Below are 72089 nucleotides of genomic sequence, written 5' to 3' on the forward strand. Positions count from 1 at the left end.
TTCACCCAGAGTTCCTTCAGTACTTTTGTCATTCTCAAGAACAAAAAGTTTGGGGAGTGGCAGTATTTATGAGCTACCTGAATTATAGAGAGAGGCTGATCCAGTTCTAGGAGACCCAAGTGTTCGGTGAAACCAGCACGCTGCCAAGGTTCATTTATGAATGGCCATTTGTCATGGATGAAAGAAAAACATTTGAAGGCTGTCAATATTGTGTTCACATGGCCACAAAGGCAGAGGGATGTATGGAGCTCAGGCCTCACCTCAAATGTAGGAACTTTTAAATAACACTGACTCTTATAGATTTTTGGTTTTTATTGGCACAGTATTTCATACCATTGAATTCAGAAAATGCTTTTGTTATTGTTTGATCAACCAAGTCTCATTCTCTGCTTAGGTGCAGATATTTTGCTGATGTGTTTGGCTAGTTTCTATCAGATGGTCATAAAACTGACTTGAGAAAGCTGCTGAGTTTTAGAAGCAACTGAGTGAAATCTCAAACCTTGCCTTCTTTGCTTAAAAAAGATGGGATTATTACCTGTAGCCAGGTAATACATTTTGATTAGGGTTAAAATAGGCTGAATAGAAGACATATTAGGTTTACTGTGAGGTAATCTGTGTAAAATCAAGACATGATCAACAATCTTATGCATTTTCCTTGAGAGTAAAAGGACACTGTCTTCTGTTTGGTGCAGCACTTCTTGGCAATACAACTCAGGCCTCAGAGGAAAAAAACCAAACAAATCAGACCCCAAAAATGCTCTACCTAGACTATTTTTAAATTCATTAGAATATTAAGTAATGATGGAATTTAGCAACAAAATGACGAATTCCCCAGGACTCCCACCCCCAGGTATCTGATGTGTACATCCATCTCTAATACTGTTTCATTGTTTCAGCCTCCATGAAAAACAGGATGCAATATGCCTTCTGTCTATGATAAAGTTTCCTAATACAGTACAGTAATGCAATTTATTTTCATAGAGCATCCTGCATATAAAATATTGCACAATCCTTTATGAGAAGCTAATGCATTACAGACTCAGGCACATTACTGTCTCGCAGGAAGAAACTGAAGGATAATGTTGTGGGAAGGGATGGAGGAAATAGGAGCAAAGTACAACAGTGGTTAAAAAAGAAAGTAGTGAACACTTAAGTATTAATCTTGTGGCCTTATCTGCATGAAACTAGCCTTAGCAGAAAGCAGGTCAGTGTTGTTATAGATACAGTGTAACACAAAATGTTACCTAGACAAAGGAAGGGATGTTTTTTTATCCCATGGGTTTATACTATAAATAGATTACCAGGACAACAAGGTGAGTCACAGAAGTATCATGTGCATTTCCTAAGATCAAAGAGAGAGTGTGTGGTTCAAACAAGGAATGAACACAAATGTCAAAATTTCCAGATGGTGCACTGTAAAAAAAAATAAAAGTCCTTCCATGATAGATGGACCAAAACTGCAGACACAAACATCTCATGTGATCTGAGGACACACACCCTGGATTCACATTATTGCACCTTGGAGCCACCCCTGAGTACTGCAATGAAGAGGCCTAAAGCAGATGGAGAAAGAAGGTGTTTGTGCAAACTCCAGACTAAAACTGGGAGAATTTGGATTTGAAAAACAGGATTACTTGCAAAAGAAATTGCTTATTATTTGGGCTGCTGGAATGAAAATTATTTGTGATTTTTTTTTTTTTTTTTTTTTTTTTTTTTGAAAAACCAGAGCTGAGACTGTGGCTAATCTGGAAGCAGAGAAGTGGGGAGGGGAGCAGAGCATGTGAAGCAAGTCTTTGGGGAATTGAAAAGAAAGGAGAGAAAATATGCATTCACTCCATGTGATGGGAAGGATATTTAGTTTTCACACCTCTGACCAAAGCTGTGGCAATTTATATTTATAAAGCATAATTATAAAGCCTCAAAATTCCACTATTTCAGTGTAAGAGACAACAAATGGAAATGCTCACAAACCTTGCCCAGAGGACTCAATGGTACTTTGGGTCCTGCAAATGTGTAAGTAGCTTCTAGAGAAAAGGTGTTCCTAGGGAATTTGAACTCTTCATTGAGACTGCTATCCTTTCCACCAGTCATAATTTAAGCTTAGGAGAAAAATGGTTAGGGATATAAAGGATGGTGAAAATAAAGGACTGTGAACAACTAGAGAGCGAGTGGCTTCACTACCATATGGATGCACAAGCCACTGAACATATGTATAACAGCAGGGGAGAGAAGGGGATCTTAGGCACACTGTTCTGTAAATGCATGCCTTCAGTGGGGTCTTTTTTTCAGGAGCTCCAAGGTCTTTTGGAAACTAGGATGATTAAAGCTGAGCTTCTGCCATGGTTTCCTGTGTCACCTTGAACAATATATCGATGTGTGCTCAAGAGGATGGGAGAAGGCAAACAGGAGTTTCTCTGACTGTACTTTGAGCCTGTGGACAATGAGCCAGCTCCCATCTGGGCCCCATATGCCCAAATGTCCCCAGGCTGACAGACATCATCTGTTTTAGGAGTCTCCAGATATTATTGTGTCTCTCACTCCTCCACCAGAAGTCACTGCCCCAGTGGTAAGATGGATAGGCAGTGTTGTTTACTTGTGTCTCAGCCACTCCAGCTCACATTTCCACATCTCAGTACATACCTACCTGCAGTGAGGTTGAAGCTAAGAGGCTGAACTGTGAAACTGAGCAGCTGATCCATGAGCACATCTGCTGAGCCAGATGTAAGGGCAGTAATCTCTGGTAGACATGTAAAGTAGACAGCCGGTGGCAGTAAAGTTTGAAGAGGCCAGAACTAGATTCCACCAAGAAAGACTGTCAAAATCCTAATTAGCTCACTCACTATGAACTAAAGCAGCATTAAAGCTTCTGTGCCACAGCTGATTCTGGCTGCACCCATCTGTGTAAATATGCTATAAATCTCTCTTTGATTTTTTCCCCCATCTGTGAAATGGGAGTGTGTAACATTTTTTTGAAAATATTCTCCCTCTCCAATTTTAGCTCTTCAGGACTGGGCTCTCACTTACTGCATCCTTGCTCATTACTATAACAGTGGGAGAGATACTTAATAGCTGTCATAGCTGGGCATTCTCATTGAATTCAAAGGCAAAACTGACATTGAATTAAATGGGAATCAGAAAGGACATTCAGAAAACCATGAATTACTCAGTTTATTAGAACTATGTGAATTGTTAATATGATAATGATTCAAAGTGCTGTAAGACTGGGACAGTTTTCAAAGGTGCAGATTTACCCAAGCTTAATCTCTGGGTGTTTACAGATGTCTTATGTGCTTATGAAAATCCAAGCAGTTCTCGTGCTCTTAGGATAGAAGAATATATAGCACAGCATGCACTTTAAAGGAATCATAGCTTGCAGTCTTATGAACATTAACCCTTGACCCCTTTTTCATGATCCCTCCCCACTTCCCACTCCCCATCTTCAGAATTCAAAGATAAGTAGTAAAAAAGGACAAAATCATGGACTGAAAACTGAAAAAGATCATCAGAATTGTGCTGGCTTTCTGTACTGTTGCTGCTGTTTTAGGCCAGGTTAGGGCAAGGTTCAGGCGTGAGGAAAAGGGAGATCACAGGACTGATTCTGGAAAGAAGATGCCAAAGAAAAAACCAAGTGAATGTGGAAACAATAATATTTTGGTGCAGATATAGCCTGGAGAGGTCTGGGCATAGACATTACTGTTAGGTTGTAGGTTGTTTTCAGTTAGAAAAAGGGTGAAGACAGGGGCCCTCATTGGAGCAGGAGTGAAAAATTGGCTGCCAAAGAAATGTGATAGGACAACAAGACAACTTTCCTGTGATGCTTTTTTTGGTCTCAACAGTATGCTTTTGCTAGCTCAGGTTAAGGTTAGATTTACTTTTAAGGTTAAGGGCGAGAGAAAAAAAATGAGCCAAGAGCTCCACTTGGAGGGGGATGGCAAAGGGCCTGCCAAAAGAAAGTGTGGGCTGTAAAGACTGACAGACTTGTCTAGGAGACTTTTCCAATGTTTTCCATGACCATATGACCCCATGACCCTATCCAAGATTCAGCTTGCTTTTATATTTATTCTAGAATTAAGGATGACAGAAAGAGCTTGTAGCTGCAGTTGGAATGGTAATGAGAGGGGGCCAACAAGAGAAGGAATAGGCTGCCAGAAGAACTCGTTGTGGTTAAAATAATTACCTGGATACATCTTTGAGGGCCCAGTCTAATGCCCAGCATCCATCTGGGGTTAGTGATGGGTACAAGTTAGGGTAGTTGAAAAAGAGAACTGAGAAATCCAGTTGTCATGTGATTGGAAAGGAGCTTCCAAAATAAAGGACTAGGATGCAGAGAGATCTTCTTTGAGAAATTTCCTAGGTAGGCACTGTCTGGGAATCTTTGTGCAAGACAGCCTATAGTTAGGGTTAGAGTCAAGGCTACTTCTATATTTGAGAGAAATAGACCTGTATCTGGAGTGTGTCTTCTAAGTGACTGCCAAAGGAAAACGGGCTTCAAGAACACATTTGCAAGAAATTTCTTGTAAGTATATTGTAAGAGTTAGGGTTTGGCATGGTAAAAAGGAAGAGCCTTAAGTCAGTGTTAGGGAAACTGAAAATGAGATGACAGAACAGAGAGTACTTGCTGCCAAGAATGTCTTGGTGAGGCCACCAGCTTGGAGCCAGGTCCCAGGCTCAGATGAAGGTGAGCAGAGAGGTCCAGGTAGATGGGGGCTGGAAAGGGTTTTTCAAGGAGAAGCTGTGTTACAAAAAGAACTTGACTGTGAAAACTTTTTCAACACAACTAAGGAGTCGTCAGTCTTGAGCTAAGGTTCAGGTTAGGTAGGAGAAAGCCATCTATTATACCAGGAAGAAGCAAGAGTAATTGCTTCATGTAAAAAAGCTTTTCTTTCTAAGTTTGAGATAAATATTTATATCAACTTTGTGTAAAAAAGTTGATCAATTATCAAAGATTGTAAAAAAGTTTTCAATTATATCAACTAATGTGTAAAAATACATGTTAAAAAGTAAAGGAAATGTGGATTCATTATTAGCATTATCAGATATTCTAGGCCATGGGATGCTATTCACTCCTACAATTCCAAGTCATTTACTTCTGTATTTTGCAGAGAATCAACATTAGAAAAAGGCACTTAAGATTGCCTTTTTCTCTATTCTTTCTGCAAGTGTTACTGTCAACTAGTGAAAAAATAACTTTGGGACAATATTTTATTACTCCTGTGTAGTAGGAAAAACAGCGACTCCTGGTCCTGGCGTGATTCAGTGAAAAGAAAAGTTCCGGAACCCAATGACATTTATGAATTAGTTAAAAGTGAATTTATATAGTTGTTTAAGATCTGTTTAGGGACGAGTGATAGGAAATATAGAAACAATCCACTCCACTCTAATGCAGCTCAGTCAAAGAAGTCGGCTTACTTACATTCATCACTCACCTGTTTGGGTTTTTTGCCCTCATATAGCATCTGAGGACCACAAGTTACACTCTTAACACCCTGTGAGGTAGATCAGCATTTCCTTTTATGAAAGAAAATTGAGGCTAGGAGAAAGCCAAGATTCCTGTGGTCAAAAAGCTTCAAAACACATGCTTCCAATCCAACTTCTTATTTTAAACCCTTCTTAGATGTGGCCTGGGAATTTCAACTGCTCATTTCATTGCTTGGTTTTACAGTTTTCCTCTCTGGAAGATTAGACAGCCACCTTAATAACAGCCTAGTGGTATTATGAGGCAACATTAATATATGAAGCAGAGTGGGTAACACCAGAGTGGTGAGCTATCAGTGTGGGTATGGAGCATGTTGGTGATGGAAACAGGAAGGAACTCACCTCCTAGCATTGCTATTCCTGGACTATTTTTACAAAACAGGTTTAGATTCCAGAACGGTTGAAAGCTATCAGGTTGTTTCTGACAGAGAAGTGATCTCTTTTCAAGGAAACTTCTACATTGGCAGGAAATTCTGCCTGAAATTAATATCTACTTATTTCACATATAAATCTTTTGCCTTCTCTGTATGCAACCTTCAGTTCATGCTCAATTCTGGAAGTGCAAGGCTAAGCACCTACAGGGTGGAAGTGCTGGTGCACTGCAATGTGCCTGAGGTTTCACTGTTGCTCTGCCAAGCAGTTGTCAGGGGGCTGACAAGTCACCTTCCTGGAGGGGTCCTGATGGATGTTACGTGCCACAGATTCCAGTGAGATGTACAGGCTGTGTAAGCTTGGACTGTCTTAACAAAAGCCATCCTGAGCAAAAGGTGAGGAAGGTTTTCTTCAGTGAGTACTCTTGATTCTTCAGGATACTGGGCTGCCTGTGTATATATATGTAATGGTTCTGCAACAGCACTGGTCACAGTAACTTCAGATGTCCTAGCAGTCTCCAGTCTTCAGGATGCCATAGCAATTATGAACACAAGTAAACACAGATAACCATCTTTTTTTTACTCGGTGCAGTCCAATGTGAAACTGATCCCCCCAGACAATACTGATCAGATGATTAATTTTGTGTTGCAATGCCTGAATTCTGGTGCAGAATTAAAGATAGCATGTCTCTTATTTGGCTTTAACCACTATGTTTACACTGTAATATTTATTTATATTGGTATATTTTACACATTTTGCTTGTATAGCCAGCTGTTTTACAGTCAAGGAACTCATCACAATGAGATATAAATCCATACTACTGGCCCCTGGGAAAACTGGTAAATTAAACTAGGTGTGCATGGAATTTAAAATGATGAAATCTATTAAACTTTCCCTTCCCACTGATAAATGACAATGAGTTTTACCTGATGAATACTTATATACGAAAGCCTACTGTTTATTAATAGCTCCCTGTATAAATATTAACATAGCAAACCTATAGGAAAAATGTGTCAAGGGTCATCTTTGAATTGTGAAAAGTCAGGTTATTCAGCACAAATGTCTGTGCTGCATTCTGTCTGGAGACTTAAACAGCCTCATCACCATAGTATTTGGAAAGTGCCCACAAGTGTGACATGATTAGCATCTGTCATGTATAGGTCTTTCTATTCCTTCTGCACTCCCTGGGGAAACCTGTGCAAGGATTTTTTAAAATATATGATACATATACTGCACTGTGTGTTATTAGCACAGGCAAGGTCAAAGATATATACTTTACTCCCATATTTCAGTCATTTCATTTTAAAATACATAAATACAGAAAAGCATGTTATCCATGCCTGATATATATGCTCAGATTCTTTGGCATATTTCTTTAATTGTTCCTATTAAGATGAGAACAGGGACTGCATAGAAAGTGGTTCAAATATTTTTTACTTCTTAACATGATGAATATGTCCACTTTCTTCTCATTTTATTTCATCTTCATGATACTTAAAAGAATAGTAAAGATTTCTGTAGAAAGAAATAAACGTTTCCATAAGTCTACAGGTCATTGGTATAATAATAAATGTAATGGATCCCACACAGCCATTATAGGCTGTTGTGTCAATGCATATTATTAGGCACCTTTTGTCTATGGGTTATCGACATGATAGATTGCAACAGCTCTTTTGAACATTTTCTCACATAAAGAAAAAACAGTAAAGTTGCCTCAGGTCTCCTTTAGAGGAGGCACTAGACCTAAGATTCTTCTGTCCCGTTCAGTTTTGTGTGAAATTAAAGGTTTAGTGACACTTAGTGACACTAAATGTATTTGAGGATGACCCTGTCACCCCAGTGTTTCTCCCTTCTCTGTATCTCTTCCTGCTCCACGGAAGGGACCAAACCTTTGCTGCTGGAGCAAGGCTGTCCTTGATGGTTTCCATGACTACTCCCTCAGCTGAGGGAAGGATGCTGGGATGGACGCCAGGATTTAAGGAAATAAATGTGCTCCCACCTTCATTCATTCTCTGCTCAAGTATTGCAGTCTGGCACAAAAGACACCACCCAAGCTCACAGGTCAAAAGAAGCCACAAGATGCGCTCTCTACCCTTTATTAATTCACCAGCTACAGGTATACTGGGACCTTAATACGAGCTGTATATTTTTTGCTTTAGTAAACTTAATTTTTAAAAGCTATTCTTATTTGGGCAAGGGATATTTGGTTTTGATTCTTATTATTCTTCATCAGGGAAACAGTTTTGCTCTAGTGAAAAATAAACATTTGCAGAAAATCTTGGTGAGGATCCACAGCACAGGTACTACAGCCCTGAGGAGTCCTTAGTCTCAGTAATTTTTAAGAGCTTTGTGACTAAAACAATTTAAACACCACCTGTGGCCTAGCAACACCTCAGTGAAGGGGGTGCACATTTGCCACCCCAGCAGCTAACCACTGTCATAGAACTCCTGGCAAGGAGAGGAGCTGCACAGAATGAATCAAACTTGAGCTATGCTGTCATCTACAACTCAATACCAGTTCTCAAGTACTCCATATCATAATTAAGCCCTATCCAGGTACTGCTTTTCCTTACTGTGTGGCTTTCCTGTGATACTAGAGGTAGTGATGATGCTACAAAGGTTACTGAGCCCTTTGATCCAAACATGAAGGACAGAATACAGAGACCTGTGCATAGACAGCGCTGTGATGCATCCAGTGCATGTTCAGCACCTGTTAGGGAGTGCTTGGGTAGAGCTTTAGAGACCACCTTTAAGTTTCACCTTCTTGGCCAGCTTTGTTTTATAAGATACGTAGACCAAACCTGTATGCAGTATTTTAAAATGATGGTATCACTGTTTTATATAAGGGGCTTACTTTCCTTATTAGACTCTCAATCTTTCTTAGTCAGCCAACCATTGCACTTGCCTGTTCTCAGTATAAGATGAGCAGACATCTCACTGAGTGTCCAAGGAAACTGATTTCTTCTTCCTGAAAGGGGCATAAGTAATTTGGGGCCAGTGACTACTCAAGTCACGAAAAACACCTCCCTCTTGGTGCATATTGTTTACCTTGCCCTGCCTAGACTTTGACTTTTATCTAGGAGAAATAGAAAGCTGGTCTTTGAAGGAGAAACTGGAGAAACAATGGTCAAGAGATGAGAGACAAGTGGTTATGTTATGCTTACTGTCTACCATGAAAGTCCTACATGTAAACCATTCAGAAGGGGAAGGAGGTGGGGAAGGGAAAACAACTGCCCTATTCATAAAATAGTGAGTTCAAAGGATCAGACACCATCCCACTTGTTCTGTGTTATACGCTCCTTGGGTTGCTACCAGATTTTCTCTTCCACAGACAACATCAGTCGTAATTTACTCCTGATGACATTTCACAGTCCACTTTCACACTCCTTACCCCTCTTCATTATAAAAAGCTCCCTGTAAATTTATACAAAGACTTTATCTTTCACTGAGTCTTAAAACTTAAAGGATCTCCCTGCAGGTCATCAATTCCAGGCTCCTTTCAGCTTTGGCATATTACACACTGCCTTTCCTAAGCTGCTCAAAGTGTATTGTTACTGATGTGTACTTTTGCTCCCATGGCTCTTATCAGAGGGGCTGGTGTTGCAGTTTCACACCTGTGAATCCGTGAGAAACATTCCCATTGCCTATCTCTGTTTAGACTCACACTGGTTATATACAGACCTACAGACCTCAGAGGCATTCAGTTTTCCTGCCCACATGATAGGAGGAAGATGTTTGGACATGTTTAAAGGAGCTGTTGTGCTCTGAGAATGCCTGTGTTCTATGTGCTGTGCTGGTCAGACATTTTCTATGGTCTTCTGATATAGGTAGCATCAGGGGTCATCAGTAAACCAGTAGCAGGGCTAGAAACTGATATTTCTGAGGCATGGAACATTGTTTTACCCAGTTATAGCTGTTTATAAAAGGCTTACAAACTAAGATATAGTCTTGACCTCTAAGAATATGTATGAAATAAGTATTAGTAATTCCATGCTCTAAATTTCAAGGAATGTAGGTGTAAGGGAGTGTAGTGGTCCATATTACCCACAGACTACTTGTGGTAGTCTACCCAGACTCCTTGTGCTCCCTGGGCAGCATGGCAAAGACAGGACAGAGTGTGTGACACCATATACTCTTGATCTGTTGCTACACAAAGCATATGTGATGTTTCTGTCTTTTTCCAGCCAGGGACAGGTGGAGCTAAGGGACAGACTGAAATCATAGTTCCCTAACATTTAAAAAGGTCAGAGGGAGAGAGAAGGAAGCATAAAATAAGGAGAGGAAATAAGAATAATTAATACCTAATGCAGTTCCCTTTCCAAAGACCAGTCAGCAAGGGCAACTATGACAGCTGTAACATTTCCATTTCCTCCTGTTCTAAGTAGTGCCACTGGGGCAAGTGAAGGACAGCAGTGGTCCTGGATACACTGCAGCATGTAAATTCAGTTAGCATGACTGCAAGAAACAACAGCAGTGAGCTGCAAGGGCAATGAATGAGATGTCACAGGCAGCCAGAATAGACACAAAGAGGCAGCAGATTTTTTGCGTGATATTTTTGAGCTGGCATTTCCAGTTACATTTCCCTTATGAATAAAGTGGTAGGATGTGCTGAGAAGCAAAAGACTGGAAGAAGGAAGCAGAAAGCAACCTGTCAACTGTGCAGGGACTGGAAAGCTTGCAGACATCTGCCACCATTTTTACCACTGCTGAACACTGTTGTAGGTCTGTCATTGAAATGGCCCTCTCCTTTTCCCACTCTCTTGCTTTCCAATTCAAGAGAAACAAAGCAATCCCTTAGGCAGGGTTGTAACATTAGAGGTGGGGGAAGGGCACAAAAAACCCAGAAGCATTGACCTACTGTGACCTAGCTTTCTCACAGGCTTGTGTCCATTTTAATTCTCTGTTCCCTTCACAAACAGTGGATAAAAGTAGGCCCCCCAATTAAATATTCCCTACAGAAACTAATTTCTCTACAATGATTATGAGGAAACCCTGCAATTAGTTCTCAGGCTTTCATGTTTGAATTTTAAATGTTTGCTACTTGAGGGAGAGGAGTCTGACCCCATAAACAAAAATGTGGAATCCATACACCCCTTCCACTGCCACAGCTGAAGCACAGCTCCCTTACTGTGTTCCCAATCTGGCTCACTTGTGAGAGTTATATGATAGCAAAGAAAATAAGCTGAAAAGTCATATGTCAGGCCAGCTGAATCTTATCACTGAAGTAACCACAGGATATAAGCAGATCTTAAAAAAAAAACAAAAAAACAAACAACTAAAACAAAACCAAGGCAAAATATGTACGTGCATCACATAAACTGCAGAAAGAAACCAGGGAAAGGAAAGGAAAGGAAAGGAAAGGAAAGGAAAGGAAGGAAAAGGAAAAGGAAAGGAAAGGAAGGAAAGGAAAGGAAAGGAAAGGAAAGGAAAGGAAAGGAAAGGAAAGGAAAGGAAAGGAAAGGAAGGAAAGGAAAGGAAAAGGAAAGGAAAGGAAAGGAAAGGAAGGAAAGGAGGAAGAGAAACAAGAAGGAATTAATTACATGTTTCAAATATAGGTATCAATTCTCTCCACATTTGGAGTCTTATTTTCCACAGCATAGTTCCCCCTGTGTTCATTTATATTTGAACTAAGAGAGCTCCTGAATGAGGACTTGAGAAATCTGGATTCACTCCCTCTCTCTGAAGGAGATTTGCTGGGTGACTGCAAACAACCTTGGTGATCTGGTCTCTGGGCATCAGTTTCTCTCTCAGAAATAGTGACATGTGTTCTGATAAAAGCAAAAAAAATATTGTGAATATTTATTGCATATGTATGTAGTGATAGCATTTTGCACTCTGTATATACTCATTCTGCATAAGAATAAATAAGAAGCCAATTATATGTTTCATAAGTTCCTACAACACATTGCTCATTGTGAAATAATTTAATAGGCCCAAAGAGAATAAAAAAAAAAGGCTCCTATTTCAGAAACAATGATCGTCATAACAAGGAGTACTCCTTGGATCCCTTTACCAAAAATATCCTCAGTTTCTTCTGTTGACACTTTTTGAAATTCTTCGTGAAAATTGAGGGAAGGAAGATAAATATGTGGTCAATAGGCTCTTGATCTCAAAAAAGTAATACAAACACTTCCAACAAAAGTGTGCCTGCTTTGCTTCCTGAAAGCAAAACACTCAAGGAGGTGAACAAAAGCAAAGGAGAGAGATGAAACCCTAACTCTCAAGTTCCAACTGCAACAGCTGAAATTCCTTGAATCATCCCATCATTCACTGCTGAGCAGACAATAGAGTCTCTCAACATCCACACAACTCAGGAAAAGGGCAAATACTCAAACCTAGAATGGAAGCTTGGAAGAAGTAAAACAGAACTTGGCTTTGTGATCACACATAAGTCTTCTAATACTTAAAATTAAGGAAAAATAGTAATTGGAAAAAAAAAAATTAACAGGAAACAGACAGCAACAGCCAGGCTGTAAATTCTACATCTGGTGCAACATCCTGCAGTGTTACATTGCTGCTCAAGACCCTAATGTGTAGATATTGACTAATAAAAACACTTGGGGACTTCTTAGATCCAAACAGGGGAAATGACTGATTTCCTCTCCCCTTCCTCCCAACTATGCAGCATATAAGAAAGTAGCATCCTGTTTCTTGACTGAAATTCCCAGGAACTGCAGAGTATATAAGTGAAAACTCTGATTATTTCCCCACAGTTTGAGGACTATCCATGCACAGGTTACCTGTTTCACATCATCACCTTACATGAGGCAGGGTTTGGTTTGATTCTTATCTTCTTTAGTTTCAGAGCTTAGCAGGGGAAACCCAAAAATGGAAAAAATGAAAAAATCCAAACAACAACAACAAAAAACAACAGGAAAAAAAAGACAAAAAAAAAAGAAAAAAAAATGAGGCCTCTTTTACCCTGCACATGATCTCTCCTCAGCTTTAATATCTGTCCTTTGGGAAGCCATGGTTGTAAGATTCCAGTAGACACACAGTGTATGGGGAAAAAAATCTGCTGTAGCAACAAGACCTCAAATATGGGGAAAATAATCATGTGATTTGCTGAAAGGTTGCCAAAGACAATGCAGGGGCTTCATGGGAGTCTGATGAGTACTCAGAGAGTAGGGTAAAAACTTAACTGGGGATATTCCTGCATTGTAGGGTTAGCAAGGTGGACTTTTTACTAAACAGTTATTGTTACCCAAAATGAGCTTAGACTGTTGGAAGTCAGAGAGTTAGTGCTAGTTTATTCAAAATGAGAGGATAAACAGAGATGAGAGTCCACTGAGATGATATATCAAATAGGTGGAATAGTAAAGTAAAAAGCAGATTATCCTCCTTGTGAGAAAGGACAATCAAAAATTCTTCTAAATGGAATGTACCCAATGCAGTAAAGGATTTAGGAATTTTAAGAACTCTGGTCTGATATAAAATTAGCTCAGATTAGATAATGAATGCTTACCTTAATATGAAATAAAGCTAGGACAGAGAAATAATATTTATTTAATTATGTTTATGCTTCTGAACTTCTACCTTAAAGCCAGTGCAGAAAAAACCTAGTTTTACTTCCTGTTAAAACTAACAAATCGGTAGTTTGTAAAATTGTAGTTCTAACAATATGTACAAGATTTCTGAAAAGCAAATCTTAACAGCTTGTTATCACAAACTTGCTCTGGCTGAGTAGGAGCAAATTAAGGAGAGCTAGAAAAGTTTTCTTTTTAGGGCCACAGATTCTTCTCCTCCAAATCCTCAAATATGTTGGTTTCCTTATCCACAAAGTATCTCACTCACACTCCCATTCAGAAGCCCTACCCCTTGACTATGGGGCCAACCTTACGCAACATTTGAAAGATTTTATTGGATAATGAAACAATTATGTCATGCATATTCTATGGTGTCATTATATGCAATGCTGTCAAATATTAACTTGCCAAATATTGTACAAAACATAGCTTCATGGATGTCTTTCAAGAACACTTGCTGCTACAACTTCCTTCTTCGCTACTTTACAAACCTTTCAAACACAACTCATTAATTCATTACAAGTTTAACTGTTCTTGTTACTTCATTAACTGAAGCAACATGATTTTTCTTGTGCTTTAATAGAAGATTTAATTTAATAATTTAATACAATTTATTTCAGTCATAATCGTAGACACAAGTACTCCTACATCTGTTACCAAATCTAAAATAATTTCGATAAGGCTGATAAAAATTGTTTCCTGTTTGAACAGTCTTTATTGTAAAAAGCTTTATTATAAACAACAAATATTTTAGTATAAGTCAGTGTAGGAATAATACCTGACATACAACACTCTGTGGAGAAAAGCATTAGAGGAGAAAGGGGATCAGAGAGATCTGGCTCTGCTGCATGGGTTCTTGTTGCTAAATTCTTCAGATGTTTTAGAGAGCATATGCTTATTTCCCTGCAAGAAAATATTATGAGATAACTCTGCGGGTAGTTTTCACTTTGTAGACAATATAAAACTGAGGATATCTGAAATCAGTGAAGTTTCCTGTGCAGCAAACAGAACTAATATCATATGAAGTTCTTGGTTGTCTGCCCAGAGTTCTTCAGGTAACCCTGAAAATCAACATCAGCAATAAAACTTCGTGATATAAAACTCATAGGAATATATCCTCTCTTGAAGTAAGCTGGCAAGGCTCCATCTAAATCCCTACAACAAGAGAAAATTTGACCCAGGGAGTAGCAGTAACACACAATAAGCCACTCCAAGGATTCCTAGAAAAAGATTTCTATTAAAAGAATTCACAAAATAAAAAGCAAGGTTTTTCATTCAACCTCAGAAAAAAGAAGTCTGAAAAATGAAAACCTTCTCAAAGTTAATGCTGCAGAAAACATATTTGATCCGTGTGGGGAAGGTGGACTTGACCTATGCATTTATGGTCTGAGAGGGAAAAATTTAAAACTGAAGCAAGGAGAATGGCAATCATCCTGCATTTCTGGGGGCTATTAGTACATTCCCCTGACAGCTTCCACCAGCACTGTGTCTGTAGGGACCTTGGAGCTGCTTAAATGCTCTTCCCACTCCTGTTCAAAGGATTGCTTTTAAAAGTACACTTTACGTTGGTAATTTATACTGTAAAGAGGGATTCAAGGCCAAAATGCATCCACAGAATAAGAACTTGAAGCAATAATGTTATCTGACCCCTTGGTTGCCACCATTAGATGCTGCTGTCTAATGCACAGTGAGTGCTTTATTTTGGGCTGATTTGGCATTCAGCAGAGAACATTTGCAATTGTTATTAACCTCATGTTCTACACTTCCAGTGCAGTAAATATTTTTTCTAGATATTATATAATGGTAATTATACATTGTGTATGTAAATTTTTCTTGGGAGCTGACCTCCTACTCGATTAAACAAGTGGTTGGAGGTTATTTGCATGTGCTGTTCCAACATCATCTTCCTCTTCTAATTCTGTGTGAAAGATTGTTTCCTCTCCTACAGTGAAGGATACCAGGGAGTAGATAATTTAGATTCAAGGTCAGAATCCTTCAAAGCAAGTAGCCTGAGCTATTGTAAGTAATTCTATGACATGCAAGGGAATTGCCTAATAAGAGTAAGATTGCAAAATCAGGTCATGCTTGAACTGACGATGTTGAGAAACATGAGGTATTTCCTTCCCTTAAATGACCTTGTGGGATGTTACACACCCAACCTTAGCCAACAAGGCAACTGGGAACAAGCATAAATTGTCAAAACTAAGCTCTCAATAGTACAAAACTGTGGAAAATACCATTACTTGCAGGCAGGATTAATTACTTTAAGTAAAGGAACTGACTAGTTACTGTTCATGCCAAAACAACATGACACACTCACCTGTGAATTTTCCCAGCCCAGGACAACCACAATGGTTAAAGTAATTCTTTGTTGCATGGCATGAGAATGCAAAAATGAGTCATGGAGCAAACCTACTGAGCACTTTGATTGAAAAAACCCAAAACCCACAATACATTCCATTAATGGTGAGACATTAAATGCAACACAAACCTTATTAGGACTAGTATAACCTGAGGGCTGCAATCTCAGTTAAGGTGAACTGCCTGCGCTATTGAATAGCATCAGGTCCTTTGAGGTTTACAGTATTAAGCTTAATTATAATGAAATATTTTTGTAGAACAGTCCACCAGTTGATCATCATACTGCTCTGAACCACAGAAGTCAGGGTCAAAACTGTACACTTTATACACATACGACAAATTCCAGGCCAATTCGTATTCCTAATTTCTCAGATTGTACCCTTTGAATCTGATTTGCTAATCCAGCTGTGACACTTGCTGGATTACATTTATCTCTATTCAAGCCCCATTTCAATTATTCATAATTTGTCATATCTGGTGAGATTTTTGAAATAAGCTCCCAGAAAGGAGGATATAGCTTCGTTCTGTCCAGCAGAGCCCATGTACAGATGCTCACAGCTAGCACTGAATCAGTAGCAGTGTAAATTTGTCTATATATGCTTAGCTTGAACTACTTAGCTGTATTTCTAGGGCTCAAATACTTCTTGATAGTACAACAGTGTGCAAAAAGCTAATTCGGACACAGCCTGAAAGTGGAGGCAGTGTTCCTTGGAAGGTTTCCTGGCTCAGGTACACCTCTCTTTTGAGCTAGAGGAAGACTCATCCTGCTACCAGAACCACATTACTTAGATTTTCCTCACAGATCTGAAGTCAGGTTATTAATAAACCTACTGTGTCTCTCAAATGGGAAAGAGCTTGTACCCTAATTGTGTTGTCTTCTTGCATAAGGTCTAAAATGCTGAAGTGGTGAAAGGCATACGCTCCTTTGTGTATGTTTTGCTGTGCCAGGGAATTACATTTGCAGCCAAATTGCAGCTATGCTGTGCACAAGCTGCCTGTGCACACCCTGAAGCAAGGCAGCAAGGCTTGAAAGCAGCCTTGGATCAAGACGGTGACTACCACGCACCTTCTGCATTATTGGCCCCAGGCTTGCATAGAGAAACAGGCTCTCACTTTGGTGAGATCAGGACTTCTCCTTTGTTATTTAGAATCCAGTCCAGCAGTTCCTCCACTGTACGATTCCCATGACTAGTCCTTGCATTAATTGGCTTCAATCCCTCTGTGTTCTAAGCTTCCAGCCTATTAAGACCAAGGCTTGCTATTTTCTTGATGAAGTCCTGATTCTGCAACCTCTTTACATGTGGCATTACCACTGAATTTGATACAGATAAACCTGCACTGTCTAGTAATTTCTCACGCTCTGCACAAAGCACTGCTAAATATAGAAAACACATAATCACAGAGGAAATGTTGTGTTGGTTTGTTTTTTTTTTAAAAAAAAAAGGAATACCACAAGTCCACACTATCCGTGCTGAGTCAGAAAGTTCCTGACAGGTGCAAAAACAAATGTCATAATAATGGTTTAGTTGTTTAAAACCCATGCAGCAGCAGTACAAGTATAACACACTTTTTTTTTTTTTTACTGAGACAACTAAGACTGCAAGGCCTGATTTTCCATTGGAAGGGGGAGGGGGGAAGAAAAGAAGGACAAAAAAAAAAAAGGAGAATGGCATTTCATTAAGTTAATAGAGACTTAAATCAATAGTATCTCTTTGACTATAGAGGCTTTTTGAATGAAAGTTGCACATTGCATTTTAGTTCTATTCTATTAGAGCAGAAGAGCATTTTAGATCTGATTTTTAAATATCACATCCTATTGTTTCAAGACTACAACTCCAAATTTGATGCTTTTTGAAAGAATAGCATGAAATTATCTTAAAATGAAGTATGAGTGTAATTACAAAGTGCTAAGCACTCTCCTAATGCACTTGTTGAATATACTATGCCAGCAACATAAAATATGTCACAACTGATAAAATTTAGAACATGCTTCAGTAATTTCACTTAACTCTTAAGAGCAGGATAGAATAAAAGAGCTTCTGTGAACCTTTTTCACTGTAGTTATAAATGTTTCATTGTTACTTTGGGAGACTAGATTGATTTAGTGTATTTTAATTTTCTTTGCGTCAGCATTACTAGAGTAGGTAGGGAATTTACAGAAGTTAAGAATAAATGGTTATATCCTCAGGTAGTGTAAATCAGCACTATGATCAATAAAATGATGTCACTTTACAACAGATTAAAATCTGAAGTCAAAGGCACTAAATCACAGCACCTCTATATCCAGTTATCTGCTCTGCCTGTGGATAGACAAGGTCACCATTGCTTTCACTATTCAATAAACTATTTTGCTTCTTTTTGGTACCCTTTTGCTTCTCTCACTAATTTAAGAATAAAAGCAATGCAATGATTTCCTTATAATACCCCATAAAGGAGAAAATTAATCCAAGCTCTCCCTTGTTAATACCATGAGAGTACTAGAGCAGCAAATGGCACCACAGCTGAGCTGAGGGGTGAAAGGTTGGCGTTTTCTGGTCAGAAGCTGTTAATCAAGAGGAATGTTGCCAGGATTCTCCTGTAAGGCATCCTCAAAGGCACCAGCTTGAAGGAGGAGCTACCTGTGCTCCTCTCTAGCACATGATCTCTCTTGTGTCTATGGTGTGACAGTCATTTCAGAATTTTTTAAACTTATAATAGGTTTTAAAATGAAGTATAATGAGCAACCTTGCTTTGAATAAGACACTTTTCAACATATCTTAGATGGAAGTGCAGTCTTCTCAAACCAGTGCCTGAATATGAGCACATAAAGGACCATAAAACCCCCCTACATTTATACAGCGAAGATGAGCAGAGAAACATCACCATTTATTTCACTTAGGTGCTCTCCAACATTTTTCAGCAGAATAGATTTACAAACAATACATTTAACAATGTAATAAACCCATATATACATATAAACATGACTATGAAAGTCTTAATGAAGTGTAATTTTGCCTTTGGTCACACCCAGGAAAAAGCTCTACTGCCTCCCCATTGTACAGACAGTGAAACTGGAACATCACCAGAAGACAGAGTCCATGTGAAGACTCTGGAATTTTTAATAAATCATCATCTTCCACTCCAAGAAAACTTTATAACTGTACTAAAGTTCTTGCTGGACCAGACATCTGGAAATTATCTAGTCCAATCTCCTGCTGAAAGTGATGCTAATTGCAAAATAAAAACGGTTTGCTCAGGGAATTTTCCAGTGGAGAATGGACTTTTTGAATGTCTCCACAGGTATAGATTACCTGACTTCCTGACAACCAGTTCCAATGCTTAACCATTCACACTGGTATTTTATTTTTCTTTATATTAATGATAAATTGCATTCTCTGTCCAAAGTCAAAGAATCTCTCAGAATTGGAATCTAAAGCCAAAGATCTCCACTCCCACCAGTAGAGTCTTGGCTCCTAAGTATCATCCAGCATTCCAGTAAGTATCAAAATTTTGTCAAAATAACCTCTTTCAGAAAAAGATCCAGTCTTTATCAGCAAAGTTTACCCTTCTTTCCTTGGCAAACCATTCCAACAGCTAATCATCCTCTTTCCTAAAACTGAGTTTCTTACTTGCCATTTGAATTTGTCTGATTTTCTCTTCTAACTACCAGTCTCTCATTTCTCCCATCTCTAAATTAAAAGGCCCTTTGGTTTTCAGCATTTGCCCATGCCCTGTGATTGTTTGACTTGGAGGTATATTCTGCAATACAGGAGTGACAGCAACTGCCTTTTAACCATGGGAGTATAAAAGGCTTGAAGAAAATGAGCTCTGGGAAGCAAGGGGTGACTTTTTACATCTTGTTCATTTGCAACGTGTAAGAGAAGTGATGAGGGATTTTTAGGTGCTGTAATCAAGTTTCTTTTCAGTGGGCTTTTTGTTCACCTAAACAGACTTTTTTGTGTTCCTCAGAGCAAGACATCTATGTCTCCATCCTCCCTAATTTTTTCAATTGCTGTTTTAACATCCGGCTGCCAGAACCGTACAGGATCAGTTTTATTGCACATCAAGGAGAAACTGTGTCACTCCTCCCTCTCATTCCTGTTTATCAGACAAGCATCATATAAGCCTCTTCTTTTCTCTTTCTTTAATATCCCCCTCCTGCCCTCCACCCCCCCCCCCCCCATTATTCCAGAGTTTATACCATGTTGATTGCTAACTACACTCCTATACCTTTCACAGAGCTGCTGATTTCCACAGTGTAGTCCTTTCTTGTAAATACATACAACCTTCCCTTATTCCTACAAATGTGTTTTCTCTCTTGGAATACTAAGATGCGTATCTGTGAAAAGGGACCACTCCCTTCATCCATCTCTTTTTATTATCTACTATTCTTTTCAGTATTGTGCCATTCATATATTTTTCAGCAACAGCCTTATATTTACTCCCAGAATATCAATTGAAGTGTTAATCAGCACTGGACATAATACAGACACCTGTCAAACATGACTAGAGCATTCAATTATGATTCCCCACAGATGACTATTATTTGAGACCTGCCAGTTAATTAGTGGTTTAAAGCATGATTTATTTGAAATGAGAGTATTTTATGGAACTAAGTCAAAGTACATATCCATAGGCTAAAATTACCATTGAATATCAGGTAGAAACAATCACACTGGAGTCTACTAATGATGAGCTTATAAATATGTATAGCCACATTATTATTATTATTTTGGAGCATTTCATTTTGCTGCTCTGAGAGAAATCCGTTCCCTGCTTTACTTCCAGATGATTGACAGTTCAAGGGTCACACATTGACCTGTTTCTCTTCCTAAAGTAGGAAATCTAATTTTAGTCTGAAAGAGACTTAAAAAATCCTAGAGCAAGAGGTCATCCAGCTTTATTAACTGCTCTTTGGGTTAAAATCTTTGATGGAGAACTATGAATTTGGATGTGTAAAAAAAGCTTCTTGTAAAATGTTGATTCCAACCCATATAGCATGTTAGATCTTAAGAGCACCCTGAGTCACATGAAAAAAAAAAGTGCACTGGTTTTATCAGAGAGTCCTTCAGGAAGCAGGAGGAAGAGGAAGGATCTTGAGGATTTGTTCTTGTGAACATGGAACATGTGGCACCCAAAATATTTATTTTTGTTTCTCTCCCTTATGTACTGAAGGCAAGGGGGATTCCAGGAGATGGAAACTGACTTAGAAGTATTAGAAAAGTATTCAAGTGTAAAAACTCAGCAATCAACCCCCACAGAAAAATATCAAGCTGAAAAACCTCATAATGAACCTACAGACAGAACCCACTGTCATTTTACTGACATAGGTAGACTTTGTATTTTTATTGTCACAGTGAAGAAACCAGCAATATACATCATCCCAGAGTAACAGGCATGTATATAGTCATGTACTTATTTACATGAGTTTACTGGAGATATTGGGAAGATTACCACTGGCTGCAGATGGAGTAGACTACTTCTGCATAATCTGTAAAAGTTCATTGATCTGTACCTGTTACAAAGTTCACAGTCTGACATCCTGCACAAACCAACCCAATGAATTGCATCTGTGCTCCTGACTTAGTTAACATGTTTAGATTCTAAAACAAAGCTAAAAACTTTTATGAGGATTTTTCCTTATTTTCAGAGGCCTGAAAGGATTGTTTCTAAATATAATTCAAATATAATATTTTTCTGCTTTAAAAATAGAGATTTAGCCTTTAAGCAAGCATTCAGAAAATAACTGCAGCCTAGTGAGATAAAATTCTAGTCTCTCTTTCAATTAGTATTTTCTTAATTTATATAGAATGGTGCAATTCCAGTTGGATACTGAATATCAGCACCATTTCATAACACTCTAAGGAGAGAGATTGCTTTTTTAAACTGTGCAATTTCTTGCCCCAGTGTGAGTTTCAAAGATATATGGGCGAGGATCTCACATACCAAGAAAGCATCACTTCTGCTATTTGCAAGAAAAGATGAAGCTGACAGATGAAACTGATTTTGAGAGTCATTTGAAGCTGCAAATCTGAAATGGGAGAAAGTGTTTTCCTCTAACCCCACATTTGTTTAACAACCCTTGATGGCAGACAAGAAGTCTGAACATTTTCTACTGTTTAATACTTCACCCAAAGCACTGGCTTCTTTGAACACCATTTTTAGATGTCTTGTTCTGGCCATAAATTACATAGAGAGCTTTGGTTTCAGTAGGGACAAGGCCACCTGAAAAATGTTCCTATCCTCTTTAGACTTTATCATTTTTCCTCCTTCAGCCTATTTCATCTTAAAAGTAACTTTTAAAAGATCACAGACTGAGATTCAAATGTAGAAAAAATTGATGCATCTATTGCACTATCCTGGTTCACATTAGCTGAAAATAGGACTCCAGTCTGGATGTGACATCCAGTATCCTATAATCAGGCAATGTTTTAGAAAAGTACTGTGAAATAAAGCAGCACTAACAGCCTTATAAATATTGTGTGAATTAGGCCTGTAAAGTAAATTAACCTATAAAATTAATGAAGTGTGTTTTGGTGGTGTTTTGGTTTTATTTTGTCATATTATTTTCTTTTGTTCATTCGTCGTGGTTTTTTTGCTTTGTTTTAATAAGAACTAGATTCTCAGATGATAGATTAACTGTTTTATTTGGAGATGTGTATATTTTAACGAGGCAAAACATACCTAAGGTTATTTTATAAATTATTCTCCTTTATCAGATATTGCATCTTGCTGCAGAAATGGAGAGTAAGCAGAACTCTTACTGAAAGCAAAAAAGTCAACAGAGATTTACCAAGATTCTTCATCTATTTTTGGGAGATTTTACTGACCATCTTTACCTTGTGTTTTCACATTTTTCCCAAAGGAAATAAAAAGAAATACTATTATGTTGCTTATGAAAGAATTTATAAGTTTGTTCTTCTACTCTTCTTGCTTAAATTTAAACACTTTGAATTGACAACAGGCTGCAAGTTTACCCCTTGGAGGAGAAAATAAGGGTGAATTTCTCAATGGCAGGGCCAGCTCAGAAAAAGCTGAGTCACTTTTATCGAATGAGTCTCATCAGGTGGAGGAAAAAGAACATGTGGAGACAGAAAGGTGTGAGTATATATTTCACTCACCCATACACAAACTACCCATTGTTTTAAATCCTGCATGCAGTCAGCTGATTCATTTGACCCACTAATAAAAATAAAATATTTAGAAACAGCTAAGGTGTCACATGGTGACTCAGATAGTGTCTTCAGCAACCTAAATTTTTCGGAATTTTTTCTTCCTTTTTTATTTAAGGTAATGTAAATCTTCCTATTTATTTTAAATCTACTTTTCTTGTGAAAGTCAATGACAGTGAGCTACATAACTTAAAATACAGGGTATACAGACACGTATACACATGTATATGTGTATATACATTCAGGCAGAGTTTTTATGATTTTGACTATCCAAGAGAGAGATTCTGGGGGGAAAAAATGTGATGCTGCTGGCACCTCAAGTATTGTGTTCAGTTCTGGGCCCTTTGCTACAAGGACATTGAGTTGCTGGAGTGAGTCTGGAGGAAAGCAACAAAGCTGTTGAAGAGTCTAGACCTCAAGTCTTATGAGGAGTGGCTGAGGGTACTGGGGTTGTTTAGTCTGGAAAAGAGGGGGTTCAGGGGAGACCTTATCACTCTGCAACTAAGTACCTTAAAGGAGGCTCTGAAAGGGTTATCAAGCATTGGAACAGACTGCCCAGGGAAGTGGGCATCCTGTCATCATTCCTGGAGGTATTTCAAAGACAAGAAGATATAACACTTTGGGACATGGTTTAGTGCTGGACCTAGCAGTGTCAGGTTAGACTCTATGATCTCAAAGATCTTTTCCAACCTATATGATTCTATGATACTGAAATTCAAACCAATCATCTATCATTGGCATCTTCAGCTGGTGAGGTGCCCTGCTGCCAGTTCCGCCCTGACTCCTCCCTGGGTGGCTGTCCAGCATTGGGGGGGGGGAAGCCTGAGCCTCCAGAGCTGCTAATCTGAGCATAGACCCCTCAGGTGTGGGAAGCACATCTGCTCCTCAGAGAATGCCCAAAGCTGTGTTTGTAGGCAGCTCAGTCTTTTGGTGTGAGAAGCTCTGAGACTTAGAATCATAGAATCATAGAATCATAGAATTGGCTGGGTTGGAAGGGACCTCAGAGATCATCGAGTCCAACCCTTGAACCACCGTTGCGGTTGCTAGACCATGGCACTGAGTGCCACATCCAGTCTTTTTTTAAATATCTCCAGGGACGGAGAATCCACCACTTCAGTGGGCAGCCCATTCCAATGACGGATCACTCTTTCCGTAAAGAAATTCTTTCTAATATCTAACCTAAACTTCCCCTGGCACAACTTAAGTCCATGCCCTCTTGTCTTGTTGAAAGTCGTTTGGTAAAAGAGCCCAACCCCCACCTGGCTACACCCTCCTTTCAGGTAGTTGTAGAGAGCGATGAGGTCTCCCCTGAGCCTCCTCTTCTTCAGGCTGAACAACCCCAGTTCTCTCAGCCTCTCCTCGTAGGGTCTATGCTCGAGTCCCTTCACCAGCCTGGTTGCCCTCCTTTGGACCTGCTCCAGGACCTCCATATCCTTCCTGAACTGGGGGGCCCAGAACTGGACACAGTACTCAAGGTGTGGCCTCACGAGGGCTGAGTACAGGGGCAGAATCACTTCCTTGGACCTGCTGGCAATGCTGTTCCGGATACAGGCCAGGATGCCATTGGCTTTCTTGGCCACCTGGGCACACTGCTGGCTCATGTTCAGCTTCTTGTCGATCCAGACTCCCAGGTCCTTTTCTGCCTGGCTGCTCTCCAGCCACTCTGTCCCCAGCCTGTAGCGCTGCATGGGGTTGTTGTGGCCAAAGTGCAGGACCCGGCACTTGGCCGTGTTAAACCTCATCCCGTTGGAATCAGCCCAACTCTCCAGTCTGTCCAGGTCCCTCTGCAGAGCCCTCCTGCCTTCTAGTTGATCAACACTCCCCCCCAGCTTAGTGTCGTCTGCGAATTTGCTGATGAAAACTTCACTTCTGCAGTGATGGCAGATTGCAGAAGATCTGGGTGAACTAACATTTAGGTGACCATAAAGGTCCCAGATATTTTCCAAGTATAGCTCTTTGGCAGCTCTCTCTTTCCAGGGAAGCAATGTAAATCTGTTTCTTATATGTGCAGCCCAAGTTGTCTTTCAACTGATGAAGATAGCAGATGTTACACAGTGAGGTGGAGTCACATCCTAATATCCTGTCAGTTTTACATGGTTCTGACTCCCCTGCCCTCCATGAAGACATCCCAAATTTAAATTGTCACAAGGGGAAAGAGCTCATGACATTTTTAAGCAGCTGATATCCTTAACCACTTGGTTATTTACTCATCTGACATATTATTCACATATGTATTCTAATTTTTAGAACAACATCTTTTTTAGAACAACAATTTTTTTAGGGACAACATCCAATAGATCAGGATGCTCAAAGCCCCGTCCAACCTGTCCTTGAACCCTTCTAGGGAGGGGGTATCCACAGCCTCCCTCAGCACCCTAATAGCAGCCCACATATAATCCCACACAAGAGAAGGTGCTCAAACATAATGGGACCAAATAAAACCCAGCTGGGCAATAGGGTAAAAAGAAACTCGAGGCTTTTATTTTTTTTTAAATTGTATGAAAGATTTCTTCAACTAAGAAAAACATTTCAGAAGTAAAGGAAAGAACAGACCTGCACCAGATCTTGGCTAAAATGTGGAAGATCCACAAAATTCTCACTTTAGTTTAGAAAATATATATCTGTCTGTGCTTTAACCTATAGGTCTGGCAGCTGTGACTGACAAATATTTTGGCTTGCCAGAAATATAGGTTTCTGTCTGCAGCTCTTTCTTATAAAATGTAAAAAAGAAATCTGGGACTCTTCAGTCATTTTCTACCATTAATATTTAAGTGTGAGTTGTTGCTATTGAATGTATTTCAAAAACATGAATTTTATTTTTTTTCCTGCATTTCACAAGTAAATAAACAAAACAGAAAAATAAGGATCCTTTGTCAAATTAATTCCTTTATGAATAAAAATTGAAATTTGGCATGAATATTTTGCAGAAACACACTGCTTCTGATTTTATATTAATACAATATTTTTACCCAAAACTCTTTCCTCAAAAATACCTGCTTTAAGGAAAGCCATGGTTCCCTGTACTGCAAAAAGATCAGGGGAAAGAAGGACTCTTTCATGTATTTACAAGCTATTTCAAACCAAATAAGTTGAAGGAAAGGGTTTGTGACAAGAGTGAACTTTGAAATCTAGTTGCTCCTGCTGTTCCAGTTAGATTCCTTACCACCTGCCTTTGCTGAACCAGCATTTCTAGAAAGCTGGACCAGATTCAGCACAGTGGGGCACAGGTAGGCTAATTTAATTGCCTCATTCCTTAGCAGGTCTGCCTGTCAGACAGCAGGTCTGACATTCTTTGTCTTCAAGCATTAGCAACTAATATACACCTTTTGTGTGATTCTTTCTTAAGCCCTGGCTTGTCATTAGGAGTTCACAGCAAAGAATTTGAGGCTGAGAAAGTCACCAGGAAATGCTGATGCAATACTGATGCAGATGGTGATATACTGTGTTACAGTATCTCCATTATGGAAAAGCATGAATGCAACTGCCAGAGTGGGAATTTGACATCACCTGCCATGGATGTGAAAGCAAATGCAAAAAAAAAAAACCAAAAAAAATCCAAACAAACAAACAAAAAAGCAAAAGTGATGGGGCAAAGGGTTGCTGTGAGTCACCCCCCAATGCTGTAGCCACAGGGACAGCTGCCCCTCCTGCCCAAAGCTTGTGATTACTCCATCAAAGGTTCCCATGCAGAATAGCAGCCAACAAATGCTGGGTTGGGGGCCACCACTACCCCAACCTTTCCTGTCCTAAAGAAAAAGAGGGAGCCACACAACAGTGTGTTTCTACCTTCATATCCCACAGCATCTCTATTTCAACAAGATTCCTACATGGCAAAGGGGAGATTAGGAGGACTTCTTAATGCTGATAGTAGAACTGATTGATTTTTTTAACACAGTTTTTATTTTTTGTTGCTGCTTGGTTTCATCCCCTCAGAGACTTTATTGAAAATAAAGTTATTTTGCCAAAGTAAGAATTTAAGTCTCATCTAATGTATTTTAGCTTCACAGCTTGAACTCACTGACAAATATTGTTTCCATTTGAGGAAGTGACAGCCTAGAAGAGGTGAAAGATAGCAGAGCAAAACCCTGAAGAGAGATTTTTCCTACTTTTCCTGCCTAAAGAATGAAGAAACCAGGAGTAAGGGAGAAAGATAACTAGAGAAAAAATATTATTTTTCACTTTTTGAGATCCCTCATCTTTTCTCCTCCTTCCACCAACTCTCTCTTCCTCATGTCAGCTCAATCTCTTTGTGGTATGTAATAATAAATATCCCAGCAAGGTACTATCATTGTTAGCCTGTTTCTGAAGCTCTTCTAAGCTGTCATCTCCATTGTAAAACTCTGCAGCTTTCTGTTATGATAGCTTTCAATATCATTCCCCAGCATGATTCATATAATGATTGTGGCTACTTGCAGGCAAAAAAGTCATCCATTATGCCTTCAAGAATTGCATGACAAACCCTACTGCCACTAAACACACATGTCACTCTGTATCCCATAGACTGACTCACTCATACTTTGGATTGACTTCTGAGCAGTGATTCAAAGAGGCCCTGCCCAGCTTTCCATGCTGATAAGACAGGAAAAAATGAGAAAGCTCCAACACTTGACTAATTGTGTCCTTCAAAGCCATGAAGAAGCTGCGTTGCTTTCCTGTTGTGCTTTGGTTGACAGTTCCTTGTTGTGTCCACAGTCTTGGAATCTGATAATTATTTCCAGCATTGATGACTAATTTTAAACCTACTTGCTTCAAAAGTGAACTAAGTGATAGTGAAATTTCCAGCACAGGCAACTTTTCACAGGGTGCTGAGTTAATCGCTCTTAATTATGAGAAGTTCCTGCAGACTAAAGCCATAAGCAAATGTCCACAGTTGACATGCTCACAGAAAATGAGACACAGGACAATAGCATTTGCTTGGCAGGAAAATCATTCCAAAGCATGACAGGACCACCAGACCTGCCTTCCTTCCCCAGGCTCAGAAGTTCCCTATGTTCAGCACCTGGGAGTGAATCTGTGTCCATCACCACTGCCAAGATCTCATCCACATAACTTCTCAGCATAAAAAGATTCTCCCCTTGAAACTGAACAACCTCTGGTGGCCTTTTATTGTCTCAAACCCATCCACCTTGAACATGATTACTTAATTATAGCCCAAACTGGGCAGAGTGAAATCTCATTTATGACATGATCCTTTTGGTGTGTAATAGTCTTAACAAGCCTTAATTTTCCACTCTGTCTTCCTGTCATAGTTACTTACTATTGCTAAGAATAATGAGATAAAAATGTTAGGTGGAACAGCAGAAAGAAAAAAAAGTCAGCTCAGAGCACTGCTGATGTGGACTTCTCACAGAGGAGCATTTAATGACATTCCTTTAGGCACTTCTAAGGACTCAGCTTGTTCTCTGGACTTTGGGTGAAGAAGGACCATGCTGTCAGATCTTGGGGATGTATTTTCTTTAATATCTTTTTTCAGACATTGTCTGCCTGAAAGATATGGTTCATACCTTCTGGCCCATGAAATCAAGGAAACTACTGATTTATTCAGTAGCAAGGGGCTGTATTTACATACACTTGCCTCAGAGTGACCACTTTTATTTTTACACCATCTTATAGCATAATCATCAGGCTTTTTTATTTAGTTTCTTACCCTTCATTTTTAAAACAGAAGTTTCTCATGTTCATTGTAAAGTACATAATGAAAATATGTTCTGAATGCACTGTGCTGAATATAAAATACAGAATTTAAATTAAAACAAAAAACCCGAACCAAAACAAGAACATAAAAAACAAGCGTCGTATTACCAGTTTTTTTATTTTCAGGCTTTAAAGGGAATCATTCACTTAATAATTTATTTTTTAAAAAACCTGGTTCCTAACTTGTGGAAGCTTCAGTCTATGATTTGTTGAATACATCCAGCAGCAACTTCATTGTTGAGGTGCTTCAGTTACTCAGTTACTCCCATAAAGTATTAAATTCAAAAGAACACAGAAAAATTGCTTTATCTTTTGTCTTTGATTTTTTAAAAATATTTTTTCGTGTGTTTCACTAGCACAGACTGGATTTGTTCCATGTTTTCAGCTTGTTTCATCTTATACCCTAGTTTAAGGCTGATATATTTCAGTCCCACAGATTACTCTGAAAGGACACTGTTTTATTGGAATATAACAGAATATAGAAAATAAAAATCCTAGCCAAGAAAATCTGTTTCCAGTTATGCATGTATGTGTTTATATGTATGTAAATTGTACAAAGAAACATGAAGATTCTTGGGCTTCTTATCATGTTATTATTTTTTCTTTGTTAATGTCTTCTATTAAGAACCCAATTATAGCTTCAAATTGTAAAATCATACATGTCATGGAGTAAAGAGACACAGTAAAGCATATTGGGAATTGGGAGGGGGGTGGGGAAGGGGTACTGCCTCTTCCTTTCTCTAGGCAGGCACAAAGCTGTGGGCTTTCACCAAACACTAAAAAAAGCCAGTGTTACAGTATGAAGGCTAAAGATTTTGGTCTCTCAGCACCTTTGGATCACACTCTGATTTGTGTTTTCAAAAACCAATATCATAAAGAGCTATAATCTTCCTAAAACTTGTCCCCCTGTCCCTACTTTGTCACTGTCAGAGTCCTGCTGCATCCAGGACTTTGGCTGCACAAGCCAAGAAATCTCCTTTTGCAGATCCACATCCCTTATCAGGGATGGTCCCTGTCCTCTGTGGAGCTCAAAAGGAGTCCTGTAGGGTTTGGGTGTCTCAGGAGACAGAAAGTGAGGGTCATAATGCTGCTTGCACTGAACTTATTTCAGTCGAGGCTTAAATCTGCTTTGCATTAAACTATCTGCACACACAAACATTTCCCTGAGCAGACATTCAGAGCTAACCTTTGTGCCAAAAGGAGCCATATCCCACAGCTCTTTTTTCTTTTATGAATCTTATTCTTTTTCTTGGCCAAACACATTAGTCTTTTATGACCTCACCATTATCCCAAGATACTTAATGTCTAATGAAAAAGATACTTTTAAATATTGAATTACACAGTTACATTTGTTTAGTGACTCGCAGGTTTAGCCTCTCAGACAGACATTCATTCAAACTCTAGTGCCTAAGCTGCTTGGATAAATGAAAAATATACTAATAGACTTTTTTTTTTTTTTTTTTTTTTTTTTTTTTTTTTTTTTCTTTTCTTTTTTTTTTTTTCTAAGTTGTCTATTATTGTTAAGATAAATAATATTCTGTCACAGAACACAGAGACCAGAGACTGGGTATATCCCATCTGTGTAAGTGCTGAAGAAATTATTGCAGAAATCTTCCTCAGTCAGCTTCTTTGTTGCATGCTACTGCATAATATTTACCTACAGGCATCCAGGCTGTTTTCTCCTATGAAACATCTGTGGTTTAGACTTTGAGGATGGAAATTAGGAGAAGCTACAGAGGACTTCACAGGCGCTGTGTAAACACTGCATCCCTTTGTCTCTTGCAGCCCTTTCTGGGGCTGGCAGAGCAGGGCCAGGCTAGCAGCAAGCACAGTGCTATGGATTTCACCTGCGGCTCCTTGCTGTGCAGATCCACTGTGGTGTTCAGTGCCTCCCTACTGCCTGATGGAAGATAATCAGGGAGAAGTCACTGACAAGCCTTTGAGGCAGGGTGGTTGCTGGAGATAACTAGGGGGTGGATTTGTATCATCATGTTTATATTTAGGATTTGATTAGTTTTTGCTTTGTAATTCTAGAAATATTTTTAGTTTAGCTTATTGAGCATTAGAGAAGCCCTCTCTGCAGCAACTAGTCTAATACCTCCCAGGCCCCCCAAGGGGCCATTGGGACACTACAGACCATCAATCCTTATGAATAATGCATCTATTTCCTACTGAGGCTCAAATCCCATTAATACTATAGCATTATTGCACTTCTTATTTATTCTTTTCCATCTGTGAGAATAAAGATTAATTCTTAAATTTTTTTAAAATTAAGAAGAAATCTCAGTAGGTCCAAAGTACTTCACATAGAATATACCAAAGTTATTGCCAGAGGAAAGTTGTTAGAAATGTAAGATAGGGACAGGCATTACAAGCTCCCACCAAAAAATGCATTGAAACTCAGGGCTCTGCATGTTGATTTCTCATCCCGGTGTCCAGAAAGAGTACATCTGTGACAGGCAGGTGGGACTGAATGGAATTATGGTAAACTATCAACAGCATTATCTGTCTGACCAGGAAAAGGAAAACCACTGAGATAATCAGAACAGTTTGCAAAACTATTTTCTTATTCTTTGCATGTAGATAATGCCAAATATGGCCTTGTTTAGTTAGGCAGGACCTGGATGGAAGAGTCTTTCTCTCTGTAGGCTCACCGCAGTAAGATGTCAGCCTCCTCTGCATGTCTGACTACTACTGCTAATACATCTACTGCTGATGACTAATTAATTACAGTGAGGATCTACTAAAACACAGTTACCCTCAGTGTCTTTTTCATAGTTAGCTAAAATAAGTAAAGGAAAACCTAGAAGACTGAGTAACTTGCCTAGTGAGGCTTGGAAATGAACAATAGTCTGACTATCACTGCATGTTCAAAGATAAATCTTATAAATGAAATAACATACAGTAAGGTGTAGCACATAAAATTCAGAAAAATACAGCTTTGCATGCTTAACTAGATTTCTGATATATTCAGTATCACTTCCAAAAGGTAGCAGATTACAGGAAAAATATGTTAGTATATCCAGTGCAGATCTGCTACCTCCCTGAATTATTACTGATGTGCTCGTTATGTTACAGAATTCAGCAAATACATTGCCTTCCTCAGCCTTGTTAGATAATTTGCCTTTATCCAGAACTGACCACACACTCTGCTTCTGAAATGCACAGAGGCAATAAAAGGAATATGGAGGTTTAACAAGTGAGGCACTGAGGGACTAATATTCAGCAATGCTAATTCCAGCTAAATTTATATTGTATTGAAATAAAGTGCTGTTAAAGAACAGCTTGGCTTACATCAAGACATGTGGTTACCAGATTACTTTCTATCTCTGCTCAAAAACATTTAGAGAATTTCTCATTAAAATTATTTAAAGTGAAACAAGTCAAATAAATCTGCTTAAGCGTGTTGCTGCATCGCCTCATTTGTGCTGAAAAAATGTTGCTTGTTTTTTACATCTATTTTAACCATACATATGAGGCTTTACTTGCCCATTAACAAAATACATCACCTCCCAACTGCTTTCTATACCTCCTTAAATGTTAAACATAAACACATATACCATCTGTTTCCTATCATGACACCAATCGAAAATGGCTGCACTAGACACCTCCGCATAATAGATCAACTTAAAACACCTCAGTGGTTTTGCTTTATGGAGTTATTTTTCCTGGGATAAATTATAAACCTATATTTCAAGAACACAACAAATCTGTAGCATCAATTTCAAATTCTCAATAGTTTTATTTTAACAAAACATGCTGGCTTCTATCTGATGCAGCATTTTTTTTCTAAAGCCACAGGTCACCTTTGTTGCTATGGTATCCTACAAATCCTGTTAATTTCTTCAGTTAATAATTTCTCAGCTAACCATTTGTTAAGTATTCGTATTGAAAACATCACACTTCAATATAGTCACTGCTATAACTTACAAAATTGTTATGTAGCTTTTGTGTAACTGAAACTACAGAACAAATTACATGGTTTATTATCAGTCTGCAATAAAAAATAAATTTCAGGAAAAAAAATAATCACGTTTCTGTTGAAAAAATCTGCTTTGCCATGCTTGTACTCATAAATTCCAGTGATCAAATGTTCATGGGAAATGGACAAAATATAGTCATAAATGTCATTGACTGAAAATTTGCTTCTGAATGGATTTCAAATGTGCCTCCTCCTCATGTTCAGCTCCATGAAAATATAACTGCATTTGGAGCAAGTTTAATTCAGTGAGGAATTTCTCCTTGACTTAAATGAGCTTTTGACCAAGGCCTCACCGTATTAATGCATGAACCTGCTAACCCTTATTTCCCAGGGTAGCTCCAATGAACCCTAGACTGATTAAACCTCTGCAGACCTATGTGCAAAAGCAATACTCTGCACATTCTCCCTTATATGTAAGAGCTCAAATGGCTGTGAGACAGTATTGCTATGGGTTAGATCAAAAATAAATGCCATATATCTAGGGACCATGAATAAGGGATGAAACAGCCACGGAAGAGGTAAAAGAGCTCAAGGAAAAAAAAATGAAGATACTATTGCCTTGGACTGTATAATCTCAGCAGACTTTCTTGCCTTGTCAGAGGCTTTATTTCAGAAGTACCTGTTAATGCCTCTTGCCTACACAGTCCCATGGGATGAAGCACAAGCAGGCAAACTTCTGCAGGGGTATGAGCTGCTTGGTAACCTCTTGTCACCAGAAATAAAGAACTAGAACTAGAGTATTGGTGTTTCCTACTCAATAATCTGCTACCTGAGGAAACAAAGATTTAAAAAATCGGTTAAGAAGGATTGCAGAGATTTCCTATCCAAGTCATTTTGTCTCCAAGGAATATGTGTAAAATGGAGGAGTAATGAGGAAATGCAGGTCATTTTAGCCTTTAAAAAACAGAGAGGAAGCCTTTAACTGTCCGTGTCCTCCACATCTCTCCATCCTACTCTTGTTCCATCAGAGCTCCCCTCAGTGTTTCAGCCTACCTTAACTCCTCTTTATAGACAAGACTAAGGAGACTTGTGATGCATGGACCATGGAACTTTTCCTCTCATTAAGGGCTGTCTCTCCCTGTTGTGTGAATATGTAAGATCGTTTAAACCTTTGGTGCTTTGGTGCTGCATAAATAACTTTTAGCTACTTTTTGGAACATTTTTTCCATTCTCCTTGTTTGTAATTTTGCTGCTGATATTTCTGCAATTTACAAAGGTTGTTTTTATTCCTCAGAGCTTTCAGTGCAGAAAATAAAGAGCAAATGCTTTAGTTTAGAAAAATGGAAGAGGCAAGAGACAGACACAAAGGCAGAAATACCATAAATGATCTCTAAAGAGGAAAGAACAAAATACAGCTTGTCTTCAACATGCTCTAACAGGCACTATTCTAGATTCAGTTTGCACCAAATCACAGTAACACTTAAGAGGGGAGACAGTAACTTCTAAACAACGTGAACATCCGCTTTAAGAAATCAACCACTTGTCTATTGTGAACTTCAAAGCCATGTTGTATTCATATTACACAGTTGTTCAAATAAGGTGGTGAACTGTGATACACCCTGCTTTCACTGACCACTTGTGTGACAGAATTTTTCACAGCCAAGAGCGGAAAAAACCCCCAAACAAACACCAAAACAGGTTCAGTTTTTGGATTCTGGCTGTTTCATCTTGGTATTTGCATGCACTTGTGTGCCTGAGTGCACAAACATATCTAACATTTGTAATAAGAAGCTAACATATTGGCTCACTGGCTCTGTCCATATTTTCACCTTGTTAACCTCAGTAGTTGTTGGAACTTGCTGAAGCAACTCACCCAGGTCCATACCTAAGACACCTGACTTCTTCACCCTCAAATTGTCATTCCTTCCCATCTGCTCTGCATTTCAAAATCTGGAATTAAGCAAGTCTGCAGTAGATGTAATATGTTGAAATGCACTAACCCTGAAATGGCTATTACTTTCTGCTTTGCAGTTTCCTTATTGCCCAACAGCTCTTTCACTAGTGGGTTTTTTTTTTGTTTGTTTGCTTTTTCTCCCTTCCCTGAATAATGCTGTTTTTTCAGCTCAGTCTCTCTGAGGGAAAGAAAAAGGGTGCGATCTCATAACATCCTTAATAATGAAGTTATCAGGACTTTTTTTTTTTAGAAGGTACAGCAAGACACAGCCCTAGATGACACACCCAATAGGCAAAAATTTGCCAATCCTTGTTCTGTATTACACACCCATTGAGCATTTTGGGTGGAGAACCTTCAAGGTCAAGCTCAGTTCTTCATAAATATTTCCATTTCTACAGTGTATATAGATGAGGAGGCAAAATGTCACAATCCTTAAACCTCTGTAGCCTTTTCTATTTCTATTCCCACTATAACTAAGTTTCCCAGAAGCCCTTCATGATTGTGTGAGATGTTGTACCAGGTATCTAATATACTGCTCTCATTGCAGGCCAAAAATTTGCTTAAGTTGCCATTTCTTCCTTGCCTGTATAGATTCATGTTTCCTTCTTCCTAGCCTGCTACAGGACTGAGATAGGTGGCAAGGGTCTCTCCTCTGTAATACTTCTACCTCAATCCTTATTTATTCAGTTTTTTTCTGCATAATTTTTAGACCATTTCCAATCTAAAAACATTCAATTACCATGAACTGAACTCACATATTCAAATACAGTTTCTCATCATATATATGCTGTTTCTACCCATGATTTTACTTAAGGGATTTTTAACACCAGCATGAGTGAAGCAGAAGCAACAAGGCACCATGAAAACAAGTTCTGCATATGTCTGAATTCAGTGTACATGCCAGGCATGCTTTGAAGAACCATTGCTCTGAAAAAATGCAGTTCACAGAGAGGCTTGTGTTTGGTTGACTGAAGGTCACCACCAGCACGAGTCAGGTCAGCCCTACATTTGTGCATCTGGGCCAGGCAGACCTCACATGGCTCCTTCCTTGCATTCCTTCCCACAATAGCACCTTCAAGGTTTTGGGCAGTTCTAATGCCCACAATGCAGTAGAAGTTAAGGACAGGTGCCTCCAGCCCAGCCATTGCCTTTTTGGTGTTTTCCTTCACTTTAAATGCCCACAGAATCTTCTTTCCCACATGCAGAACTTGTCCAACACTCATTAACCTCCTCACAACAAACAATCTGGCATAAAGGTGAAGTCTTGCAGTAACAATTGTGTTAACTATTTATTCCACTGAGACAAAAGATGAGTCAAAACCAGCTTTTCAGATACAGAAGAACTTGCAGTTTCTACTGCCAAAAAAGATTTTCTTGCTGGGGCTTGTCTTCCACGATGAGATCTCACCCAAAGTTTTTGTACCTGTGACTAAATGACTCAAGGCAAAGTGTCATTTGGTGTGCAGAATGTCAGGGAGGAGAAAGATGAAACCAGACACATGATGCTGATAAGAATTTCTTTTTATGTTATTCCAATAAAAAATACATTCATACAGAAATATAACAATCTTGCAAAAAACAATTTCAAATAAAATCTTGTAAAACAAAATTTTTACAAAAATCTTACAAAGAGATTCTTTAGATAACAGGGTGCTTCAAAAACAAAAAAAGAAATTTCACTAATAGAAACATTTTCTTCTTAAATTTCAAGCAAAAATGTTTTATTTTTTTTTCAGCTTGATTGAGGCTCAGTTATCACCTGAACAAAGTGTACTTGCTTATTAAGAAAATTACAGGCATTTGACATATGGCACACAGCCCCACCCCATCCACACAAGTCTGATGTTATTTCACAATTGAGACAAGCCAGTGCAAGTTTAATTTTTTTTTTGTTTGGGGTTGGTTTGTTTGTTTGTTTTTGCCTTTGTTTACTTTCTTATTTATAAAAGGTATGGCTAAGCCAAGGACAATGCAAAAAAGGAGTTAAATACCACAACAAAACCTAACCCTAAAGAGAAATCAGTTTTCTGGGAAATGTTTGTTTGGGGGGAGGAAATAAAAAAAAAAAAGTGCATTTTCAGGCAATTTAAACCAAAAATGAAATGTGAACGATTTAAGCCTGTGTGTTCCTCAGAACCAGATCACTTGCATATACTTTTTTTTTTTAAACCACTTATCTACATACATTTCCAGGAAGATATACCAAAATATTAGCATAGTAAGCAAGACCAATAATAAATAGAAAAAGAAAACAGATCACGTGTTTCATTCAATAGACTGTAGTGAGCTGGTTAAAAAAAAACCAACAACAAAACAAAACACCAAAAACCAAAAGACCCAAAAAAAACCCCAAACAAAACCAAAAACCTGCTTTTGGACAGACTATTTCTACTCTAGAAAAAAAAACAGTCTTCATTTTAGCTGAACTATGTAAAATTACAGCTCAACCACCACAACAACTATCCCACTCACAGGTCCCCCAGTAAACTGGAAGGCCAAAACCCGAGTGTACTTCATCTGCACACAGCTAATATTCTTTTAGCATGCCAATATTCGGTTCATATCATTCTTAAATGGCCACATATACGCTATTCCAGACAACCTAATAACTACAAAACACAGTCAGCAGTCTGAGAAGGACTGAATGCCAACAAAGCCTTTAGCATACCATTAAGCTAAAGGTAAAGCCTCTAAAAATGCTAGATTTTAATAACTGTATCTTTCATTTCTTTGTCTCCTTAATGACTGTATTGCAGGGGGAAGGGAATATTTTGATGGGCTGTGGCATTTTCTAGCTATGTATTCTAATTTTTTTCATTTTAAAAAAAATATTTATATATTATCTATATATATACACACATACACAGACTGTACACACAAATATACATACACAATTATTTTTCTGCCCACTTTTAAAAAAAAAGTAATATAGTTTCTTTCTGTATGACCAACAGATAGCTAGATATATAGATGTGAAACTTGTGCCTTTTAAGCAAATACATCTTTTAATACTTCTGTATCTTTAATATGTATGAAAACTTGACATATTAAGTACAGTTGGGGTGTGTATATACACAGTTGTTGTGCAAGGTCAATATAAAAAAAGTCTCAAGGTGGCAGAACTGGTCAGGTATTCAATTGGCATATGCATTATACTGTAACACAGTCAAATTGTCTAAGTTAAACAAATACTGTACTGACATGAACGACTTTTCTCTATATTTGTCTTTGTGAAGGAGGACCCTGGAAGTAACCTTATTTTCCCCTCATATTATACATTTGATACAGTACAATGCCAGGTGAAAAGAGAGCCTTAATAAAGCATGCATCACCCATACCCCTGTATAAGACCCCCTACTAGAGAAGGTCACTTGCATAAGGCACCATTATTAAGGTCAACAGTGCATTAACAGCTAGAAAACCAGAAGTTAGTCCTCAAGGCATAAATAAGAGAAAAATTAGCTGCATGAGAAAAATCAGTTTCTAACCAATAGTGGTTTTATCCACCCAACAGAAAAAATTATTCATGTTCCATACATTATGTAATATTAGACCAATTGTATTTTAGCTGCTCTTAACTGGAATCAAAATTGCAGTCCTGATTAAAGAATGGAAAAGCATATAGTTCCCCAGAACCATGCAATAACCTTTGTATTATAATGAAAAGTTATAGTTGTGTTACATTTGTAAATACACAGCTTATACAATGGATTACAAATGAGCTCTGTAGCAAGTAAAACAAGCTACTTGACACATTGCACGTTTAATAGCTGCACCAGACAACTAAAGCTCCTCTCACACAGGAACGGGGAGGTCCCCCATCTCCATTCTGGCATCCTGACTCTTTTTATTCCCCCCTTTCCCTCTCTGTTTTCCCTCTAAAAAGGTGCAGACACCCCTCCCCCCACCCCTTGGAAATGATTGGTGGTCGTTCCATCTCATGAGATATTCCTCACATACAAGACATTCAGACTATTTTTTTCTCTTACAGTTATAAAACAACCACAAGAAAAAAATGTGCCTCAGCATACAGTCATCAAAAGATCCTCATCGCATACAGTCACCCAATCATTAACATTCTCAGTGCACATGCTCACGGCAAAGGCTTAGGAGCCACTCAGAAGGTTAGATACCAGTGTATGAGTCCAGGAAACCCCAAACATCACGCACCGCAGTTGCTATGCCGTTTCTTACGTGACTTATTAGCCCTCAAAAGACCTTCAAGGAAGTGAGGTCCTGGAGGCAACTGGGTAGGGTGCAAAATGGCATGCTTTGGCTGGAACACGCATCCCTCTGTTCAAGGCTCTTCAACCTTGACGCCTCTTAGCCCACAGGATTCACCTCTTGACCCATTCAGAGGTGCCTCTTCATGTGAAGGGCCAGGTGGTCAGACCTGGAAAAACACCTGCAAGGCAAGAGTCAAGCTGTGCATTAGCCCATGTTTGCTGGCACGCAAGACGTGGTACGCGTGGCTGAGGCATCCCCCCCCCTTGCTCTGCCACACCAAAACATGGCTGGTGGAAGAGGCATTTGGTGTTCCCTGGATACACAGGTGCACTCAAGGTGTCTGTGGGCACTCAGGCACTCTGCTGAGTTGTAACTTTAGGGACTTCCCAACACCCATCTACAACATTGGGCTAAAAGACACATCCGCATGATTAGTAAAACGGAAGGTTTTGTTTTCCAGTCTAAGTATACCATAATCCCAGGCACAGTTGTGCTCCCAAATGATTTCTTTTCAAGTGAAAGGCAACCTAGACTCACTCTCCAAGTAGCATTAAAAATAGCTATTTAAAAAGGTGTATTTCAGTCACATACCTGTCACAGTGACTACATTTAAAAGGCTTGGCACCAGTGTGCTTTCTGAAGTGTCTGGTTAATTCATCACTTCTTGCAAAACGCCACTCACACCCTTCCCATGAACATCTGTAAGGCTTTTCCCCTACAAAGAAAGCAGGTTACATGTTAGTCATTACTTCATTCAAAGGAAGATAGGTGCCATACTATTCATTTTCTATGTAAACCTTCACCACCCCCAAAGACAGGAAATTTTATTTAACCTATCTGAATGCCTCAGAACATGTAGGCAAAGAAGGCTTACAAAATTTGTTCACATGATTCCTACTTAACTATTTGACTGCAACAGCACATCAAATCATCTCATTCTTAAAAAAAAAAAAAAAAAAAAAAAAAGCATTAAACAGGCTCACAGGAAACAAAGAAATCAAACCTTCTATCATTCCTGTTCATCCATAATGGCAGGTTTACTCCCAGACAGGTACCATTCACCTTATAAAGGTGATTAAAGCAAGAGAAGCTAGTCTCCAAAATGCAATGAGTCTACTGTATTGCATCAAAGTCCTCTGCCATTCATACACCTGCAGATTCTTTGAAAAGCCTGCACACCACTTCGAATGCTATTTCAGCATTCAAGAATACCACTTCCATTCACAGGAATGTTCTCAGCCAGACAGCACCAGGGACAACAGTTCTGCAGTACTTCTGAGGCTGGTAGCTATTTATGCCTACTCAACCACCACGGTTTCAGTTGAAGTTGTTCTTTCCTCTTGAAATAATCTTGTTTTATCTGACTTCTGCATGACAATGGGAGCATCCGAGCTTGCTCAGACTTCCCATAAAAGCCACAAAATGCTGAGCTCATGAGCCAAAATAGGATCTTTTCCTTGAATCCTCTTTTCACATTTTAGGGGAAAAAACACCATAGAGGCCTTTGGATTGGTGCATCAAGAATGCCAGGCCAATTCCTCATGTTAAGTGATGACTATTGAATCAAGGCAACAGCTCTACATGTCTAACTGCTGTCATAAAGAGATGTCAAATAACATTCAAGCAAGTAAATCAGCATGCTACTTCAACCATAAAATATTTACAAGAGCCCTGAAGTGTCTACTTCACTTTCTTTCCCAATAACATGCAGGATTAATATTTTTAGTTCAGGTTCTATAACAATAAAATGCTCAGTATTGCTCAGCTGCTCAGCATTTTTGGATGAAATCATACAGTAAGACAGTAAGTCCAATTAGGCAAGTATGTTAAAAGGACTACAACACACTGTGGCTTTCCAAGATTTCTGCTGATAACAATGGTGCACAAAACTCTTTAAGGTTTTACAGCTATAACTGTACATAATCAAGGCCTTGGGATGTCTGACTGAATAGACCCAATGTAGTCTGAACCATGAAAACAAGCTCTTGCAGTTTTTTGTGATTTGACCAACTTCTGGATATGACTTTCTTTTTTTTTTGCAAGAAAGTCTCAGCTCGCTTTTGCTTTAGAAACAGAAGTCTACAAAGGCCTAGTGTCTATCCTGGCTAGACCTTTGCCCCTGAAGACCACATGCTGCTGCAGCTTCCCAGCTACCACCCATTCAGACAAGTGGCTCCTATTTGCTATGACAGCACACTAATCTACCACCAACTATCTTGGCTTCAGCTCACTTACAAGGAGAATGAGGAAATGAGGTCGTCTGTGCTGGTAAGCCTCTACTACTATTACATCATCTCTCCAAACCTGGGCTCCCACCCAGTGCTTGTGTAATGCCATAACACCATCATGGTCAGGGGTATTCCCTACAGTACTTGCCAACACTTAATAAGTATACGGTTACTAACCTGTATGAGTGCGCTGATGTGCTTTCAGGTGTGAACTTTTGGTGTAAACTTTCCTGCAACCGTTAAAATGACACCTGTGAACACGCCTTCTGCCATCTGGTGAGGTGTCACCGTTGCCGGGTGTACCTTTTTCTGCAGTCTTTCCAGCAGTACCGGTACGAATTTTCCCTGGTGAATGCAATTCACCCGGCGTACAATTCCATAGCTGGGAAGGCGGCTCCTTGCTCAGCTCAGGAGATGAAGGGGGAGTGGAAGTGACAGATGAACTCAAATTTCCTGAACTGGCTAAAACATCACTTATAGGGTCAGAGGTAAACTTTGTCGTGGGAGACAGCTCCTCAGAGCTGTCTGAAGATTCACTGCTCACGTCAGAATTCAAACTGTTGGTCTCTAAGTTCTGACTAGTCAGATTGTCCTCTTTTGGGACACATGTGTTCTTCAGTTCAGATTCCTCCTTTTTCTCACGTGCCAGAATAATTTTGGTCCAGAGATCCTCCTGGCTATCAAATTTGATTTCAGATGCAGAAACATAACAGGGTTCACTTTGAAGATACCGTTCCAGCTCCAAACATGTCTACGTGAAAAGAGGAGGAAGAAGAAAGAGAGAAGTTACAAGCTTGCTTAAGAATAAACCCAATTGTATTTAACACTTCAAAAAGCATGCAGGAATGCGGTATGTTCGATTTGAGGTTTCTAAGTTCAAAACAAATTAAAGGCTCCTCCAGTTGTAACTAGGTGACTGCTATGATGAAAAGAAATCAGTTTTCGAGACCTGGGCAGGAGTTCAAACACCCAGCTAAAGGTGCAAGTCAGCTTTGGTTTCCAAAATAGCATTCTAATGAGTCAATCAAATTATCATCACTCTCATCACAAAATCTGTGTTTTCAGTAGGCTGACGTTGAAAAGGACCACAGAGCACCACACAAATAATTACACTTTGCTCTTGCGCCTCGTCTAATTTCAACTTGTTTTGTATCTCCCTCACACAAACACGAGGCTGAAAGGACCCAACCGAACACAATGTGCTCTGACATGCAGCTAAAACCCAAACGCTGTGTCAGAAAACAAAGCCACATTTCAGCATGGCTGTGGAGCTGCTGGCCCGTCTTCTGGGGACATCAATGGAGCAGCAGACATCCTCCCATTTCCTGTGCATGAGAACACAGCACACTCGACTTTCAAAGAATGTCATTTCCAAGTGTTCTGGCATGCATGCCACATAACTCAAACGGCTCCCATGCGTGTACAGAGGAACACAGAGAACTTCAACTACAGAGAAGAAGGAAGAAAAAAGTTCCAGAATAGCAATGTCCTAGTCTATAGGATGGAAAACGGGAAATTACTCTGAGGTCCTGCTGGGAGTCCCACAATGAAAAAGAACTTTATCTACTGGCCAAGAGTGCAACTGTATGAGTCATCTCTCTCTTTCTTTCACGCAATGCCAAAGGAGACTTCCTTTTAAAACCCTGACCATCTGCCAAGAAAGTACTCTGTTCAAATATACATGCAACAGTACATGGACTGCTTCCCCCCCCAACTGCATTACCCTCCACTCCATGAAATGAAACAAAACAAAAAACAAAACCACCCTAATTGGGTGAAGCTGTGGTTTTCAATTTCAATTCACCCTGCTGACATTTTAGCCATTTTCAGTGCAGAATGACAACAACAACAAAAAAAGGTAGGAACTGTTATGGCAACAAGCTGATGTGTTGGGATTAATCTTTCCACTATAGGAAATGATCCATATAAGAAACATTACACAGAAAATGGACACAAGTTTCCATACCAAACTCTACTTATTTTAGCAAGATCATCTCTTCCAAACCGAGCAGCAAAACCTGATCCCGAATGCCACACATTCCCCTCCCAGACCCTTCCCATCTGTCCAAGAGCAGATCTGCTACGGGAGTACCCTCCTTTCTCCCCCAGCACTGCTCAAGTAAACTGGGTCACATGTTCTGGCCAGGCCAGGAGTGTGAGCAAAATTTGGGAAAAAGAAAAACCCAAACAACCCCAGAAACAAGCCCACTGCTGCTCACAATATTTACATATTCATCTATAATTAGGCAACTGAGTTGCAACACATATTAAAAAGGTTTCGACAGGGACAACACAATAGTGTATTGATTTTCCATGAAAACGTAAAAAATGCATATGAAGATCTTGTTAAACTTTCATATTCTCGTCTAATTTAAATTCCTTATTAGGTAGACTAGTAATGGGGACCGAAGCGAAGCGCTCTCCGAGTTTAAATGCCTCTGAAAGCTACTGGGAAGGAGGGCTGGCCCTTCGCCAAAAACCCAAATGCCTGAAGGAAACTACTTAGCTCCATTTCAATCACGTCCTATGGAGCTGCCTCTTTGAAAGGGGAGGGGGGGGAGGGAAGGAAAAAAAAAAAAAAAAAATGGAAAACACAGCAAAGCACGGGATTGCATACAAGGCATGTGAAGGTTTTAAGACTTTGTATTGCAACCTTCTCGGACAGGCTCCTTCGTCCTTCTGAAAAAGAAGCAGGTATTTGATCCGGTGACGGGGCTGAGCTGCTCCCAGCTGGGGAGCGGATCCAGCGGCCCCGATCCCCTCAGCCAGCCGGGAGACGCAAACATGTCATCGGCCACGGCAGCTACGGCCATCCCGGGGTTCTGATCAAACTAAGGACGGGAGGGAAAAAAAAAAAAAAAAAAAAGGGCAGAAAAAAAAAAGCAGGAAAAAGAAAAAAAAAAAAAAAAAGACAACACAATATGTCCATGAAAGGGAAGGAGCCTCCGTTCTTCCTCCTTCCCGACCAAGGCAATTAGCACAAGGAGATCGCTGTCATATGACTGACAACTCAGGGACTCAGCGAAGCTCCCTGCGCTGGGCACAGCTACAGTACATACATGTATATAAATACACACGCACACAGAGAGATGTGTGCATATGCATACGTACGTTCCTGTTGTGTTGATTGTTGTTGGGTTTTTTTTTTGTTCCCCCCCCTCCATCATCGCCAGGACAAAAATAAAAATACAAAATAACAACAATAAAAAAACCCCACCAAAACTACAGGAAGGGGCGAAAAGCAGCATTTGGCCAAGGCAGGGAGCTCGAATGACAAGACCCAGCTGTGGAGTCTGGACCTCGTACAAGCGCAAAACTTTTGCCAGAACTCGGTGTGGAGCAGGCGAAAGCGCAGCGCCGGGCTCGGCTGCGAGAGCGAAGCGCGGAGCGGAGCGGGGCGGCCGGGCCCTCCGCCGGGCTGACAGCCCCAGGCAGGCAGGGCCGGGCGGTCAGTGAAGGGAGCCGGAGATGCGCAGCTCCTGACAGTCACCTCGGAACTCTTCCCCAAAACACATCCGTCTGATTTCAAGCCGAAACACCTGCTTCAAAACATCTCTACACATTTGTGCTTAATTCTCCCCAAACTCGTTGCTGATATTTTTTGTTTTGTTTTTGTTTTTTTTTTTTTGGGGGGGGGGGTTAATCGGCTTATCCTTTAATACAGCTTAAAAAAAGAGAAAAAACCACAAAAAAACCCACAAAAAAACACCCCGACAACAACAACAACAACACCGACATCCTCGTTTACCTGTTGCCAATATTCCTCCAGGGACGGCAAGGCTGAGAAGTAACCCGTGTCGTGCACAATCTGGAGTTCCTGGAAGATGCTGCACATTGGGAGAACATCCATGTCTCAAGTTGCAACAACAAAAGTCAGTGCTGGTTACCAGAAATACAGATGCCTCCTTTATGTGCAGGGGTTGAGGGGTGTGTGCGGCGGGGTGTCAAACCTCTGATCTCAGTTTCCAAGCCCCCCCACTTCCTCCAGAGACGAAAAAAAAAATATTAAAAAAAATTGTATATATATTTATATATAATATATTAATTCCTTGAGGAGCTTACGGAGGAAAAAAGACCCAAAGTTTCATGCAAAGTTTAATTGCACAGCAAGGTAGGACGTCTCCCGAGGCGGCCGCGGCGGCTCTCCCCTCCCGCGGCCGGCGGAGGACACTTGCGCAGGAGCGGACTCAATATTTGCAAACACGGCGCTGGCTGCAAATGTAACCCCCTGCAAAACTTCCCTATTCAAAGCTCTGCCCGGCGCGCCGCCGCCCCCGCCCCCCGCGCCCTCCCCCGCCCCGCGTGATCCCATTACGCCGCCTGCCGCCGCGGCCCAATCTTCGCCACGCACTCCGCGCCCCGCGTGCCAATGATGTCAGAGCCGCCCAATCACCGCGCGGCAGGCATCGCGGCTCCTCCTGGCGTGACCGAGCCCGGCCGTGACGGCTCCCGCCATTGGCCCGATTCGAAATTCGTTCCCTCCTATTGGCGGGCCGGGCGGCATGCTATTTTTAGCAGGGTATATAAAGCGGGGAAGCGGCTGCTTTTTCGGAAGGGGAGGTGTGTGCTCGCGAGGCGGCCGCGCGCAAGGGAAGGAGGGAGGCGGGGGAGGGGAGCGGAGCAGCGCAGCGCACAGCGGAGCGGGGCAGGCGGCTGCGTGCGGCTCTGTGCTGCCTTTATCGGGCGGGGAGGGCGCTGCGGAGCCGCCCGCACCCTGAGGCGGCCGCGATGAAGGGGCGGAGGGAGGAGGAGGCCAGGTCTGGCGCTCTCCGGCCTGAGGAGCTGTCTCCTGTGTCCGTGCAAGGCGAGACGGGAGCTGGGAGTTGTGGTTTCCTGGCGGTGTCCGGGATCTGTGCCTGGCCGGGCCTTCGGTGGCGTTGGGGTGGCCGTGTCTGTGTGTCTCAACAGGGGGTGTGGGGGTGCTGGTGGTCACCGTGAAATTCTCCTCCCCCCCCCCCGTGGCGCCTTCCCCACAAGGCTTCAAGGCGAAATGCACTTACTCTACAGGTCTGGGCTGTGCTTTCCCAGTGGACAGGAGGATTAGAAAGTTGCTTTCTTACCCCCAAAGCCACAGCCGAGGCCCTCGTAGACATCTGAGCGGGGGAGCTGCAGTTGTGGTGGCTGTGATGGGGCTCTGCACAAAACATCGTCCTGCGAGGGCCACAGAGCTGCCTAAGCACAGATAATTATTTGTGTGCTGGTGTCAGATCACCAGCCTTTTTTAAGGCTAGAGCTGTCAATGATACAGATGTCTTAATAAGATTTAAGGAAATGTGGTAGTTAGCTTTCCAAGAGAGTCCACCACATGGAACAAATGCTCCTAATGTGTTTAATAAAAGGACTTCTAATTTTATGCTGATGTTTCCATTGTAATCTGTACTCTATTTCCATTTCCCCACTTTTCTCTATATCTTTTGCTAGTTACTTACAGATGGCAGCTAAAGTATTTAATGTTTGTTTCTTTTGCCTAGTGCCTTCTGTGAGCTAGTTATTGCAGGTGTGAAAATGTCAGTCTAGCTTTCCATCCTCCAGCCTGTCATAAACTATTAGTATGGTGATTCCATAAACAAACAGCTGGTGTTAGTGGCTGGGGTTTTCTGTGTCTATGAAAAAAAAAAAAACACAACAAAACTCCAAACCTAATGCCAATTAGAGCATTATTTTATATTTGGAAAAACAACCCAGTGTTGAAGATTGAAAACATCTAAATCCAGAGAACTAAGCTCACATGGTTTAGCCAGTAGTTCTTTACTTGGCTTACTGTGGCAGAACATGTAAATATGGGTTCAAAATTAACTGGTGGGCAACAGATAATGCAGATAGGTTTGTGTCTGCTTGTGGCCAAAATTAGATCCTCTGGAGGAAAGTGAGGAAGAAAAAAAACAACCAACCTTATTAAGGTTGGTAAATTATGCACCTTATGTGAACTTACTTTTAGTTCTATAGTTAAATATTTTGTGGCCTGAAAGGTAGTGTGGGTTCCAGTCAAATATAATGTGGTAACATAACTCTGTAAATCCTTTGTGTTTGTTTAACCTGCTCCTTTGGAGAAGATTTTATTTTCAAACATAGTGACAGTGAATCCAACTGTCCACTCTTTATTTTACAGTTTCCCCTTTATAGCTGTGTTTAATGTAAGAGAGATCTGGGCTTGTCACAGACTGGATGAGATTTACTGTCCCCATGTGGAGTTTGAAGCATAAGGATCTTATTTTGTATGGTTATCTTCAGATGGGCAGTGTCTCTCAGTGATGGATAGTTGAGGATAACAGGTGGAAATTGATGGAGGCACAGTATTCTAAAGAAAAAGAATGGTCTTTTAATAAAATATTTAGTTGACAAGGTTTTCTGTGCCTCTGCCAGAATGTGATTGGTTGAGCAGCATTAAGATTATTGCCATAGGGAAAAATAAACCTAATAAAAGAAAACCATGGCAGATATGTGACTACAACAGTAAAAACTGTTTAAAGTTACATCTGGATTAAATGTTGACTTGATTAGGTCATTATCATTGGGCTTTTAAAAGGACATTGATGTGCCACTGGATGTGTTAATTCTAAGTTAAAGATGTATTAACAAATTTTAATTGTAAAGAGGAAAAAGCATTGTTAGAACTAAAAGTCAATCCCAGATAGGAAACAAAGGGTAAAACTGTGTGAAGTAAGCAGACATAGTGTTTTTACCCAGTATGTTTTTAATCAGGAATCAAAATGAAACAGTGAGTCAGTAACATGCTGGTTAGATTTAGGAGACTGTTCCATGGAACACAAGCTGAAGGGAAACTATGGGCACTAATAGCAGCCAGGTGGAACGAAAGATTGGTATGTGAGTTAAAGGGAATTTATTGTGGTCTACAGAGGATAATAAACATTAGGACAAATTTTATTAGGCTTCAAAATGAAAGAAGAGGAAAGAATGAAGTAGTGGAGATACTTGAAGATATAATTTAGTCCCTAATGACTTTCTTCAAGCTATATATAGTAGAAAAATATCCCTATCATAGCACTGGGATATTTTGAGTCACAGTCTAAGGTAGAATTTACCTTGGAAACCTGTATTGAAAACAGGTTCTAATGTAAAAAACAAAAAAACAAATTCAAACCAATATCAGTCAGCCTCTTGGGAATACATCTCCAGAGATAGATACCACCTGATTTAGAGTACAAAACTCTTTGTTGATGGTAGTGGTGAAGGATACTGAAGCATATGTACTGCATGGCCAGTGCTAATGGGCAGAGAAGGACTACAGCTATTGAGTTCCTTGCATAGATTTCATGTACCTTCTTTACAGCTAATTCTGTATGTATGTCCCTAATCAGGGAGAGCTAGTTGGAGACTTCTCATTCTGTATGTGATTAACGTGTTTTTAACTCTATGATCTAGGTCACTTATAAAAGTGGCAAAAATTAGTACAAATGGTATAGGATTACTCCAAATAGTGGTGCTCTGCCTGCTGGTTGAACAACGGCTTTTAAGCAGGACTGTCCAAAATTTAGTATTATCAGCCAATTTCTGCCTTTAAGGCCACTGATTTACAAATATGTGCAGAGAAACAAAAGCCCTGAATGCTTTTTTTTTTTTTTTTTTTTTTGCTTGTTGTTCATTAATTTTAATAAGGTTCTGTCTGAACCGCTATATTGCCACATTAAGTGCCCCACCATTTCTCCATCGTAACTGCTTTTGTTAGGGATGGTGGAGTGTTCCTGGAAAATCAGCTCTCCAGTGTAGTGGATGACAGGTGGTGTTTTCCAGGTGGGCTGAGCTCCACATGAGGCAGGGGAAATACCTGCTCTGTTCTGAGAATATTTATGCATTTTTACAGGACACATTAACTTTCTCTGCACAGTATGCAGTACTGAGAATAAGAAGAAAAAAACTCCTAGAAGTGTTTCTCATACAGAGAGATGTAAGAAGGTTAGATGAAATGGGCAGGAATCAATAGCTTGTGGTTTGATTAGGATAAATGGACTTTATTTGGGGAAAAAGAGAGAAAGAGTGTCAAGTGTGTGAAAGCATTGTCGGTTAGCAGAGAACACTACTTGAAACGATCTGCTTCCGAGGTGGTAAGTTGCTAAATTGAAAACTAGCATGCAATGTGATTCTACCACAGATAAAGTAAATGCTCTTTGAGGATATATAAATAGAACTGCTATGAGTAGGCAAGCAAGTGGGGTGATTCCGGATCTGTCACTCTGTCAGAACTAGAGAGTAACATTTTGAACCATAAGCTAGCTTAAGTCAGAGAGAGAGTTAAAAAAGAAATAATGACAAAAATACAGTGAGGAAGAATTTAGGTAAATGTGTTGTGAACTTGTTCAGCAGACACAGAGAAGAGTTAGGAGAGGTGATGTGTTGCCCTACAAATACTGGTAAACAATTAACCAGAATGGAGGAAAAAAAATGTCATTAGCTAATGTGAACAGAACATGAACCAATGACCCACAACTGAGTCAAAGAGAGGCGTTGTGGCTTTTTTTTCCATTGTGTGTTGGTTGTTTGAGTCGTTTGTTTTTTTCACACTTCAGACCAAACTTGGAGCTATGTAATTTCTACAGCTAGCCTTGGAGTTTATGCTTTTAAGCTGCTGTTTTCACTTTTATACTCCTAGACATGCCTAAAGAGTCCATGAGAAGGTAGCGCTCAGGAAACTGGTTTCTCATCCCCATCATCACCCAGAAACAGCATTAGAATAAAAAGCATCAACAGACAAACCTCTTTTCAGGCAGATGTATCATAGAATGTCTTCCTTAAGTCTGCGTACCCTCACCTTGAAAGCAATTACTTTTCCATTTCCATAACTGGCACTGGAAAAGTGAATCTGTGTCTCAGTGCTGTAATTACAAGTGACAATCCTCTAATTCTCAGCCTGTTTGCAACCAATTCATTATACTTGTTTCCTCATGTGCTGGTGTTGTCTTTCTGCTTTCATTAGGTCTTTCTCTTCCCCAGTGCTTAGCTACTGGACATATTGATGAACAAAACATATATTCACTTTCATCTTTTTCTTGGGTGACTGTATTTGCAAAAAAATTAGACCCTATTTCCACAAGAGGCTCAGCGGAGCAATCTGCTTAATGGTACACAAGAGCATTATTAGTATTTATAAATTCTAAGTGAATAGATAACTCATGATTTCTGATATAGATAATATCACGCATTTTAAAGTATTAAAAAATATTTGTCCTATACAGTATAAGTAAAAATTGCACTTCAGAAAGCTAACAGTTTTCATTTTTGTGGTGTTTGACCTTCAGGAGGACAACTTTTCTAGCAATGGAGAAAATCTTCCATGATCTAGAAGACCTGAATTTCTGATCATAAAAAAAAAAAAAAAAAAAAAGAGGTAGTCATCCAAACCTTTCTTTCTAAATATGAGTAGGAAATAAAAAGAAAAGTATGCTTTCTTTGCAAGGCATCTGTAGGAAAGATGGGATTTAGGGTAAGTGGCATGTAAGAAGTAGCAAATATGAGTAACTGGAACTTGTCTTATGCCACATTGTTAGGATGAACTTAGGAAGTTACTGCCCACTTCCCCAAGCTAGAGGAACAGAAATTGTTATGATAGAAAAGCAATCTAAGTTATTAAAAAAAAATCTTCAAACCTGTGTCGCTGAGAATTTTACCATTTTCATACGACCATTTATTCTTTTTTCCCTTGCTAATTAGTGGCCATTATTTAACAGTGCTTAAGCTGGGAAATTTAATTCAGACCAATTTTGGAAACTATGAGAAAAGCAACCCATCATGAAGCAATCACTTTGTGGAGTGAAAAACTAGAGGACTAATGATTGTTAGAAATATCTGGACCATCTCAGTAACTGCTTGTGAGGCTTAGTAAAAGTATATACAACTTATATAGAACTGTACTGTAACTGTGAACTTTCATAGAAGAGTGCAAAGAAGTATTTCTAAGCTGTAATGACCAATTAGGCATAGAGCTGGCTTGCTTGGAGTCGTTGTGAAACTGCTGTTCTGTGAATTACTCATGGCAAGACTAGACAAAGAATTGTGTGGAAGCCCTAGCCAAGAAAGGCAGGCCTTCCCTTGGAATGAACTAGGTGGCCCAGGGTATCATTTCTAGCTCATAACATTTCTGCTTTGACTTTATGTAAAGTACATTATGTGGGTTGTAAACTTCATAAAGGTTTCTCTCTTGTGCCACAGTAGCCCTTTCTGTGGTTCATAGGAGGGAAAAAGTACCTAACTGCAGCTGCAACAGTAGGAACCTTTCCTATTAACAAGGCATGGGGTGAACCTTTTGGCCCTTGCAACTTGACTTGTTTGTTTGGTGCCATGGCACAGGAGAACAATCTAATTGTGTCTTGTTATGAGAAGTGGGACTCAGTACTGATTGCACACACACCCCTCCTTCCATTAACATAAGCTGCAGACTGTGTCTGATATACATTTGGCTGTAGATACATATTTGAGAACATGATGAACTGTGGCCTTCTTTGGGACACAAGGAAATAAACAGTCATTAAATAGTCAGCGCCGTTACCACGTAGCGAACCTTTACTCAGTGTTCCCATCTATTGTTATTTGAAATATCCCATTTCCTGTTTTTGGTAACTGCTGCCAGTGGGCAGGATTCAGATCTTATTCATATCAGAGTAACTGGTAGCTTTGGAAGATCAGCAGAGAAAAGGAAATGAAGAGCAAGTGAGTGTGATGAAGTAATCCTGGGTTTCCACCGAAATGCTGTGGGTTTAGTTACAGTCAGTGTCAGAACTCAGACTGGTGCATGGGAATTCAGGGAAATTACTATTTGCTATGTAAGCCCCAAGACTCTCTTTATTGTCATATTTTGTGCAATGACAGCAATAATAAAATAAGGATATTTACCCTGTAAGTATCTGAGATTAATGAGCATATAAATACATACATAAAAAATAGTTACTTGTTGATTCATGGAAGCTTCTTGAGTCCTCACTATGAGACTGTGAAGTTTTAAGAAATATATGAATGACTGTGTAAAAAGAATATTTTTCCTGACAGTTTCTATTCCAGTCTAGTGAGGGAAAAAAAAGTAGTTCAAAGTGTGGGAGAAAGGATTTATGATCTGAATGCTGTAATGAGGAAACAGAAACACAGAACTAATTGGAGGATCAGATCCACAAAGATACCTCTCAATTCTTAGTCATCTTTCTCCACAGGGAAATTTATTGGAAATGTAGATGCCTATAAAGCATTGTGAATCCTTGGCTAGTACTATCTCTAGGTCTCAGTTCCCTAACTCTACAGAAAGGATACTACTTCCTTTCTTCAGTCTGTGCCAAATGTAAGCTTTGGCCCAAAATCACAAAGAGAGATTATGACAGAGCCAAGAAATTAACTCAGTTCTCTGAGTCCTAATCCATGCTTGTTATCATGAGCTCATCTTTCATTTACTTTTGAATAACAACTAAAGTGCTAACCCTATTCCTGTATATTTACAACCTGATGGAGTTCTTATCTGTGGTGGTCAATTAATTTCCTGCTGGCAGTTTCACAAGCCTTTTAAAACTTTTTGCCCCTGTATTGGTTTTTTTTCAAGAGATGGGTAGCTTCCTTCAAGCTTACCTGTCTTCTTTGGAGGTGCGTGCTATGTGATTTTTACCTGATGAAGAAATCAATTATAATTTTTTAATTACATGTTGTTCTTCTCTTTTGTACCTGTCATTTGTATGAGAACTTTTTGAGTTTAAATGCTCCAGGAAACTTGCTGTTTTCAAACAATTGCAAACAATTAAGTTAATATGCATACAAAAAAGCCAAAATTTTTCTCTCTAGATCTTTTCTTTTGCAGTTTATGAAATTTATTCATGTGGGGATTTTTTAAAATCTCATTTGGCTTTCATTTGGAAATCATGGTTTTCAGAGGCATGATAGAAATCAAAACGTGTTCTTTGAAACAAATAGGCTGCCTTTTTTGTTTTAACCAGTCAATCTTTTTGGTACCATATGATTTATTATGAAATCACACTTCTGTTTTATAGAATTCTGATGGCCCTGTCATAAGCCTGTGTGCTGTAAATCTAATTTTAATAAAAATAAGAAGTATCTTCTCATTCTGTCACTGTTAACACTGTCTTCAGTATAGTAAGATCTTTAAGATTTTATCTGATTTTTTTCCTTCTGTCCGCCTGAAACCTAATGCATCAAAATGAACATGAAAATAATTTGATCCAAAAAATTAGACACATGAAAAGAATTAGCTGTCCATCCTGCCCATGTAAGCTGCTAAACATTTGCACAGTGACAACCCAAACTACACAATAGTCAAGCAAATTGAAATATGATGCCCACAAAATCACTCATACTAGGAAAAAACCCCAGGATTTATGTTTCTGTAACTATTAGTCATTTTTAATGTTGTGATAACACCTCAATGTATCAGCAATGCTGAATCCCATTGGGTTACCTGTGGCAAGATCGCACACTAAATGACAGTCTCCATCCCAAAAAGATTAATTAAACATGACTTTAATTAGGGCTGATTGGTCCCTTTACAGTGTGCATTTCTGCCACTATTTCAAGACACAACATATTAATTGCGACTGTACTTTTCCTCGTTCATTGGTAGCTGATGTCAGGGATGTCTTTAGGGGGAAGGATGGTAATTTCCCAGGATTAAGAGTCCCAACTTGGCTGAGTCATGTAGCAGAGGAAACGGAAAGGAGTGGGAAGGGGCAGCTGCCAAAGGACCTTGCAGGCATGGCACTGCTGCTGGCTGAAAGTCAGGGATGCTCTGTGTCACTGTGCTTGAATACTTGGGTCTTGATGGTAACTGCTAGAGTCTTGAGTTGACTTGGAGGCCTCATGGTACTTCGCCAAGCTGTAAAGATATATACATCCACATGAGGATGTATTTCTTGGTACAGGAAATCTCTTGCCTGACCAACCTGTTTTCAAGAAAGATAAGACAGTCAAAGCAGGGTAAAAGGAATCTGCAGCATGCCCAATTTACGGACTTGAAGATCTGAAAGGCTGAAAGGTTGTCTAGGTGGGAAGATTAACATTGCATTGAGATTCTTCACTGGAAATCTTTCCTGTGAAGTGGCAAGCAGTATCTGTGTCCAGATGAACAGATGGCTTTTGCTTCACTCTGACTCATTATTGTTACATGGTGGGAATGCCCTCTGAAGGAAGAGACTTAGGACTTTTTATCTTTTGCTCCTTTGTGCTGTTGCTAGGCCCAAAGCATTGTGGAATTGGTCTCCAGCTTTTGCCTGATGTTCACAGAACTATTTTTCTTTGAAATAGACAGCAACTGTTGAAAAGACAATGTTTCTTTTAGAGAGGTGGTCTCATAATTTGTAAGGGACTATGCCTAAATATGATCACAGGGGAGAAGTCATAGAAGAAAAAAGAATAATGGGTCAGCGTGTCATCAAAGGCAGAGTGGGAAGTGAAGCACAAAAATTTAGGGTATTTTAAAGTGTCTCCTTGTTTGAAGGAGAGTAAAAACTTATCTGACTGTCTGAGGACGTGGGCATGTAATGATGCATGTGTACAGATAATTAAAATACCATCAATTCCCTACCTCATGAACTGTAACTCAGAGCATGTAATGTCTGTACATTCATAAAGTATCAGACAGTGCTAAAGATACAGCTTCAAAAATTAAAATGACAGAAAAATCGAAAATTAAAAAAAATGCAATTTGATGTAAATAAGGTCTCCTGGAGATTTTTCAGAAATAGAAACAGTGCTTGCTCAAGTAAAGTTCCTTTTAATTCAGTAGTTTTCATTTTTCCCTGTGGGATGAAAAGATGAGCCATGAGGCATGCTTGGAAGGTTAATGAGTGTGAACTTTGGATTTAGTTTCAGGGTGGAAGACTTCATATTGAAAATGTGTTACAGAAAGTGTTTAAAAAAAGGCTACTCGTCTGAGCACTTCTATGAGTTACAATAGTTCTACATGTTGTAACGCATAGAAAAAACATGATTTTTTTATTAGCTACTGCTTATGCCATTGAAATAGAGTGCTATGAATATCAGCCACAAGTAAATAGCTCCTGCAGACGCTAAACTCAGGTGTAACCAGCTGGCTTCATGAAATTGTACTTTGTTAGACAGCTGCATTCAGCAACAGCTCTTAGATCGTAATAATAATTTGAGCAGTTTCAGGTAGAGGGCCTGGCACCAGTAGCTTGATTTGCACATTTCCAAAGGGCAGGATACCTGCAGCAACCTCTTCAACCAGAATAAATGGTTGTGCTTTGTCTCACCTCAGACAGAGGTCTTTGCCAGGACTGTTATGTAACCCTCAAAGTGCATCCTGTTAAATACTTCACTGAAACACAAACCTCCCATCCCAAACTGTTGCCCAAGATAGAATCCTGTCCGATCCATTCAGTTACATCCTACTTCTTTCGTCCATGCTTCACTCTTGAAGTGATATATAGAACATTTATTTTCATACCAAGCTGAAGTAGGACAGAGTTAGATACACAGTAGATGTAATTCTTCCATCCATTGTCATGTCAGAGGATGTACTTTTATTTCAGTACAATTGCAATAGTACAGCCCACTTATATAAAATCTGTAGAACCACAATCATTCTGTAAAATGACTTTTCAAAATTCAGTATGATGGCAACTCTCAGAATATTTCACTATTTGTAAAGTGCCCTTTTCCCCCAGCCCCTCAAAAATGCCTAGCTGCATCTGACACACACTGCTAAAAAAATCTAACAATATTTGGGTTTAATTTTAAGGCCCTTTTCCTGGAAGCAAGAGAATAGGTGAAAAATAGGTTCCACCAGAAAAATAAATAGGCTGTCAACTGCTTTTTTACATTTGAGAAAATCCTAAAGTGGCAACCAACATGCCTTTCAAGGACTCAAACACTGGAAGCCCTAACCCAACAACACTAATATAATTGTGATATAAAAAAGCCCTGACTTTTGAAACACTATTAGGAATTTTAAAAAGCCTGACATATAATATTTAGATTTCATTTAATTTATCTGTTGGATGTTCTTAATATTACAGGTATCATCAGTCATCATGATACATTTCACTGCATTCCTTCTGAGATCACTGGTAATCTTTTCAGATTTTAATAGGATTTCAATCACATGAAAAATACAGAATTGTGATTCCTCTGGCTTCCATAAAGACTCCTCTGCCATCTAATTTAGATTTAATTAAGCTAACATTACATCATTAATTAGACATTTCACTGAGAAGAATATATTTTATCAAGAGGAAATAAAAAGTTTTTTTTCAAGGGAACTCTGTCAGATCTCATTTTCCTCAACTTCTTGAAAATACTTGAATTGATATTGCATGGGGAATTATTATTAATATTTCAATTCTTGACCTTAGCACAAGTAGGAATGTAGTAGAGAAATATACTGTTGGTGAAAAGCTGGGAGATGTCAATACAGAGATAGATTGTAGTGTAATACCACAGAAAAAGAAATAGCCTTGAAAGCTGAGTAATATCAATGAAAAGAAAAAAAGTCATCAGTTAGACTTGACAGAAGAACGAATTGGCCATTTAATCAATGATCATGAGATCACCTGATCATGAGATCACCTGGTTCAGTAGGGGAATTTCAGCCAGTGGCAGCAAGGTAAATGAAACCCTAGAATGCGATAAGCATTTCTGGAGATAGATGCTAACGTGCAAAATCCTAAGTTAGATCATGATTGGAATACCATATCCAACTGTGGTCTTCCATGTTTAGGAAATATGCTTCATGCCAAAAGTTGCAGAGAATGGTGACACATGTCTAGAGAGCATTTATTGTAGGAGAGAGAATATGAAAAATGATGCTTACTTGCTTACTGAGCTAAAGAGAGAACAGCTGAAAGAGTCCTCTAAACAAAGAGGAAAAAAATCGGAGACGAAGAAAAAGTTAGCAAATATAACAGGCAAAAAAAGATTTGTATAGAAGGTGAATGAAGGCAGTCCTACTGGATCAAGCCTGTGGTATATCAACTTCAGCATTCTATCTTCAACCATGATAATTTTTTTGCATAAATGCCAGAAATTCATCTTCAAAACTCGTGGTAACAAAGGAGTAGATTTGCATTATTCCTTTAAAGTAACAAGGGCAAAAGCCCAGTGGCAATAATTTTACTTTCTGCAGTCAGTTCTCTTAAAATTCCCTTAGCATTCAGAATTGTTGCTAGTGATGTTAGATGCTGTATCTGTGCATTAAAAAAAATGTTTATAAGCTTCTTCATGAATTGATCTAATCCTTTGATTTTTTTAGCATTATTTTATTGCTGGTTGTCTCTTTTCTGTGACAATGGGGAAGGTCCCTTCCAGTCATCTCACATGGTGAGAGTGGAAGCTTTGAGCTTCCACAGCTTTGAGTGGAAACAAGTATCTAGCCTTGTTGGACTCCTCTGATCCCTTTACATAATGGAAAAGCTCAGCTATGTGATTTTTTTTTTTTTTTAATGTCAAGGTTTGTTTGGCTTCGTAAGAGCAAAATATGTTTCCATAGCGCAGAAACTAGTGTTCTGATGGTATCACATGTTCTTTAGCTATCAAGCAATATTTGAAAAAAATATGCATGCATACACTTTTTAAGATACATAGCAGACATATTTTAGCCTTTAAATAGGCTTTTTTGCCTTTTGAAATGAACACTCGACTGGAACTGTTATCTAAGTTATTTTCAAGCTCTGTCAAAAAGCAGTGGTGGAGACTGCCCGGCCTATGAACATTGCACAATACATAAAAGGAAACAAGTTCAATGTAATTTCATTGCTGTTGTTTAAAAGGCAGTCAAGATTGTTCAGACAGTGAAGCGGGAGACAGGTATGAGCTGGCACTTACTCACCTCCAACACACCTTAGTCTTTCAGACTCTCTCCTGGGAGTGGATATTCCATTGTCTTCTCTTCAACAAGATTGCTGGTGTGATCAGGGTGACTGTTCTGCATCATCACTGGCATTTTGCCTGTACCTGCCAATGTCCTTGGATGTCGTATTTCCTTTGGACCTTTGCTTTGAGACCCATGATTCCCATCCTTATTCTTTGGGAGATTCAAATAGTCATAAAGATTCCAGGAAATATGTCTCTGGAAATATTTGTTAAAGACCTGCTTTATTTATTTATTTACTTATTTATTTTGTTTTTATTATTTTCAATCATTGTTTCCTTCGCTTCATTTTTCTAGGTAAGATTTGCTTTTCACTTTGGTCTATAATATGTCAGATTCCTCAAACCAAAATTACAAATACTTTCATTACTATCCAGAGAGGTTATCTGCCTTCCCTTCTGATAGTAGTTAAGTGTCCTTTGTTGCAATAGTTTTAACAAGAAGTGTCTTGAATTTATTAAACTGATTGACAATGTGCATTTATGGCCATTTTAGTACCTGCTCCACAGGCTCTTGCTCTTCAGAGATGGAAACACACCATTGTTGCTAAGAGTTGTGTGACTCTTTCCCCATTTTGTGGTTAACAGGAAATATGTTTAAAATGCAGAACAGGAAATTGACAACTGAGAAGAGGAACTGGAGCACAAAAGCCTGCTCTGTAAGTGGTATGATTTTGTAGCAATGAGTTAAGGTTAATAATCTGTACTGGCAAGTTTAGAATTCATGAAAAATTGCTAGCCTATGAGTATTTTTTTCCCTGAAAGACAAGAATTAATAGTTGAAATCCTATTTGTACTGGCAAAAGATCCATGTTTGCAATTGACATCTAGAGTTTCTGGTAGGTGATGAATTTGTGACTCATTGGTGAAACAATACTGAAGGAAATTCTAACCTTTTCCAGACATGCACAACCTCAGATCACAATCACATCCAGAACTGAGTCAAGGGAGGATTTCATGTCTTTAAAAGCCAGTTCAATATAATCTGCTTTAGATTGTTAGTAAGTCTTATGAACTCTGCATGTAAGATGAGAGGGCCAAAGAATATTTCTGAGTTTTTCATATTCACCAGTGTAACCTAGCTGTCTCCTAGCTTCCTATTAATACCATTGCACCCTTAGACTGTGGTTTTTCTAGGAAAGAACCCTGGCATGTGGAATAAGGCCAGAAAACCCATGCTACAAAAAATTCTAGTCAGAATGATCATGAACTGGGAAAGGTTTTGCACAGAGGAAAGTGAACACTTCTCTAGCCAGCAGGAAGCAGATGACTCACTTACAGAGACTGACTTATGACCTTGTTGGCTGGGGAAGTCATTAGAGAAGGCAAGACTTATGGACTGGTAAATCTAGGAAAAGAATCAGGTACTGTAAACATCCTGAAACAGATATAAAAATATTCACAGAATGACAGAATGGTTGGCAGGGAGTTGTTGAGGTCATCTCGTCCAAATCCCCTGCTCTAGCAGGATCACCCAGAGCAGGTTGCCCAGACCCATGCTGTGTTCTGAATATTGCCACAGATGAAGACTACACAACCTCTGTGAGCAACCTGCACCAGTATTCAAGCACCCTTGCAGTAAAAAAAAGAAAAAAATTAAAAAAAAGTGATTTTTGGTTGCTTCCTGTCCTATCTGGTTGCTTTTTCTTTTTTTGCTTCCCATCAGATATCTATATACACGATAAGACCCCCCTGACCCTTCATTTCTCCAGGCTGAACAGTCCCAGCTCTCTCAGCATCTCATTGTATGAAAGATGTCCCAGTCCCTAATCATGGCCCTCAAAGCCAAACACAAAAAGTCTGCAAGCCTTGGGAATTTTTCTCTAAAACCTCTAGGAATGCATGTGATCTGTACATTTTCACTTTAAATTATCAAACAATAAGCAGAAAGGCAAACCTGTGAGGACAATTATGAAGGAAGTGCACAGCCTTGGCAAAATATCTGAGAACTGCGTCTTTGTTGGTGAAATATGCTTGCAAATTAATTAATTTAAGATATCACAAGATGCATGATTATACAGGAAAATCCTCAGGGTACTGGAAAATCTTAGGAAGAGCATATTTTTTCTACATTAGATTAAGATATCATTTCAATATAGTACATTTGCTATATTCATTCTTGTGATACACAAAAGTTTGTTTCTCCCCACCTTCTGACAATTACTCCTGTGACTGTGTTAGGATCACTTTTAGAATGAGTTAGGTGAATGAAGACCATTTCCTAAAATACTTTTCTGACTGGAGTTTCTGTGTCTGCCTTTAGTTTCAAGGTGATCTTGTCTATGTAACCTATTTCCCCCCTTATTTTATATGCAGCACATATTGAAGAGAAAAATGACCAGAATATGATTTTATAGGACTCTATATGTATATTAGATATCTGTATTCCACAAAAATCTCGTGCATTTTGTAAGGAATTAATTTTGCATGCCCAAAAAGAGCTTTCGGAATCTTTAATTTTAGAACTGGAGACCATTAAAATGCATTAGAGCAGCATCCCAAATGTACACAACCGGAAAAACATTTTGTCCTTATGAAAATGTAACTTGTGTTATCTTCTAGCTTTACAAATCGTGAGTATTGTTAGTTGTGCCTCATAATATCCTGCCCCACAAAGACACAACAAAAAATATGACATTCTTGAGCTTTTTTAGAAAACTCAAAATGTTTTCTAGATCCCCAGCTCCATGGGTCAGCCTGGCCTGAGATGCCTCTGGGAGGTGCACTCAGTAGCAAGCAGGTTACAGTCTGTCTGTCAACTCCTGCTCCTGAGTGTGCTAAATCAGAGCTCTGAAGTCTCTATTTCAGTAAGAAATATAACTTTAGGGTTGAAACTTGTCAGTTCTTAGATTAAAGCTTCATGTATGATAGAGGCCCATTAAAACATGAGTGCTTTTGAGGAGAACACATGCGAATGGAGGATTTGTAATCATAAAACTGACACGGTGCCAATGGAAGATGGCAATATATTTGTGCCTGTTGAATATAATGCAGAGAAAGCCAACTCCAGCCATTCATATATTAAATTTTAGGTCCCAGAAAAACACAACATTGGCTTTAAAGTACTGAAATATGGATAATAACAAATGTAAGCTCCCTTTGTTATCCTTCAAAGTTTTAAAACTCCGGGGGCTTGTGGTTTTACCTCTGTCTGAGAAAATATGAGATATATATAAAAAGATGATGTATATATGAGAGTTCATGTGTAAGATTGCAATTCTCAGGCAGTAAGTTTTGTCATACAATCACAGTAGAGTACTGTATCTGGAGTCTTGATATGGAAGAAGAAGAGGTTTGCAGTTGAGATGAAATTATGTCTAAATTGTGTTCCATTGTTATGTGGTAGGACAAAAATCTTGATTTCTCAAATTTAGTGTTAAGCTATTATTAGATACTGAGCCTTTGTCCACTACTTCAAGATGACTATCTAGTTAAAATCATCTCATACCTAATGGTGCTCAGAAGGGACAGCTAACTGAAATATGCACTATGTTAGCAGTTAAACCCTGGAACATTATTGTATCCCTTTCTAAATAATGTGGCACAGTTCTTTGGACTTGTTAGGGTATGATTGCCAGTATATGTAACAGGTATAACACTGGAGTTACTTAAACTTCTGCAATTTGAAATCACAGTAGTACACCCTGTGTTCTGCATTTTTTGTCAGACACTGGAACAAGATAGCTATTTTTTCCTGGTAGAAGATAAAAATGCTATTTGACATAGCACAGAAAACCATGTTGATTTAGCAGCAAAATTATGAAGACTGCTGTTTTGGTGGGCTGGAATTGTAAAATACTTCTTGTGTCTCAAGGAAGGCTAACAGTGAAATAATGTAGGGTGCTGAGGTTTCTCAGGATATGTTTCCTGATTGTAAGTTTATATTCACTAAAATGGCTTTTCAATAAGTTTAATATTTCACATATTTATAAAATAATATGTTTTAATATAAAAGAATAACACTTGAAACCTTACTGTGTTCTTGCAGTGTCTTTCTGTTGTAGGAAATTGTCTGCAGCTTTATTTTTAATGCCTAAAATTAAGCTCTGGGCACAGTATGGAAGCAATAGATAAACACTGTTGCTATAGAGTTTTTAAGATACTCCCATGAACTTTTTTTTTCTTTTCTTTTTTTTTTTTTTTTTTTTTTCCTGCTTGTTGTCTTAGATAAAAAGCTGGCGTTGTTGTTTACATGTTTCTATGGAATAATTAAATCATTGTGATGTTGAGTATTGCACTGCCATGGTATTTTAAAAATCTAAAGCTGACAACAGAGCAGGAAAATATTATGAAGATGATGAAATCCTGGGGTGCTGCAGCTGGTGGTATGTTTACTCTTTATCATTAGAGAGAGAATTTTAATTTGGCTTGAACAGTAAGTTTCTTTTCATGCAACCATTATGCAGTTGTGAACAGTGCTAAAAGGTACTTGAAGCAAAAATGAGTAATAGTGGTGTAGGGAAACTTTTTTCCTGTCCCCACATAGTTGTGTGAGCTTATCTGTAATGCAAATGTTACACACAAAAGTGCAGAAGCAGAGAAGGAAAGAAACTGTTCTAAGCTAGTCTGGATGCCAGATATTAAAAGAATTTTTAGCCTGATTTTAGGAAAAGCAGCATCACATCATATGCCATTTATAACTCACTGATGAAAGATCATGTAATAAACCATTACAACAAGACATATATTTGCTTCAGCTGTAAAGCTAAAGTAGTTTTACTTTAGCTGTAACACTGACTTCAGTCATCTGTAATTGTCATGGAAAGTTACTGGTCCGGGCAAAAATCTCCTCACTCATCCTCACTCTCATGATGATAATGTAGCTGGTCATACTTTACTCACTCATGTGGGAGAATTCTTGCCTGAGGGGGTGGAATTTTGTACAGGCAGCAAATTTTAGAGAGTTAAAAGGACAAGAGGTTTCCAGATGCCTTGGATTAAACTAAGTGGTTATTCCTAACCATAAATATTTAGCTCCACTCCCTCAGCAAATCATTTTCGAAAATAGATATTTATTTTCAAACAAAACCAGTTGCCTTTTGAAACTGTTAGTTGGTTAGGGGAAAAAAAGTGACCTAATGCTTTTGAATAAAGTATCTGATCTCTTGTTGCCAAGGCTGAGTCACTTCCTGTTACAATAACAAGACTCTCATCAGCAAACTTCTCTAGCCACACAGGGTAGTTTGCCAGGGCATGCATGGCTTTATTTGTCCATGTTGTTAGAAAGATAGCATTGAAAAATATACTGTACTAAATTTGGAGACACCAGCTTTGTATTAAAGTGCATTAGTGTCAGATCTCAGATGCATTTATTCCTGATAGTGTAAGCTCTGATTTCTTCATGCAACATAATCATATCCACCCAACTGTGTACAGTAATGCTGTAATTCTATCAAGGGATTCTGGACAGAACATAATGCATTAATATCATCAGAGCTTTCTCAACTGGAATTTGCAGAATCATAGTCAGCTGTTTCTTATTTACAGGAATGAGATTTGAAAAATATCTGAAAGTTCATTCCACTTGTCACCTAACCGATAATCTCTAGTGTTTTTTGACTGTGATGTATTTTAAAGACACTGATCTTTCAAAATATTAAGTGTAGAGTGGTTTGAGTGTCATTTGAGCAGGACTGGTGCTCTCTCAGCTCTTGGGCAGAGGTGGTCTGCTTTCTCTGTGCTGCTGATTCAGTAGAGCAGGAATTCGTTTACATATTTCCATAACAGGCTGGGATTCATTTCCTGGGTAAAAAGAAGTTGGCAAAACCTCTTTCTGCAGTTAGAGTGGGTAAAAAATAAAGGCCCAATCCAGTGTTTAATTTCAGTTCTATTATTGCTTCCCCCCCCCCCCCAGGTTTCAAATATGATTTGGAAGCAATGTCTGGCAGCCTGGGTTGTGGGTGATCCATCAGATCTGTGTTTGAATCCCAGCTGCTGACTCACTCTGTGCAACATAAAGGACTGTTCTGAGCCTGTTCTGTGTGTGTGTGTGTGTGTAGGGTGTCTTCCATGTTCTTTGGGGTTTTCATCTTGCTCTTCTACCCTAAAAAACAAATGAAATATCAGATCCTCAAAATTTAGGGGTGATTGAAAAATTAAACTGCACTTTTTTGTGCCTCAGTTCAGAAGGAAAAAAAATGATAGAACTTTTTAGCTGATTTGATATTCCTAGACAAGAAGAACCATACTCACAGAGTCAGCAAAATAGTATTCCTAGGTTCGGGTTTTCTTTTGCTCTGTTTACTGTATTTAATATCAAGCTACAGGATCATTTATACCAGTCCTTTCTGAAAGCCATGTGATGGATAGTCCTAGATAGCCTGATCTCTTGTGCCCGAATTCTTCAGTCAAATCTAGAGGAGTACAACTGAATGAAAGTACTTGTGAAGTGCTACTCACAAGAGGAAGGGCATCACACTTATTATAAAGCATGTCAGTTTGACTATCCTTTTCATCCTTCCACTTCCAAAATCAAATTGTAAGCATGGCACAAAATGAGGATCATGTTAATGGCTACCCAAGCTTAATCTGCACTTTTCTTGCTTTTGCAGTTTTACAAAAGAAATTAAAAAATATATTTTTATCTCTCACACTTTTTTGTTTTGTTTCTTTCTCTTTTTTTAGCTTAAGAAAGAAAGAAAACAGAAAATGTAAGTTGATATGTTTAAGCTGACCATGATGAATGCGGGATAAGTTGCTATGCTCTGTTCTCTGGTAAACAGAGACATTATTGTGCAGTCCTGGATAAAGTCACTGGTTATACTGTTGGGCCATGAAAGCAAAATGTGTTGCAAGGGTTTAGATGTCTGTAATTAACCAGCTGTGGATGCTGTGGTTGGTGGTTAAGCAGCTGTTTGATCCCTGTCATAATTTCAACACTGTAAAGGAGCTATCGTGTAATTCCATTGTTTCAGGATGGATCAGTTGTTTGGATATGTTTCCTTTTTCCCTAAAATATAACAAATATTGGCTGTAAACTGCATTTAAAGTGTTCCAGGCTTTTATAAGTGGGTAGGATTTGCATTTGCCTGAGATTGTCTTTGTCTTCTGTAACGTATCAGAAACTGAGAGTATTTCTTCAGCCTAAAGATTCATTTTTCATGAGGGTTTGCTGCTGGATACCTTGAACATTCATTCTGCTGTGGGCACCTTTCCTTGCTGTGCAGATTCACTCCCAGAATACATCAGTGAATATTACTGAGCCCTAAGTTTGGATATTAAGAATCTCATGCATTTTTTAGGAACACATACAATCTAATACTGGGTTCAAGCCACTTACACTGTCTTAAAATACACCTTGCAATACAGCACCAAAATACAATACAGCTTGACATGAGTAACTCTTTATTATTGACATGTAGACTGTAAAGAAATTTGCCACAAGCAAAATATATCAAATGCAGCAGGTCAGCAAATGATTGCCTGGAAATTCTAATACTTGTAGGTGAAACTCTGGTGTAAGACCTTTGGCACTCAAACCTCCTGACTCTATCTAGTTCAGGGAACGGTGAGTTCTCAGTTACAGGGAGTGGGAAGATGATGTCATTGAAAAGCTATTGCCCTGCTTTGATATTAGTAAACGTGTTCAAAGTTCTCTAGGGAGCAATAAGGGCTGAAAAACTCTCCCTGTCACAGTTGCTGTGGGATAGAGGTAGTTTCTCTCTCAAAATCTCTTTAGCAGTTTTTTTAATTAGAAAGCAAGTGAAAGGCATTTTAGAAAATAAGTCTGTCCCTGCACTCTTTAAGAAAACGTGTTGAAAATGAGGCTGGATACATTCTTATATCACTAATGAAAACACTGATAGGAGCAGAAAAGTGCCAGAAGTGTGTGTGTGTGAGTGTGCATGTGAGAGTGGAAGAGGGGGAGGGGCAAACAGGATGAAGTCCTTGCAAAACAAAGCAGTAGGTGCCAATGTTGATGTTTTTTAGGCACTACTCACTATGCAGTAACTTACTAGCAATCAAAATCTGAGGGCTGAATTACTCCTTTTTTCTTTTCTGAATGAGCAGCATAAAAAAATATAGCATGAAAGGTCCTAGCAAGTTGCCAGTCCTTCTCCTCAGATAAAGAGGAGAATGATGCAACACCATGACTCTTTTTGTCTTCTTGCAGCTTGCCTATATCATGGGGAAGTGAGCTATTGCTTAGCTTTTTCATGCCTATGAGCTGGCTGGGCTTTGTCTTGTTTGTTCTGATGACAAGCAGCTTCATACCACTTCTGACTCTGTGCTGTCCTCACAGGGCCCAACCCAGCTTTAAGAACATCTGAAATTTTTAATATGTCTGGGTCTGGGTTCTGCTGCTGGCCTATCCTTTTGTAACAGGGCCACCACATACACTATACCCACAAGCCCAGGGTACATGCTAAAAATTGCCAAAACCAAAGAGAAACCTCTAAATTGTCTCCACTTTATCCCTTCCAAATGTATGGATTTAGCTTTTTGAGTTTTATGGTCTTGTGTTGTGAGTTTTCTTCCTAACCACGAAACCCTAATTTGGTTTGTTTAATTGTGCAACAGTGGATTCTCTAATATTTTCCGTGCTGCGTTGAGGCTTTTTGCCGGACAGCAAGTATCATGAGACTCCTCATAAAATCATGGGAGTTAACAAGGCCAGCACTCAAAGAAGCTTTGCAGATTCAGCCTTTTTCTGAAAATAACATTCCAACAACACAGAGATAAACTGAATGTTTGAAACAATCTTGGAGAATATTTTACTTTGTGGATTTTTTTCTTTACATAAAAACCCATTCAGAGGATCTGAAGATCAATAGTCACATCACGTGAGCAGTGACATGACTTGGTAGAGGGAGGAAAGAGGCAAGAAGAAGGGAACATTTGACTCTTTTTCCAAAAGTTAAAATATGTGATAAGGATAACTGAAACATATTTTTATACTCTCACTGGTACCAAATGGCATTGTAGCTGGCTTTGTTAGCCCTGTTGTAAAAATGTTTTGTAATAGCCAACAGTGTGCACAGAGTCACTGGTGATGTCATGGGTGACACATCTGCTACCTGTCCCCTGCTCAGTCACAGCTGGTGCTGCAGTCTGAGAACCTCCAAGCACCCGGCAGGATTCCAGGGTGCTGAGTCAAAGGTGAAATTCCAGGACCAGGGAATGATTGCTGGGTTCGCTGGCTGAAATACCAGCTGTATAACACATTTATTATACTTGTCCAGAGAGAATGCAAAGATGGAGCAAAGGGATAAACAGCAGGAGAACTACACTGATGAGAGGAAACAGTATCCAAACATGATAAAGACTACAGCTGTGATAAAAAAGCAATAATGTTGGCTGACAGGTATTGCTGCTGATATGGTATTGGATACTTATATGGGCACTTTTATTTCCTTAAATGGGGAGTTAGCTTTTTTTAAAATGTGTTTGTGTACACAACATCATGCTTGCAAACCTGCAGATGTCCTGATTCATGGTAGAAAAACTAAAGCAATATTCAGAACAGGCATATGGTCAATACTTACTGAAATTTGTGTCCCAAGCATGCAACTAAAGCCCATGGACATGAAGCACACAGTGGTCACCAGTCCTAATACCGGTGAGACACATGCTTCAGTGACTACAACAGCAGCACTTTGCTTCAATTGACTTCTACCATTTCCCAAGATTGAAATGTATTATTAATACTAGCTTATATCACTCAACTCTCTTGGAAGTTTGACTGAATTTGTCATTTCCTACTTTCCTTTTTTAAAAAAGGAGTAAGAAGTCTTTTTTTTTTTTTTTTTTTTTTTTTGTTAATTTGTGTGATTGCTTCAATGTTTAGAGCAAACACAGGACAGCCTTCACTTTTTTTTTCCTTCTGTTTTAAATGTGACCTGTCTTGGAAAGCAACTGAATAGAAAGACTGAATTCTGTTCCACTCCAGGAATACTAATTTTGAAGTTTTCTAATTGTGAGAGAATAAATTTTCAGTGCATTTAAAAATAAAACCAATACTGCACAAGGCAATAGTATCAGAATTAAGTGATATTTCTGAATGAAAAATTCTACAATTTCTGTCCACCAACCGTGACGTAAGAAGAAATTCTATGCGTTAACTTACCATAATAGTAATCTAGTCCTCTTTCTTAGTGTAAAGGTTCTCATTTCCAAAGAAGTTGTATAAGGAGAAAGATCCTCAAAAGATGGAAAATTGAAATGATTCATAATTGAAGAGGTTCAATTATGTTGCATTATTCATACCAAGATTAATGTAATAGCTGTCTCTTAATGAAATCTAGAGATGACAGACATGGTGATGGGGTGTCATCCAAGCAGATATACACACATGACCTTTCTCTAAAGATACTCAAGATCCTAATTCCATGATGGCCTGGTAACATACTTAGCATTGTGCATGTGAGGAAAACCTTTGCTTCAAATTACATATATGCTTCCCGTTAGCAACCTTACTCTTCCAGGACATCTTCCAACAAATTCAAGACTCCTTTATTTTCTTCCAAATGCTAACTATGTCACACACTTTCCTCCCTTTCAGTTGCATAAAAAATGTGATCCTTAAAGTCAATGGCAGGGCTCCCACTGACTTCTGTAATGCTGGGAGTTATGCTCTCTGCTTATGAAACTTAAATATTTCTTTTTAGAAAACTTTCCAACATTATAAAAAGGTCAGTTCAGTCCTGCAGCCCTCCAAAATGGTTAGTGTCTTACATGTTTTCCTTATAGTTAACAGTGTTTATTATTAGTATATTTTTTTAATAAATAACATGTTAAGGATTAAAGTCATGGCTACTTTATATAGACACTTAAAAATCCCATTATAATATTTGTAAGAATGTTGGGTTTTCTTTCTGAACCCTGCCCTCCTGTGCAAGATGCTGCATGTCAGATTTTTGCTGCTATCTGCATCAGAATTGTCTGCCATCCTCTCATGCTGTTCTTGTGAAAAATCCTAGTGGAAGTTCTGTAAATAAGAGACAGTGGCCAGGAGATGGAAGATGCTGAAGATTTCATTTAGAGTTCATTTTCAAAGAAAGCCTCAGTCATGCCAAAGTTGCCCATGTATTCTTTTTCTCCCTAACACAGGCATGCTAGGGATTCTTTGTGGTCTTCATGTCTCATCCTCTAACCTTGGCACTGCTAAGAGGTAACAGAGAGGAAGAAAAAGCTTCACAAGGTAAGAAAGAAAGCTGTAAGGAATTGTGGAGTTGCTGCTAATGTATTTCTTACATTCAGTGGTTTCACCATGTTGGTTCAAGATCTACTGTCAAATACAGGACAGAAGATCCAAGGCAGCTGAGTTTACATCGCATGTGCAGGTACATGGCCTTGTAAAAAGTCTCTCTCCAGCTTTCCTGTAGCCCCTTCAGGTACTGGAAGGCTGAACAACCCCCAGCTCTCAGCCTGTCATCAGAGGAGAGGTGCTCCACGCCCCTGGTCATCTTCATGGCTCTCCTCTGGACTTGCTTCAAGAGCTGTTTGTCCTTCTTGTGTTGGGGGCTTCAGAACTGGACATAGTCATATGCATATTAACTGGGATTTTCAATTTCACTTACGCTATTCTTGGTTGAAAGTGTTCCAAAGTAACACTGCATAGTGTAGAGTTAAACTTCAAACCCTTCCCACATTCACTGAAGGAACTCTTTACTAAAACTGCACCACCATATTCTTTATGAAACAAAAATATTCCTGAATTGTAAGTTGATCTTTATGGAGTTTTTCTGAAAGTGGAGTTCAGATACTAATGAGGCAGTTTGGCTAGCCAGTGCCTTGACAAGTTTCATTAATGGCTTGATTAGACCCTGACTTAATGGGATACTGTACTACAAGGAACCACATCAGCTTCTGCCATTGAACACTGAGTTGATTCGAAATGTTTCATTTCAGCAGTGTCTCTGCACTTTTGCAACTGAAAGAAAAAACACAGAATAAAGCATAATTTACGTAGCATGTTTCATTCCATCTGTAGTAGGCAATGACAAAGAAAACCATTCTGAGACAGCCCACTTCTTTGCTTCTCTTTTCAGTCCTATAGACTATGCATAACTGCTTCTGAGGTTTTATTATACTGTATAGAATGTGTTTTGAATTTAAGATTCTTAAAGGAAATGCAGACAAAAGGACAATCTCATGTTTTCATTCATCTTCCCTGTGTGTTATTCGAGAGACTCAAAATGGTGATACATTTTCTAGATTTTGTCACTGGTAAATTTTTTTTTGTTACAAAGTGTCTTCGGATGACACAGAAAATTTTGACGTTCTCTTTGACAAGGCTTCCAGTGGAGAGGCAGCTCCAGAAGGCTGCAGTGCTCCAGTAGACTTTCTCTTTTGGTAACACCCAAAGCATCCCAAAGCTTTGCTGTATTGGACTGCAGACTGAGCAGTCCTGGAGTTGTACAAGATCTGAGGTCCTGCTGCTGTGTTGTAGGTTCCCTTCCCTTTGCAGTGGTTTTGCACTGAATGGATTTCAACTGAAGTGGCACAAAGAGCTGAGTTAACCTTAGTGGTAGACTTGTGAATATACAGTTCTCATACTTTCTCCTTTGGGAACAAGTCATGATGGCATATGGAATGGCTTCGATCCATTTCTTGGCTTTTGGTTACTTGTGTAAACTGAAACAAGAGTCTGAAGAAAAAAAGAATATATTAAGAATAAATTATGTCATGCTGAGATGAAGTTAATTATTTAACATCTGGCAAAACCAGATGGATTCTCAGTTAACACAGTGGAATCCAAGTCAGCACCTTGATAAATACAATGCCTCTTTCACTGTGTTAGATGTCTTCTTGGAGATCCTGTGCCTTCCAGTTGCCCTGAAGACTGGCTAGGCAGCACATCAGGACAGTTTAAAATGATATCTGCCATGGCCTGCAAGGCTTTGGTAATTTGCAAGTGTGAATGATATACACTGGCAGACAGTTTCTTACTGTGTGGTCCATTTGTCCAGCAATTTGACTTATTATTTAATAGCTTGAGTGAGTTTTTTGCTGTACATCAATATCCTGGGATGGATGTTCTCAAAGGTATTTTTTGTTGTGATGTGGTCACTGCCTACTGACATGCTATTAAAAGCATTGTATTAGAGTCGTTTGGGAGAATACTGTTTGACACCATGACCACAAATGATGTTCTTGGTGACCACACACAAGTAAGATGGCTTATGATTTTCTAGCTGGACATGTGGTCTTACATGAAGGAATCTCTATCTTAGCACAGGATTTAAGTATACTTAATACTAAAGGAGGCATTTTTCACTTAACATTAGAGCACTATGACCATCTTGAACTTCTTTCAAGATTAAACCCGTGGTCACACTGGAAGCTCTTAAAAGTCATTCTCAAATATGTATTTTTAAATTATGATGATTAATTATTCATATTTTTATTCTCCCTTGTGTCCCAGGTAGTGTATCTATTCAGGAAGTCCCATGACCTTCAGTTTTTCAGCAGTATTTTTTCACCTGCCATTTGACTGGGTAGGAACCTTGTAAGCCTGTTCTGTATTAGCAGTTAAGGCTTCAGCCATTATCTGTTTTACAAACAAAACCACAAACAAAATTCACCGAAAAACCAAACCAACCAATCAAGCAAAAAACCCAGCAGTAAAAAAACACCACTCCAAACAATACAGAAATCAGAATTTCAAATGTATTAGAACTTCTTGTGAGCAAAAAACAAATATGAAATACCCTTGAAGTAGAAAAAAATTCAGTGAGAACTTTATTTTTAAATGTCTCTCAGATCCTGTACCTGAACCTGCTGAAAGTGTAAGGTAGTATTGTCAGTGCTGTTAAGCCCATTGCGTAGAGCCAAATGTAGCAGAAACACTTGTCCCAGTACATGATATTTGTAATCCACTGAATTAAAATCTCTGGTGCTGCTGTTTCAATGTGCTGGTGTTCTACAGCACCTGGAGTTTGGTGCCACCAGGCAGTGCAGTGGCAGGAAAGTGCAAGTAGTAGCCATGATGCTCAGGAAATGTGGCAGGGTGCAAATCAGAGATCACTCCACTGTAAACAGCAGATTTTCTGCAAACAGTGTGAAGTTATCATCCAATTCAACAACTTCATTTCTCTGAGTCTGGATATACTCAGCCTTGATGCTTCAGATCTTAGCAAAGCAAGTCTTGTGTGTTTCCTACCTGCCTAACACTTGCACAACTGATGGCCAAACATTCCTTGTGGAGCATTTACCATTTCCAAATATATTTATCTTTCAAGTAAATAAATTTTGTGTTAATTAGTGACAGCTCACTGCTAAGATACTCACTTCATTCTTTTATCACCCTGTGGCAGAGTTCTGCATGCCATGCCAACTGTCCTTCACAGCAGGTCTTCAAGTTTTGAAGCTTTACTTGGTGTCTGCAGTGACCTTTTAAATTCCAGAATG

General features: G+C 39.1%; 1 protein-coding gene across 1 annotated transcript; it reads right to left on the minus strand.

Moving 5' to 3' along the window:
* Positions 1 to 35959: 35959 nt before the first annotated feature.
* KLF6 (Kruppel like factor 6) lies at positions 35960 to 45130 on the minus strand. Its single transcript, XM_008503874.2, has 4 exons — positions 44659 to 45130; positions 41088 to 41661; positions 39274 to 39397; positions 35960 to 38860 (listed from the first exon to the last, which is right to left on the minus strand). The coding sequence occupies exons 1-4, from the start codon at positions 44758 to 44760 to the stop codon at positions 38809 to 38811; spliced, it is 852 nt and encodes a 283-aa protein (XP_008502096.1). The 5' UTR covers positions 44761 to 45130; the 3' UTR covers positions 35960 to 38808.
* Positions 45131 to 72089: the final 26959 nt, after the last annotated feature.

Source organism: Calypte anna, chromosome 2 (genome assembly GCF_003957555.1).
Source record: "Calypte anna isolate BGI_N300 chromosome 2, bCalAnn1_v1.p, whole genome shotgun sequence".
In the NCBI taxonomy this organism is placed as follows: domain Eukaryota; kingdom Metazoa; phylum Chordata; class Aves; order Apodiformes; family Trochilidae; genus Calypte; species Calypte anna.

What these genes read in the sequence shown, in the direction of transcription:
- KLF6 (XM_008503874.2), bottom strand. Translation starts at nt 44,760, where the DNA reads ATGGATGTTCTCCCAATGTGCAGCATCTTCCAGGAACTCCAGATTGTG. An exon ending in TGGAGGAATATTGGCAACAG is followed by an intron (nt 41,662 to 44,658) that starts GTAAACGAGGAT and finishes CTTTTCACGTAG; the next exon opens with ACATGTTTGGAGCTGGAACG. An exon ending in AAATGTAGTCACTGTGACAG is followed by an intron (nt 38,861 to 39,273) that starts GTATGTGACTGA and finishes CTTGCCTTGCAG; the next exon opens with GTGTTTTTCCAGGTCTGACC.